This window comes from Phalacrocorax aristotelis, chromosome 1 (assembly GCF_949628215.1).
Source record: "Phalacrocorax aristotelis chromosome 1, bGulAri2.1, whole genome shotgun sequence".
NCBI lineage: Eukaryota > Metazoa > Chordata > Aves > Suliformes > Phalacrocoracidae > Phalacrocorax > Phalacrocorax aristotelis.
The window spans coordinates 180,076,176-180,148,264 of record NC_134276.1 but is presented as its reverse complement, the minus strand read 5'-3'; the positions used below and the strand labels follow the sequence as shown (position 1 = coordinate 180,148,264).

The 72,089-nt window shown below is 39.4% G+C and overlaps 1 protein-coding gene across 1 annotated transcript; it reads left to right on the top strand.

Moving 5' to 3' along the window:
- Window positions 1-18,559: 18,559 nt before the first annotated feature.
- Window positions 18,560-47,528, top strand: CAND1 (cullin associated and neddylation dissociated 1). Its single transcript, XM_075080861.1, has 16 exons — window positions 18,560-18,646; window positions 18,683-18,803; window positions 22,763-22,906; window positions 34,454-34,608; window positions 36,410-36,533; window positions 36,958-37,214; window positions 37,297-37,402; window positions 37,872-38,017; window positions 39,096-39,388; window positions 40,068-40,209; window positions 40,844-42,337; window positions 43,120-43,215; window positions 44,966-45,135; window positions 45,228-45,392; window positions 45,615-45,722; window positions 46,831-47,528. Exons 2-16 carry the CDS (start codon window positions 18,736-18,738, stop codon window positions 47,053-47,055), a joined length of 3,693 nt encoding a protein of 1,230 aa, XP_074936962.1. The 5' UTR covers window positions 18,560-18,646; window positions 18,683-18,735; the 3' UTR covers window positions 47,056-47,528.
- Window positions 47,529-72,089: the final 24,561 nt, after the last annotated feature.

The window sequence follows — 72,089 nt, the reverse complement described above, 5'->3', positions numbered from 1 at the left end:
AAACTTGTCTGAATGGATTGCTGACTTTTTCTGTTTTGACTTAGGGTTAGCAAATTAAAAGCGTACATTGATTTCAGAGGAATTAAATCAAGTGTCTGCAGTTATCATTCTGCAATAGATCACAGGTACGGAGGCTACAACCTCTTCTGCTGCTGTAAAATGTTAAATACAATGTGGGCAATGAACTACAGGGCTTCGATGCAACAAGTATAGCCATACAAACGATTTCCCAGGCTCCCTGATTTTGACTTGAAAGCTCATTATGGAGCCACAGTTGTGTATATTCATGATAAATGCTGAAGGATGTTTTTCATTATACTTAAACTGTAAAGCAAACAGGAGTTTCCTGTTATGTCACTTAGTTCGAAAATATACTTACACATGCAAATAAATCTGAAAAATACCACAGCCTCAAAACAGATCGCCTCTGCTTTCCTATTAAAAACATCAGTGTACTTGTTCATAATGAATCAAAATGCATGCTTAGTGTTGGATGTTTAAAATAAAAAGTGGACATGTTTTCTTCTGCTGAGTTCTGCAATATTCCAAACCATACCTGCCAGGGCGTAGTCACATCAGATCTCATAAGCTAAATGAGTTTTGATTAGGTCAATACATGGTTGGAAAGACAAAGCAGGTGCATCAGAAAGGAAACATTCATCGGTAGAGAGCAGACTCCTTTTTGTATGAGCCTTAAACTAGTATCTGAAAGGGCACTATGCCACTGCAAGTCTTCAGGTTGACACAGACAGCTAAGATCTACGTGACTCTTTAGAAGAGCACGGACATTAAGACTGTCATGACTATATTCTATTACCTGCCCATCTTAAAGGGATCTCTGAACTTGGGCCTTCATCTCAGTCTTTTCTTTCCTATTCGTATTATACAAACTGATACCAAATTTCTTTGAGATGACTAGATTTCAGTCATAAATGTACTGAGTTTTCTATCTGGTTTTTGGTGGGATGGCTGATCAAAAAAGTGACAATTGATAGCAAAGTTTACCCAGGAGAACTGACTTTGCATAACTGCAATGTAAACAAGGCAAAGAAGCAACAGACTCAAGTATCCAAATATTAGAAAGAAAGCAAGCCTTAAAGCCTGGGGGGTGTCTTCTCTTTTCCAGGCATTCTCCTTCTTTTTGGTTCTCCAGCACCATTTTCAAATTAGAGGGGGGCAGGGGAAGATGACAATAATTCTTATGAAAATTATAGTGCCTGTTCATATTCTTGTCTATACATAAATGGACGGAAATATTTCAAGCTGAAAGGACTGTCAAAAAGGGAGATATTCTGGTTCCTGGTAAGTCCATGATCAGAGAGATGTTCAAATACTTGCCTTGAACTTCTCATTCAGATGAGCTCTTTGCATTAGTCATCAAACCTTTTCCTTCTTTGTATTAGTCATCAAATCTTTTCCTTCTTTCAGACAGGAACTGATTGATGAGGGTTCTGCATTTCTGGCCTAGTGACTGTGCTTGAAATGGCAATATTATTTCTGGAAAAAAGAAACTGTGTTCCTGCAGACAGATAATTAAAATTTCTACTAAAACAAGTACAGAAAACAAGCATAGAAAAACCTGCATAGATCTCAGTCACCACTGGGCTTCTCTGACTATGAAATATAATTTATACTAACTCATGACACTAGGATTTTTTCTAGTAAGAACAGGAGACAGCATGTGGACAGGTCACTCAACACACAGTAAGGAGAAGTGATAAGAGGTTTTGATTTTGGGAAACACGTGATATACTGCATGCCACTTAGGTAACTTTCTACTACACAGGTATGATTTTATGTTTAATGCAAAGATCAGCTGGAGAAACAGAGACCACCTTAGCTGGAAGCTCCTCTGGAACAATGTCACTGCCATGAAGTTTCATTTGGTGCAGTTTTGCTTCTGTTTATAGGAACCCATCCCTCTTACAACCAAGGAGTCCAATAGGCTGCAAAGAAGTTGCCATCACTTTCAGTCAACTCTGAATGGTAAACAGTTCAAATGATAAATTCTTTGCCACTAAACTGTCTACTGCTAATTGCTCTTTTGCATGTAATTATCAGTGAGGATTTAATAAGCATGGAAATACTTATTCCATGCCAAAAAGTAAAAATAAAATGAGAAAAAGCAGACTTAAAGAATGTCTGGCAGACAAACTCCTTAATTAATCCTGGAACACCATATTGGCTGAAGTCTCTCTCAGTGAACATCTCTGGCAGGGAGATGGGTTTTTATAATACTTCAAGCAAAATGAGTAATACGTTTGCTTCCACAGCTAGAAAGGTTTTGGCCTTTGCCTCCAGGTTATGAATTTGAAAAGAACATCGATATAGGTGAGAACAAGACTGAACGTGTCAAGGGAAACATAGAAACTCTTAATGTATCTTAAGAATAGTAATTCCTAATAAAGTACCAAATCAAATGAGAGATAGGCGAAACCTAGGAGTGGTTTTGAACTGTCACTAGGCTTTTAGGTGTAGCTCTAACTTTTGCTTTCTGTATGTGATCTATCTCTTTAACAGCCACATGGTTTATGCTGCAGGTAAAACATGGGAGACGGGGCTGGAGAAACTGAATTATCCTCTCAAGGATTTTCCTCTTGTTTCTGATTAGGAAAAGATCAAGATGGACAAATAACTTTGCAGTGACACCTTCTGCCTACTGTCAAATGGCAACGGAAGTTGAAATATCCTTCAAATGTCCCACCTGTGGTCACAGTTATTAGATAAAATTGATCAGAATGTAAGCAGACTCAGCAGGTAAGATTGTACACATAGTAAGGGTCCCAAATCTGGATCCTGTGTCGTTAATAGCTAAACTATTGTTTGCCACTGTGAGAGAAAAATCCTAGTTCATGTATTCCCCTAAGCTATCAAAGAAAATGAAGTGGAAGGAAGATTTGGTATTTTGCTGACTTGATTTTCACTACATTTCTCTAAAGGGAAAACATCTAGATTTAGGGTTGTTAAGCAGGTTAATGACCTGTTGCACAAGACTAAAGAATAAATTATTACTGAGAGAGGATGAGTAGAATGCAAATCTGAAATGCATTTTCCTGAGTGGAAAAAACCAGATTTCTTTCTTTCATTTCCTTAGTTACTTGGTTTTTAGCTGTCATTTAATGGTTCTATGTAGACCTGAAAATGCCTTTCTAATGTTCATGAAGAATACAGGAACAAAATTGACCAAGTTTGGCTAAGCAAAAGGGTGGTACTAAGAGCTGTAGGTGGGAAGTGTTGCAAGCTTTCTTTTGCTATTCCTGGCCCAATTCCTCAATGTAAATCTGTTGCCCAAAGGGGAACAACCTACAGAACTAATGAGAATTTTGTTCTTCGTGCCTGCTCCAGTCTATATTATTTCCTTCTCCAAGGATTAGGAGGGTGACAATTACGGTGAGACATTTTGCATGTGATATAATACCTGTTTACCAGGAACTCTGAGACCAATTCACAGAGAGCAGATATGGCAAAAGAATTGAATCACTGTTGTATTAACTTATTTTGGATTTGAATTGCTGCTCTAGATACGAAAGAGGCCATGCCCAATTGTGAGCACACTGAGGCTTCTAGATCTTCATACTCAGTTGTATTATTGGTAGCAGAAAGACATATCACACTTCAGGACGTTTGCATTTGACCAAATGAACTCTGAAGACATTCTGGTATACTCTATTTATGTTAGCAAGATTTTTTTGACATAGTTCTTTAGGCATACATCTGCTTACTACCATTAGAGAGGACGGTCTCGGTCTGGGAGCTGTTGTTGTAACTCATGTATGAAATTAAAGTGCAACTTCCAGAATTCTCCCTTTTTGTGGGTTCATTATGAATTCCTCTGAAATATCATTACCGAAGCTCTAAAATGAAGGTAACACCACCAGGATGGATTCAATGTCTATTTTCCCTGAAAAATTTCTGCATTCCATTTGTGACTGATTTTGTGATAAGGTAACTCTCTGGAGGGCATAGCTTTAGTTTTCAGATCATTTTTTTGCTTTCTAAACTAGAACAGGAAAAAAATAAACCTTGGCTGATTGGATCGCCGTAGCAGCATATTTCTTCAGGACTTCTGCATCAGAGCAAATTAGATCATTCTGCACTGATGTGATATATTATTCCTGTATCTTCTGTGCCATCAGCTCCTTGGGTTTGGTTTGAAGGGATAAGAATTAAGCTGCAGCATTTGAGTGAAATTGTTTTTATTATTGGAATCACAATATTTTTTTTATGGGCAAGAGAAAAAACTACCACAACTGGCACGCAGTGTGACTCAACCTTACATATTGGGAACCTTAATTCTGTCAGCATCAACTGGACATGAAGCACATCCATTGCTTTGAGTCTTTATTTTTATGTAGCTCTACTAGCAAAAATAAACTATTTCCTGTTTGCAATTCAGTGGACACTGGTTTTATTATTTCCTTTAACTTTTCCCCATGCTTCAATCACTGCTTATTAAATAATGTTCCAGCATTTCTTTTCTAAGCGTGTCTTGGTGCATCAGTTGAGCACAACTAAGTTAAAGAGTGGATCAGCTGCTTGGAAATATTCATCAATGGCAAGTAATGAAAAAGTAATGACAGCCGAAACAATAACTGTCTATAAGAATTTGATTTCAGCTGTTATTGAACTTGTTGATCTTTAGTGAAAAATGAAATACGATCTTTAATGGAATATCACTCTCACTGCATCTTCCATCATCGTATTATAGGTTATGATTGCTACGTTTTTCTCCTTCTACTCTAAAAGATGACTCTTTGGAACAAGAAGGGCTGATTGCTCCATTAGTTCTTGATATCATTCAGCACTTACGGCAACATTCATTTCGTTTGCATTCCCTAATCACTGGAAATACCCTGGAAAATCTTATACCATTTGATGACCCAACCAGAGAATATTTTTTCGCTGAAGCCCTACTTTGCTCCCATTCCTAGAAGCACAGTCTTGTTCTTCAGGCATTTATATTGAACATAAATTATGATGGCTCTTAAGATATGAATTATGGTAAATACATGTTAAACTTCTTGTATTAGGTTTTCATAAGAACTATTGGTAAGCAAAACAAATATGCACGAGGTAGATAGCAAGTTTAGTGGATATCAGTTGGAGGTAACTCTGAACGTGTACCAAGACTGTGAGGTCTAACAACATATAAAATGGAATTACTATCTTCCATTTTGAATCATCACCATTGTTTACATAGAAATTGTACTCCCTGACAGGAAAAAGGATGAAAAGCTGGGGCTTACTTGACTCTATATGCCACCAGTCGTATGTGCCAAAAGAGACAGCTTGAGTAAATGATCTTGTCAAAACAGAAAGTATCACTGAGGAGGCAACACCGAGGGACTGAGCGATTCATATCAGTTTGTTAAAAGTGGAGGTATATATTCAGCCATTACGCCCTTGCCTTTTTGTCAAGTGCTCTGATTCATCCACATTTTCACATTAGAAAACTGTGAATGTAGATAATTCTGCAGTTTACTAATATTGAATGTTACTGAGCTTATGTCCATAAAGAAATTATTCTAGAATAAGACCCATACAAAGCTAAAGAACCGGAACTATCATCAAATAACTTTCTTAGAGGAATATTATTTTACACTAAGAGCACCCACATTATAAGCTTTCTGCAAATATTCTAAAGGACATAAGTTGGATACACCTCCACGTACAAACCGTATTTTTCAGAAGTAACCACTCTTTTTACTTTCTTATTTTTCTTATGCTATATTCTACAGACATCAAGAAGGATGCTGAATTGGTGCTTGACATAAAGATTACTTTAACAACAATGCCATTAAAAGGGGTAAGGGTGGCAGGGAGTAAAGTACTTAACAGAGATGACAGATATTTAACAATGAGCATCTGTAACTTCTTGGGGTACCTAAATGGTTTTTGGATGAATATAGAATTAATTATGTGGCTGAAGTATTAATGATACAGATACATTATTGTCAAGAAATCTATGAAAAATTATGCCCTCTCTTTTCTTATTTCCTGCTATAAATCTTAAAGCCTCAGCATTTTCACTGGCTCCAAAAATTTATTTTATGGTGAAGATCCACAGTAAAGCTCAAAATGAAGAGACAGAATTCCTAATTCAGTAGCCCCAACTGCACAAATAAACAAAAAATGCCATTTGATAACATATGTGACCCCAAGTGACAGTGTCTTTTCAACCGATGTAGGTTAATCTTTGAGCAGCAGGTGCAAAAGTTATCTTGAGGCAGAAGCTACAAACAGAGCAATTTTACAGGAGACATTTACTTCATGGGAAATGTATGAATAATTGCAACATGCAGCTCTTTTTCCTTCTGTCTTCTGACAGCAGATGACACATGACCCAATACTTTATCTTGAAAAAAAAAAAAAAAAAATTTCTAGCCCCCTCCCCCAGATTAGAACATGGCTCAGCATAATACTTGCTCGTTTGGTTAGTATTTAGCAACTGATGTGAAAATGGATTTTCATTCCGTTCAGTTTCTAATCACTCAAAGGAACATTTTTGTTCTGAATTACCTATCTGGACATCCAGGTGGCTGCTAATAAAAGAGAATCAAATGGATTTAATGCCACATTCGATCAGTTCCCATGGTTCTGGAAATGTATTCCATCCCAGGCTCTTCTTGGTTTTGCAAATATGTCAATTAGGGATTTATCCTGCTGGATGCTGAAAATGGCATTTAACTTGTACAGCACTAACTTGAGCTAAAGACTTTGATGAACTGGGCAGTCATTAAGGAAACTGCAAAATGAAAGCATGTAAAATAAATACACTAATTAAAGGAAGATCTGAGCCTCAGACCTTATATAGCAAACAGTAATACAGATTTTCTTCCTCAATACACCTGCAATACACAATAACATCTTTCTCTAGGAAAGTACGTAAGCACACACTGAACAGGAAGGAATACACTGGTTTAAAATTAAGCAATGTGCTTAAGTGCTTCATTGTATTTAAGCCAGACTTGAATCAACCGAGATAGCTCAGACAACCCCACCATGTTTCACAATTCACTGTTCTCCTAGAAGTCTGAAATACCATGGCCTGCTGCCAACCTCCTTTCCCTGCCCTGCAGGTAACTGCACTACTAGATGAGTCACCTCAAGGAAATGTAATTTTGGAGTTGACTTCTTGAAACAAAAACTCTTTGCATCAGTTTGTGGACAAATAGTTCTGAACAGAAAAAAATTACTCCAACAGGTATTCCTGCCCTTCCAGTGAAGTCCTGGTCCTGAACATTGACTAAAATGGGATATTTCCATTGCAATAAATAGCTATATTTACAAGCTGACCTTGAAGCATGTACAAACTGTTGCTCCAAGATGGTATCACAGCTTCTCAGCTATACTCTTCTAAGGGATAACGGAAATTCTCTTTCAGCCTCAGCTGCTGATGCTGTGTAAATTTAACATAATACAAATCTCACGCTGTTCTCGGACTTTGCTGGGTTCCCAGAATGACCCTGTTAACACCACATAGAAAAGCAGAGCGAATGAGAGAGCCACGAATGAAAGCAAGACGAGGACCCAAGGGCAATGAGTCTCTGTGGTTTATTCATAATGGCAAACGTGGAAGGAAAAACACCCTGTATCTCAAAAGCACGACAAACTCGGCCATGCACAAAGCTGGCAGGTCGCAGTAGGTGCTTCTCCATCTGTTCCTCTGCTCCTTGGCAGCACAGGTTTCAAGGGAGAGTGGAGGGACACTAGTTCCTGCTCTCACAGTGGTTCTGTCTGGGCAGAACACTTTGATGACCTCCTGTTGGAGGATAAGGCTGCAGAACTGCATCCTCCTTCTGTCCACACCCATTGCAGCTGCAGACAGTGCCACTATTCACAGCAGGACAAAGTGACTGCAATATGCCACCAGATCAGCTTTTTCACAATGAGTATGTGCTGGTGTAAATGATGTCGTCAGGTACAGGAAAACAAAGGAAAAAGCTTATTTCTTTCTATTGCTAGAGAAAGCATTGCCTCCAGAAATGCTGTAGGACTGGACTTTGAAGACACTCTTACAAATCGTCGAGAGACAAAATCATCTTTATCTTGCGATATGTGAGCAGACAATTGTCTCTCTGGATCTCATCCTTCCAAATGACATTGCTTCTACAATGTATTTGTTCCAGGCTCTCTGAAGCACTGGCTAGTAATGCAAAGATCTTACAAAAATGACTAATTTTGGCCACTACAAGATGATAACAGAACAAAGCCCTGACCTGGTACCATTATAGCTGAATACAGAGATAGAATTGCACCCTTAAACTGGCAATATCACAAAACTGGTAAAAAAATTTAAAAACATATAGGTCACCTTGACTGTGACAGGCAGGAGATGTTGTCTCTAACGTAAGTAATAGGGCTTAACATTTCAATGCATGAAAAGACTAAGAATTTTTGGAGAACTATTTTTGTTTTGGAAATGACATTCCTCTGTATCAGACTGTAGCAGCGTGGGTTGACTTTTGTGATAGAAGTTATTAAAAAATGCAAGTTTTCTCAGTACAAGCTACTGGCATCCTTAACCCCTCAAGAGATAACGAAACAACAGGAGACATTTCTCAAGACTGTTTTGAAATTTAAACATATTCTTTTCAATATATGCTTTTCTTACAGGCATGTAATGATATCAGAAGTATTATAACTAATTGCAGATGTTTTCTTTTAAAAGCCTCTTCCCGCTTGAATAATGCACGAGATATATGAGATTCTTGACTGATATTCTTGGTTCTTTTGATACTATGTTTTGTATTTGCTATTCATATACAGAAATTCACAAATGAGCCACCAATACTTGGCAGTCCTACTCAATTTTATACATATTCATTATGAAGAGAAGTGAAATTGTACATACCCAGAGGGTTTAAAAATTCTAATGGTGGCTCTGACAAGTTCAAACACACGCTGTCTCAGATACCTCCTAAACTTAGACAATGCCCTGCTATTACGATACATGGCTACTAATCCTAGAATGACATGAATAGCCTAATAATATGTATTTAAACAACTTTCACACCTATGACTCTGTGTTCAGTAATTTTAGCACACACAAACATGTAGTTAATGAATTATATTGAAGAGCAAAATCATGTTGAAAAACAGGCTCCAAGGTTCAACAGGTTATGGTGAGACTATTGCCAATTAAAATTAATTCTTGTTTCTGTTCAAATAGTTGTTGACATGCACAAAGCCCTTTTGTGTGGAGCTGAAGAGACCTGTCATTGTCTCTTCTTCGGTACCACTACCTGTGTGCAGGAAATGGGAAGACCCCAGAGACCCCAGCCCTTTTGGCAGCCCTGCCTCCAGGGTAAAGTGGAAATGGTCGTGGCACAAATGAGCTAGGCTGAGTTAACATTCACCTGATTTAACATGTGGCTCAGAGGCTGGTGCTGTCGGTGGAATTTTGTTTTTTTTTAATCATGGGGAGGTTTACACGGCACCAGGCCTGCTGGCGGCAGATGGAGTTCACCGATCTCAAAGAAGGAAAAGGATTCTTGCTCATGAGTTGGTGGGGCTCATTGAAAGGGCTTTAAACTAGGTTCAAAGGGAGAAGGGGATATAGCCAGGCCCACTAGAGAGGAGCCTAGGGGTGGTGTGCTGAGATTGGGGGTGAAATTGATAGCCCAGCTCAAATGCATCTGCACCAATGCACACAGCACAGGCAACAAACAGGAGCTGGAAGCCATTGTGCAGCAAGATAGCTATTATTCACCAACACAGAGACATGGAGGGATGACTCTTATGACTGGAGTGCTGCAATGGATGGCTATAAGGTCTTCAGAAGGGATAGGCCAGGAAGGAGAGGTGGTGGGGTGGCTCTATGTGTTAGGGAGTGTTTAATTTGTATAGAGCTTAGCAGTTGTGATGATAAGGTCGAGTGCTTATGGGTAAGGATGAGGGGGAAGGCCAACAAGGCAGATATCCTGCTGGGAGTCTGTTATAGACCACCCAACCAGGATGACGAGGTGGATAAAGCGTTCTACAAGCAGCTGGCAGAAGTCTCAGTAGCCCTTGTTCTCCTGGGGGACTTCAACTTACTGGATGTCTGATAGAAATACAACACAGCAGAGAGGAAACAGTCTAGCAGGCTCCTGGAGTGTGAGGAAGATAACTTCCTGGCACAGCTGTAAGTGAGCCTACCAGGGCAGGTGCCTCACTTGACCTTCTGTTCACAAACAGAGAAGGACTGGTGGGAGATGTGGTGGTTGGAGGCCATCTTGGGCTTAGTGACCACGATATGATTGAGTTCTCAATTCTTAGTGAAGTAAGAAGGGTGGTCAGCAAAACCACTACAATGAACTTCCAGAGGGCAGGCTTTGACCTGTTCAGGACACTAGTTGACAGAGTCCCTTGGGAGGCAGTACTGAAGGGCAAAGGAGTCCAGGAAGGCTGGGCTTTCTTCAAGAAGGAAATCTTAAAGGTGCAGGAGCAGGCTGTCCCCATGTGCTGTAAGACAAACAGGTGGAGAAGACGACTGGCGTGGCTGAACAGGGAGCTTTTGCTGGGACTCAGGAAAAAAAGGAGAGTTTACCACTTTTGGAAGAAGGGGCAGGTAACACAAGAAGAGTACAGGGACCTTGTTAGGTCTTACAGGGAGAAAATTAGGCAAGTAAAAGCCCAGCTAGAATTCAATCTGGCCACTGCTGTAAGGGATAACAAAAATATTTTTACAAATACATTAATAACAAAAAGAGGGCCAAGGAGAATCTCCATTCTCTATTGGTTGCAGAGAGGAACATTGACACTGAGGATGAGGAGAAGGCTGAGGTACTAAATGCCTTCTTTGCCTCAGACTTTAACCATCAGCCCAGTTATCCCCAGTGTATTCAGCTCCCTGAGCTGGAAGGCAGGGATGTATCGCAAAATAAACCCCCCATAATCCAGGAGGAAGCACCTGGACACTCACAAGTCTGTGGGGCCAGATGGGATCCACCCAAGGGTACTGAGGCAGTTGATGGAGGAGATTGACAAGCCACTCTCCATCATTTCTCAGCAGTCCTGGTTAACAGGGGAGGTCCCAGATGACTGGAGGCTTGCCGATGTGACGCCCATAAAGGGCTAGAAGGAGAATCTGAGGAACTACAGGCCTGTCAGCCTGACCTTGGTTCCAAAGAAGATTATGGAGTGATACATCTTGAGCGAGCTCACCAGGCACGTGCAGGACAACCAGGGGATCAGGCCCAGCCAGCATAGGTTCATGAAAGTCAGGTGCTGCCTCACCAACCTGATCTCCTTCTATGACCAGGTAACCTGCCTAGTGGATGAGGGAAAGGCTGTGAATGTTATCTACCTGGACTTTAGTAAAGCCTTTGACACTGTCTCCCACGGCATCCTCCTAGAGAAGCTGTCAGCTCATGGCTTAGACAGGTGTTCTCTTTGCTGGGTAAAAAACTGGCTGAATTGCCAAGCCCAGAGAATTGTGGTAAGCAGAGCTAAATCCAGTTGGTGGCAGGTCACCACCAGTGTTCCCGAGGGCTCGGTGTTGGGGCCAGTCTTGTTTAATATCTTTATCAATGATCTGGATGAGGGGATTGAGTGCACCCTCGGTAAGTTTGCAGACGATGCCAAGTTGTGTGGGAGTGTCAATCTGCTCAAGGGTAGGAAGGCTCCGCAGAGGGACCCAGACAGGCTGGATCAATGGGCCAAGGCCAATTGTATGAGGTTTAACAAGGCCAAGTGCTGGGTCCTGCACTTCAGTCACAACAAACCCATGCAACGCTACAGGCTTGGGGAAGAGTAGCTGGAAAGCTGCCCAGCAGAGAAGGATCTGGGGGTGCTGGTTGACAGCTGGCTGAGCATGAGCCAGCAGAATGCCCAGGTGGCCAAGGTGGCCAACAGCATCCTGGCTTGTATCAAGAATAGTGCGGCCAGCAGGAGCAGGGAAGTGACTGTGCCCCTGTACTCGGCCCTGGTGAGGCTGCACCTTGAATATTGTGTTCAGTTTTGGGCCCCTCAGTACAAAAGGGACATTGAGATGCTGGAGCGTGTCCAGAGAAGGGCAATGAAGCTGGTGAAGGGTCTGGGGAGCAAGACTTATGATGAGCAGCTGAGGGAACTGGGGTTGTTTAGCCTGGAAAAGAGGAGACTGAGGGGAGACCTTATCACTCTCTACAGCTACCTGAAAGGAAGTTGTAGTGAGTTGGGTGTTGGTCTCTTCTCCCAAGTTACTAATGATAGGACAAGAGGAAACAGCTTCAAGCTGCATCAGGGGAGGTTTAGATTGGATATTAGGAAAAATTTCTTCACTGAAAGAGTGGTCAGGCGTTGGAACAGGCTGCCCAGAGAGGTGGTGGAGTCACCATCCCTGGAGGTGTTCAAAAAACATGTAGATGTGACACTTCGGGAAATGGTCTAGGAGGCATGGTGGTGTTGGTTTGATGGTTGGACTTGATGATGCTAGAGGTCTTTTCCAACCTTAATGATTCTATGATTCTAGCGAAGTTTGGGTAAAACTCTAATGAGGACAAGGAGGTATGTAGCTTTCTCGCACATTAGCAGATTCATATGTTCTGGGGTTTGGATCTTGACTTCTATCCTTTTAAAGGTTTCAGTTCAAAGCACTCGAATATTTTGAAGGGAGAAGTGGCAGTTCTGTCAGTGAAAATGGCAAAAGCAATCTTACAGCAGTTTTCCAGCCTGTTACCGTGCTATGCCCTTGTTCTCTTTGCAAAAATAAGTTACAAGAGGAAGCTACACAGACAGGCTCTGATATTGAACTTAGTACTCTCTGACAAGTTTTTGTGGATAATAACCACTTACTATGCATTAAATATACTTCAGTTCACTAAAAGAAAAACCCAAAGAACATTTGAATTGATCAAATGTAGAGCTTCTCAGTCCCAAAAGAGCCTCTAATAAAGACCAGCAAGTGTGTGTGCTGCTCAGGAGGACCTGAATGGTACACATATTACATGTCAGCTTTAAGAACTGCAGCCAACTAGGTAATGACACCTGGAGAATTCTCTCCTGCAGAGTGTATGAAAGTCAGGGGATGTTTTTAGATTCTTCTGCTATGAGAATGTGGATGACAGTGTGTATTGAGTCATTACTATTAATTTATTTCTCAAATAGCAAATAGAAAAGAATACATTGTATATTAAGAGCCGTTCAGCTCTAGCATGTGAGTTAAAGACTAACACAGCCCTTCAGTTAAACATCCACAGAGTATGAAAAAGTCAAAACATGAGTCAGTTTGTGGTAGCCAACAGAGACACATCTGACAGGCAGTGGACTATGTTTGTTGTTCAGGTGGTGGTAGGCTGGCAGTGGACATCCTCTGCTCCAAGGGGAGAGTCATTGAGTCACCTTACCTTGGACGATCCTGTGGATGAGTCAGGTTTGCTCCAAGAAATCAGTCTCTGCAAAGTGAAACTCTATTCCATAGGTTTATTCATTCCGATTTAGTTTTAGCCCTCTCTGTTCATCTCGATTCATGGAAGAATAGTTGTATTTGTATTTTTTCATCTTTGCTGTTACTGATAGTCTCATAAATGAAGGAGGGAGATAGCACATTCATGGCCTGAAATGAAGCACTCTTAAGCAAGAATCAAAAAAACAACAGCAGTGCTTTAAAATGTTATGAAATGAAACAGATTAGCCCTTATGTCCTCTTTGACAAACATTGACTCATATTGTAATTAGCCAATGTATTAACACTGAAATTTCTAAATGAACAGTATGGTTAAGACTCTCCTGAAATGTCAGATCCAGAATAAACAAGATCCATAGCACAGCTACCTCTGGTTCCAATAAGCCTAAATAGTCCAAACACTTAATTTGTATTTTTATGACTTCTGAAACACAGAGTAATGTTCAATATCAGAAGTTCTAATTAAACAAGCGCTTTTAAGTTTACTGGAGACAAGCATCTCTAGTACAAGCATTGCTGAGACCATTATATGAAGAAAGCTGGGTGTGCTGACATAAAGGGAAACATAATTGGCTCTGAAGGAATTACAAATTATAGCAGTGATACGGAATGAAAATGCAAATGGTCAAGCAAAAAGAAAAACAACCTGAAGTGATTTTCAGAAGAGGTATTAAGGAAGAGAAAAATCTTTTGTTCTGTAAACCAAGTTCATTTGGCATGAAAATAATACAATGATAAAAATCTTTGAATCTAAATTACTGGCTCATATTTCAAATCAGATTTCATTTGAAAGGTTCATTTTATCTTTTGTTTTTGGGTGGTTGTGGTATGTATTCCAAAAGTTTTGACCACTGACACTGCAAAAAGCTGTGCAGTGTTTAGCAACAAGAAGGGAGGTTTCTTCTAGCATTTTTGTGTCTGTTTTTTTTTTTCTTTTAATTAAAAGGTTGTTATATCTTTTCTTCAAGATATTATGTTTCCTGAAATATAATCTTATGATGAGGGTGCTGCTGGAGCTCAGTTCTATCAGAGAAGTAATTTCAGACCATTTGACAGTTTATTCAGTCCATTACTTAACCAGATGCATATATTATTTTCAGCACTGTTTTCCAGATCTTTCTCTTTTTAAAGCTGATGGAATCAGACACCCAAACACTTTGCTTTGCATTACTTTGCTTTACAGAAGTGGATTATCTGGATTAGGAAGGAAAGGCCAGGCAGTTCACAGCTGTAGATATTATTTATTCTTCTTGGTAAGTGTGTAGAAATCTCTCCTAGATGAGACCAACAGTTTCTTCTATTGTTCAGAAATGAAACAATTTTAAGTGAGAATCAGCACAGTATCACTGACTGCTTTTGGAAAGATGCTTTGGGATTCTTTCATAACTTGCATGTTAAGAAATTTTCAGCTTTAGGAAGAAAGAAAAACATAACTAAAACTTTGACTTATGAGGTGAAAGGCAGCTGATGATTTACTTAGTTCCAAATGTGCCCTACTCTGGAAATTGCTATAATTTGGTGTGGAACGTCATCTAACTTTAAAAATAAGGAAAACCAGATAAGGGGGAAAAACCTGCCACCCTTAAAAGAGCATTGTTATTAAGATTTGAAAGCTAGGCTTTTAGTTCTACAGTTAGAACTCTCCTCTTCCTCTCTTGGAACATACTATTTTATACAATGCAATACAGTAATAACCTTAATGCTTTGAAACACACGTTTACCCATGTGACTGTTCTAGTGTAGGTTATGCTCCTTTTTCAATTTGTTTGCTTGTAAGTCAAAGATTTCCATACCATTCCTTTTTGTTTCTTTCATATTTAAATCCAGATCACTTCTTTGACACCATCTGTGGTTTGTTAATATAATCAGCCAATAAATTTGTAAAGACTTTCTTTCCAGGCATCGTTTTAAAAATCCAAAGTTCAGATGTACAAAGTCAGTCATGTATCTAAGTGATAAACCATGACTGTAAGGTTCTCTGGCTCAAATATCTGCTTGCAGTGGTGAGCAGCTTTTGACTTAGAGCAGCAATTTTCCTTTTATTTCCCCAAAACCATCTGTAAAAAATGATAACCAGCTTTAAACTTGTCATCCTAAAGGATTCCCTTTAAGCTGAGTAAAGCTGTGTGCTATAGCTCTTTCCACGTTGCTAGATGAAGATGCAGCACAACCCCGACGTCCTCTGCCCATCAGCCGGCTCACAGCTCCCGAGTGAAGTGAAAGGGCAAACTGGTGAGGGTTCAAATTTTAGTGCTGTGAATGCATCTCTAAACTAACTCTGCTGTTCTCTCATCTTCAGCATTCAGGGAATATATTTGCAAGTATAAAGCAAGATAAATCCTTTCAGGTTCCAGCATTTAATTAAGCTTTCAGCTATCTTTGTGAATGAACCAAGAGCATCTAATATGTGTGTCTACAGGGAACAGATCAGGAGTACCACTCCATCTGTGAAGTTGTGCGCTATCAGCTGGAAAAAATCCCTTCTCAATTAGCCTCTCTCTGTGTCTAACTTCCTCTGGAACATCACATCTACTATAGCTGAATCCCAATTGTAATAAATGTACTTGAACAAAAAAATACTTTGACTTCCTCCATGATGGCCTGTGTTTCTGGGAGTAATAGGAAATCAGGTTTAAGCAGTGGCAGGGTAAGCTGGCTGAGGTATGGAAATCAGCATGGGAACAATGTTGTTAAATGATTTTAAAATAATTTAAAAAACATTCAAGGTTGTATAGGAGAACAGAGCAGGATTGTTCTGTAATTGTTCTGATTTTTTTTCTCTCATACACTCTCTTATTAAAAGTAAATGGATGTGGTTTTCCCAAAGTGGGAAAGGGCTTGGTTTAGTGTCAAATTCAAAATGGTAAGGATTTAAAAAGTTAAACCCCAACTTGAGTGGATCCGCTTACAGGGACTGCTGGCAATGCTTTACTCCCCAACAGCAATCAACATAAAGACCTTACCTACCATAAAGAATTTTCTATTGCCTGGTTGGTCTGACACGCTTATCTGACAGAATGCATCATGGTAACCATGCGGGCAGAACATTTTTGGAACAGATGATCCTTCACCGCCCCATAACCATCCAACCTCTATTTAGTACCAAAGTCATGAATGTCAATAAAGACCAGGTTAGAACAATCTCTTCCTGCAGTGTGTGAGAACCCATAGTGTGACACAGACATCTCAGAAACTAATTGTTCCTGGGAACTATAAGATGCTCAAAAGTCACGGTCACCAAAACGATTTAGAATAGCGCTAATGTTCACATGGCAAAATACGAATCAATGTGCTGAATGTCAAACATTTGTACTTCAACTTTTTATGTCTCAGTACTTCAAAGAGGAGCTACACGACTGAGACATCATAAACCATTTTCAGCTGTCACAACCAAGTCAGGACTGAGTCTATCTTCATCTGTATTGTTCCAGCTGGCTTCCTTGAATATCCAACACTAGTGTTCACGTAAAATGAAGTAAAGAATTTCCTTCTCTAAAGGTAAACTCTAAGTTAAGTATTCCCAAATCAAAGGAGTGAACAGGCTATTTGAAAAGCAGTCAGCATTGGGCCAGCTCTCCTGAGTGCTTCCTTTCACTGCAGTTCCTCTACCCATACTGATGGGACACCCACCACCCCTCCTGACTACTCCCATCTTCCTTACTCCATCCCTACATCACACCCCACTGCAATACCACTAATTCAACACCACGCTGCCCAGATCCTTCTTAGCCGTCCATTGTTTTGTTGCACAGCGCTAACCTGCCACCGAGCTTCTCTGGGGAACAAGACCAGTACATGTTAAGCTCTCTCTCCAACACAGCTGCCAGACATTTAACAGCGTGAGTCTCTTCCAAAATAGCTTCTTGTACACTGTAGCTGGGTGACAGGCCACAGCGGTGACACGATTTCTCTCTCCCAAGTGAGCAAAGAGTACATCTTCCCATCAGCTGCTGCGCAAGGCTACCTGCAAGCTGCATGTAATAAACGGCTATTTTAAAGAAATTTCCTTTTTAGTTCAAGTCTTTCTTTTAATATACATAAAACACTCAAAAAGCACTTCTTTAGGAGTTTTGCTGTACGCACATGTAACTGAGGATTAAGGCTACTTAACGTTCTTGTATTTTAATATGAAACCTGAAAGAAGGTGCAACACATGGAAGTATTTTCCCAGTTCTACTGCTCCATGTCACCTAACGATGCATAGGCAGATCACAGGTTAGGCCCAGAGTAGTGATGAGATTGATGTGAACAGTAATTGAGGCACGCAAAAAAAAAAATTCTCTTAAGAGGTGCCCATTGGCTTCCAAGACCTTTTAAAACAGTGACATCACATTTGCAAGCTGCTTTCTGCAAACCAAGTCCAGAACTGAAGCATGCCTTTATTTACCACAAAAATTAATTTTCACACCACCACTTTTCACTTCCATCTGACATTTTTCAGAGCATGCTCAGCTACAAGGGGAGCCATTGCACATGCACGAGAGGGCCTGGAACAGAAGCTGCAGCCCTGCAACCCCAGGACACATCGTGGATTTGTAATGGCCGCAGTACCAGAAGCCCCACGCAGGCACCGGCAGGCGCTCAGAGACTTGGCGAACCCTTTTTGAAGTGTGCAGCATCTAGGCTGGAGGGATTTATTTACGACCCTTTCCAGCCGGCTCCCCCTCCGGCAGAGCCCAAGGCCGACGAGCCTTTCTCTCAGGGACACCAAAGGCCGCCGCGCCCCGCCCAGCACCACAGCGAGGCTCCGCATCCCAGCGGCCAAAGCGCCGCGGGGGCCCCGCGCTCCCTGTGAACTACAAATCCCGCCGTGCACCGCCAATAGCCCCGGGCGCGGTGCGGGCGCGATGCACGCCGGGAAGCGTAGTCCGCCACGGCATTGCCGCCGCCACCGCCGCCTCCTCCTCCTCCCTAGGCCCCCCCCCCCGCCGCTCTTCAACGGCGGCCTAAACTTCCCGCGCACGCTCTGCGCCACGTACGCTCTGGCGTCACACTGCCGCGGGCACCTCCCGCCCGCTGGCAGAGCCAATCAGGGCCGCCGGCAGCACCGGTGGGGGGCCCTCTCGACCTTTGACCCGGCGCCGAGCGCGAGCGGCTGCTCGCCCGCCCCGCCCGTCCCTCCCACTGTGTCAGCCGCAGCCGCAGGAGGCGGCGGAGCGCTCGTCTCCCCTCGCCGCCCTCGCCCCCGCCGCTGGCACCGGCTCCCCGAGCACCGACCCCAGCAGCGGGCGAAGTGGAGCCGGCCAGGCCGGGAAGACGCCGCCTCCTCCTCCTCCTCCTCCTCCTCCTCCTCCTCCTCCTCCTCCTCCTCCTTCTCTCCTCCTCCTCTCCCTGCCCCCCCGCCGGCCCCGGCCGGGTCCGTCAACATGGCGAGCGCCTCGTACCACATCTCCAACCTGCTGGAGAAAATGACGTCCAGCGACAAGGATTTCAGGTGGGAGCCGCCGCCGCAGGCCCCGCGTCGCCCGGCACGGCCCGGCCCGGCCCTGCCCCCGCGTCCGCCTCCGCGCCGGCCCCGGGCCTGGCGCCGCGGCTGTCAGGGCGGCCCGGCAGGTGCCGGCGGCGGGGAGGCCTGCGGGGCCCGGTGCGGCGGGCCCGGCCTGTGCCCGCCGCGGTACTTCTCCGGGTGGGAGAGGGCCTCCCCGCCCCGTCCCCGGGCTTCCCCTGCGGGGCTGGGCGCGAATCTGCTGCTAGCCCGGGAAGAGAGTTCCCGCGGAGGCGAGCGGCTCTTCCTGCCGCCCGGGGAGGACGAGGCGCGGCAGTGCCCGAAAAGCCGCGGCCTGCAGGCGTGGTGGGTAGAGATCCCGGGCAGCCGGGGGGCTCCGGCCCGAGCCGCCGTCAGGTTTGTTGACCTGTGTGGGGCCAGGCGGGAGAGGCGGCCGGCCGCCCCATTTCCGTCCTCGCAAATGCTCAAAAGCCCAATGGACAAAGCCATGAGCAGCCTGCTGGAAGTGATCCTGCTTTAACCGGGGGGGAATTGGACGAGATGAGCTCCCCGGGTTCCTTCCCAACCTCAAAAAAAGAGGATCCTGTGATTCTGCAAATAGGAGCAGGGAAGGGCCACCCAGCTTGAACATCCTAAGCTCATATGCTTCCTGGATGCTGCATCTTGTAGACAGAGAGAGGTTTTGTGCTCCTCGCATAATTTGGTACTGCCTCTGAAAGTCTGCGTATCCAGAGAGAGAAGGCCAATTAAGCCGTATGGGGACAGGACTGGTATATGTCATTTTGAGCTTAGGATCTGTCACAAGACCACTACTTCTTACTGGATCATTTGCTTGCTTTGTAATAAATGAATAGCAGATAAAATGCAAACACCTGACTAATCAAAAAATGAAATGGTATAAGTAAGCTATTAAAAACCTGCAGAGGTGCTACATTTACACAGTAGTTAAGCAAAGCATTAGGTTAAAAGTAGTTACGTTGTATTGTATGCAACCAGAAATTCATGTTTCAAGCCTTTATTTGTCAAAGAGGGTACGTGGGAATACAGACAGGGAGAAGGCATAAAATACACTTGGGTTTTGTTGCTCTGCTGCAGCATTACAGTGATTAGTTTATAGTTACAGAACACGTTGAAATCCAAACAAGTCTCTTGCTTATGTATTAAAATCTAAAGGAAAACAGAGGTGATGATTAAATAACCATAGAGTTGGATTTTGATTAATCTTGATTGCTTTTGACAAACTGTGCACACTGGGCACAGATGTGATAAATTTATGGGGTTTTTATGTCCATTTCTTTCACATTTCAGTAGCATGATATTACCTGGAGAGTTTAGGCTAGAAATTTTGGAATTAGAGAGAAATATTGAGTAGTCTAAAAAGAGACAGTCCAGAATTACCTGGTTTACTTAAATTTTGCTAAAAATAGATGCAAACGTTTTTCCCTCTACAAGTTACTGAAGGTTTTTGTATTTTTTCACGCTAATTTATATCTGTGATTAAGTGAGCTTTCCATTTTGTGCTTCTGGGGTGGATGACTTACAAAAAAGTCTAATGGATTTGCGACTAAATACTGATTTTGATGAGTTTAAAACTTTCTGCATAAAAGATGTAGGCTATACTGGTAAAATGCAGTTGTAGCAAGTACTTTTTTCCCCAGCTGCATGTAGTTAAAACTTGTTTTGTAGTTGCTTTAGGAGGGAGCTTTGAACAACTTTGGAATTCTTGAATATTAAAAAAGTTATTCTGAGCAATGATAGACCTCTACAAACTGGCTGTTATGCAATTACATATTTTACGAAACTTTGTGTGCCATGTATTCACATAATGGATAAAATGGTATTTAGTACCAGGAATTGTAAGTACATTTATTCTTAGATCACGTATATATGAAGAGAGACAGCATAGTTAACTTGTAGATAGCATGGAGCTGAGTGTAACCCAGAGTTCAGGTAAACACTTTACTGTAAAATTTAATCCTCTGTTTTTTGGATAAACTGACTTGTCCGATGCAAATGTTTGTAACGTTTATTGTCCAGAAACTCAAACTTAAATTCTAACAATGGGCAGTAATGTAAGGTGGCAGTTTACTGTGTGGCTGTGGGAGAAGTAGTGTCCTCACTGGAGGAGGAGAATGACTATTCTTGAGTACAGGGTATGAAGAGCTGCTGACATGCTGCTGCTTTGCACCAGGTAAAGTTTTGATGTGCCTGAGGAGGAAGCAGTTGTGACTAAAGGCCACATCTAAACTACTCAAAACCAAGTTTCTAAATACCAGCTACTTTAAAGTTGCCATGCCTCCCCACAGAGTTGTGGGGTTTGGGTTGGGTTTCTTTTTTAATGGAGGAGTCTGCCAGGAGGACTCCTCAGTTGTTGAGTGCAGAAGCTGCTGATGCACTGAGGATGCACAAGCTCTGCTTAGTTTAGGAGCTTGTCACAAGCTGGTGATGAGTGCCTGTGAACTCGTAAGGCTACGAAATGGGAGCTATCGACCAGGGAAGTGAGGGGAGGCTATTAAGAAGATTTAAGAAAAGGAGGTAAATATAGCAGTAACATGGAGACAGTTTGGGAATGTTCTAGTACTGCGTGACTTCATGTATATCCTTATTCCCATCCAATCTGCCCATCACCTTTACTTACCAAGTAGCTTTTTTCCTTGCTGCGCTTAAAAGCTGGTGCCATTCACATTCAGCATCTGTTTATAAGCACATCTGGTTCCTGTCAGATTACAGCCTTGCTTCAGTGGGACTGTTGGAGTGAATGAAAAATGAGTGGGGTCTTATCTTAGAAACACCTTGAGACTAGTAGACTGGAATTACTTTATTAAAAGACAGGACAAGTTGCGGTCCATTATGTGAAGGCAGGCATCTGGCATTTGTGATGCATACTAAGATTATGCAGAGTCTTGGCTTACATTTTCAATATAGAAGTATCTAGCGTGTCAGGCTGTAAAGATAACCTTCCAAGTATGACCTGAGCTCAAGTGATGTCTGCTTGAGGCTGATGTGCCTGAAGTCCAAATGTCAACCTTAACTGTTTAATTACAAACCAATTTTGTCTGGGGCTTTGAATGGGGGTTGGGATTGGTACTGAAGCCCATGGGATTCGTAATTGAGTAATACATCTGTATTACTTCTGGGAAGGGAGGACGCTTACAAAAGAACAGATTGGAAAACAGACTTCAGAAGGAAAAGAAACAAAAGGCATAAAAGCAATATTTTTGGAAAGTAATTTGTCAGTATGTTCTTGTATTCGTGGATATGACAGTGTTATTGAATAGTAAATTAATTGATATGAAAGATTATTTTATTTGCTTGATCTCTGAAGAGATCTTGGTCCTTGGTCTTTAACATGGCTCTCTGGATGGAGGGCTGGATCTGTTGTCTGGACTATAAACAAACTAGTCTGTACAGGGCAAGAAAATGAAAAATACGTAAAATGTAGCTTCACTTTTATTTCTCCATTAATGTTTGACTTTTGTGAATTAGGGAGAATGTTTGAAAAATTGTATTCTTCTTGCTTAAAAGTTGTTTTAAAATAACCTCAGCAGAGATTAATTATTTTTAACAAACTTTAAAAACGCCTTTTTTTTTTTTTACAGCATCAGCATAGCTAATGAAAGGATTACTTAAAATCCAGGAAAGTGTCAGTTTTCCTTTGTGGAGATAATTTGGAATATAATGTAAACAGTGGAAGTAAAACATGTAGATATTCTCATCAGGGAAGGATGGTGATCTAAACAGAAGTTATTGTCATTTTTTTATTACAATTTTTCTCCTTTTTTTCTATAACTAAAATAAATGCTACTTGCATTACAAAAGAGGTAACAGTAATTTAAGGTTAAATGTGATTTATTTGATAACAAATGGTAGAAACTGAATCTTGAATCTTGAGCACTGTGAATATCCTGTATCCTTTTAGCAATAATTAACTGACTATCTTTTGTCAGGTTTATGGCTACTAATGACTTGATGACAGAACTACAGAAGGATTCTATCAAGCTGGATGATGACAGTGAAAGAAAAGTGGTGAAGATGATTTTGAAATTACTGGAAGATAAAAATGGTGAGGTGCAAAACTTAGCTGTCAAATGGTAGGTATTCTTCTTCTGTGGTGCAAAGAATTGTTTAATGACTGAACAACATAAAGCACCTTTGAAAAACTTGAGACCACTGCTATGCAAAATAATTGTGAAATTGGTGTCCACAAAGGAACCCTTGTACTTGTAGGCTACCTGCCTTAATTGTAGTTGCTTATAAAACTATCTTTTGTTGACATTGTGGATTAACATTTGGGGTTTCAGGTGACAAATAGCACATGAAGTCCTTGCTGAAAGTATATGAATGACATGCTTGTTCTTTGGTGATAATTCTTGAATGCTGCATAGATTTAAAAAGCTTATAATTCATTGGTAGTCGTCACATTGATACTTGGCTGTGAGATGGTAGATGATGTGTAGGGGAAGAAGTGTAGTATTGAAGTAGTTTTCAAGCAGAGATAAAAATATAAAAAGGTAAATATATGGTCTTGGTTATCAAATATGGAACTCACCTCTTCACTAACATTCAGAATACTGCATTAATGGTTTTACATGCTTTACAGGAACTATAAATGTTTTGTGGGGTCAGGGTGCAGTTACTTACATTTCAGAGACTTCTGTTGCTTCAGTACCCTCTCTTCCTCACTTTATTTAGGTTTACGTGTGGTGTGGCTTTTCTGGAGCACCCTTTGAAGAGGTGCTATTATGACTTACTTCTTGTTCTTGGCCCTTCTGACTTTTTGTGCCCTTTAAGGAGGGCCTCTGTTAAGAAGCTTCTAGTGTTCCTGAGAATGTTTCCGGTTTGTGAGCTCAGGTTTTTTTTTTAAATATTCCGTTTATGCTATATTCTGTGAGGCATGGATTGAAGTAAACTTGCTACACAAGAGCTTGGGACAACTTTGAAGAAAAGTTTCACATTATGACTAGCTGAGTTAGTTTGTTTCAGCTTGTTATTCTTTATAGTTTGCCCTATCAGACTAGCAAAGCAGAAAATTAAAGCCCGTGTGTACATCTGGTTATGCACTTAGAAGCAGTTCTTGCTTCAGCTTCTGAAATATTTTAAGTGATGGTACCCAAAACCTTGCACAGAGAAATTAGTGTAGGAATAGCAAGTTTCAAGCCAAAGCTGAATATTAGCAGTACAGTAATATAATTGTCACTACTTTTTCACTACTCTGACCAGGGTTGCGGTGTTGTTAAATGTGCCTTTCCTTTCCTCTTCCTTTTTTTTAACAAACATACAAAATGTCCTTTTTTTAAATTCAAACTCCTGAAATGTCAGAGTTCCTTGTGGTACAGCTTAAGTGCTGTGGCTTTGAAACAGATTGCTTATACTCAATCAGAAGAGTAGATTATTATGAAACTTGGCTCAGGCTTAGATTGTCTTTCTGTGAAATAGCATTTTATGGAAAAGTTACGTTGCAGCATACATGCAGTACTCATCTTTAGCGTACATCCTAAAGTTATCCTGAAGTTTAGATTAATGCACATAGACACAGCTCATATATCACAATCTTTAATGGCAGCGTTAGAATTTTGGACCTAAAGTACAAGTACCGTTTAAATAAAATGTGAAGGAAAGAGTGCAAAGGGAAGAGAATGAGAAAATAGATGGCTGCCTGTGTATGCATGTATGTGCATGTCCTGTTGTTATTAATCATTCTTCTATTTTTAAAGTTTACTTTGGCAAACTGAAAGTTCTTGGGTTTAATTAAAATGACAGGATCTTTTAGAAGTTCGGAGTCTTTTCGAGAAATACAAATAATATTAAAGAACAGTGTTAAATTTACTGTATTGGGACAAGAAACACAATGGAAAAGTTTTCAGGTAAATTGTGAACACTCATATAGAATGTGTACATTCTTGAACATATCAAGTTTTTTTTTTGGCATCACAGTCACTTGCAGATAGGCTTTGAGGACAAAAAGAACCACCCTAGAAGAGTTCTCTCTTCATAAGGCAGCTTATGCTGATGGTATTGTTCCATGACAATTTTAACCCAGTCTAAGCTAATACTGCTGCTGCTCTGCTGTTCTCACCCTCCTTGTCCCTTTTCTTGCGCTGTTGCTTACCTGATTTTGTTGTAGACTGGTTTGGGGACTTAGGTTTTTCTCGCTTAGTGCTCTCCTCCTGCAATCTCATGAGCATTGGTAGAAACAGGAGTGGGGGTGAAGGAGGGGGAGAGGTTGAATGCTATTAAGCTGTTGTTTTTCTAAGGCAGTTCAAGCTGAACTAAAATGTTCTTCTACAAGACTGGGTGTAAGTCCAATTCATTGGGAGGTTAAATTCAGCCAGCAAATTTTTCTTGACTTTTTTGTTTTTTAAATACTATGTCTTGGCGTTCTTTGCTTGTGTATTTCTCTTATGGATTTGCTGGCACTTTCAGCTGAGGAAAGCATAAACTGTGTCTAGATCTCTGTTAATTTAAATGGTCTGGTGAACTTTAGAGACTATCAGCAGGAACTTTCATCAGGCTGGTACTTGATGACCCATATAGATATAGATTACCTCTCCCAGAGAAAGGATTTAAGACAACCCTATGTACTTTTGAATCTGTATTTGAGACATTTTTTTTTTCCCTTGAGGAAGGAAGCAGTTTGTTAGGGGAGCTTCCTCTACAGGTAGATCAATGGAAACACCCTGAATGGCAAAGGTATTGACCACTCCTTGAACAGGTAAGAATCTCTTTCAGGAGGATCACTCTTTCAAGATCTGATTCTTGATGTCACTGAAAAGAGCAGATTTAAAACATCCTGGAGCACCCTTAAAGCAGCATTTATTTTTAGGCAAGCATAGCAACAAGTAAGCAGTGTTCCTGGTTTTGCCTTATCTGCTGCTTGCTTTTACATTTGGGTAGGAAGGGCTTTGTTAGTTAAAATGCTGATGAACTTGTTTATTATCTCTTCGAAACACACTAGTGATTCTTGATCCTTTCAGTTACATTACACTATTTTTGGACAGGATAAAACATGTTGTCCTTTGGTTAGCAGAAGTCAGGTTAAGAGTGCACGGATGTTTGGGTAGCTACCTTGCAAGACGATTGTGCAGTTCATTTCTAAATACAGATGAAAATTAATGAGCTGCCTTAGTACTCTTCTAGTAAAAGTCAACCTGCTCTAAGCTTTGACCCTACAGAAGGGAAAGGAATGTAGTTGTCAAGCTGTTATTGCAGGAGTAGATGCAAACTAGGTCAGTAACTGCAGGTTGCTCACCTTGTTTTTCTTAAGAGCATGTACAATTTTAAATGTATTCTTGTTGTCTATATTTTTTTTCTGGAGGAGTTGTTTTTTGCTTCATCTGATAGTCATAGGCTGTTGTACAGTCAGTCAATGTAGAAACTGGTACTGGACATTCCTACAGCATAGTCTTAGTTTAAAGCCGTTCGTGTAGTCCAGCATGATATCCTGTGTACCTTCTGGCAGTAGTAGTTATACCGCCTGTAGCTCTATCCGAGATTATGTGCATCTGGATTAGAGAAGCAGTATGGTTTATGTAAGCATAGGTATTGTGTTAGATGGACTGTTTGTTCCTCATTGCTGATAATACTGGTAATGTTGGCCCAAATTGCACATTGTTTCGTATGTTCAGTGTTGCAGTTTAAGGATGAACTGCTTCTCATTTTGAGCAGTTATCTACAGTTTGATATTCTGCCGTTTAAACATATTCTTACGAAATTCTATTGTTTCACACCGAAATATTTCCTGAAACCTGTAAAATCCAAACATGCATATATATATACACACACACAGAGATGGGGAAAAAAAAAGGTGGGATTAAAGTAGTTTCTCCGCATTTATCAGCGTGACTTCTCTGGGCAGTAGTTCAATATAGGGAACCCTGCCTGATGCTGTGAGCGTGAGTCATTAATGTGAACAGGATGGTGCACATATTGGCTGTTGTGTGGCTGATCCAGTTCAGCAGCTTTAAAGCGTTTTGGATGCTGTGGTAATACATTGCTGCACATCATGCTATACTGGGGATTTGAATAAATTTTTTTTCCCATTTGTGAATTTTAACTCTTCCCTGTAAGTAAATGTGCTTATTTGATACCTGTTAAAATATGCCAGTTTGAGACTATAATTGATTATGAGTTGGTGTCCGCCTTCCTAATAAGGAGCTGCACTGTGAACACCTTTATTTTCAAATGTATGTAACTTAAAGGAGACAGGGTGTTATAGTCGCTGTTTATTTCCATAGGCAGCTGTATGAGTTTTTGACTTTAAGAGAAACTCTGTGCAAATTATTGGCTAGTGAAAGGGAAGAGATCAAAGAGCACTTAAAACCTGAAACTGCCTTAAAATGAGTAAAATACATGCTTAAGTGCAAAAGCTTTGTATTCCCACCTGATTTTATAAAAGAAGGTTATAGTTTATTTTCAACCTCTGATAAGCTTAGTTTGTAATCTGGGACTAATAATAACGTCTGTAAGTGATATCTACTGATTTTAAAGGTCAGAAAAGCTCGAGGCAGTCTTTTTTTAAAAATTTACTTCATAATTGGTTATGTCAGCTTCATTGAACTAATAGGCTGAATGAAAAGGACTGAAAACACTAATTCAGGTAAAATCTTGTTTAACACTTTCTAGAAACTGTAATTTCAAGTGTTTGTGTGAATGACACTGTCATTTCAGTGGTTTGGTCATCTTTAAAATGTCGGCAAAAAACTGTTTCCTAAACTTAATTGAGATGAGCCTAATTGACGAGGCTTTGCTGTGATCATTTTAGTTACTCTTAGGTTACGCTTGAAAAGTAACCATATTTAAACCAGAAGAATTTAGTAGTTGTTCAATAGATTAGATTAAAAAAAATCCTTACCATCATTTCAGATGTTTTCACTTCTGGAACAACTGTTTTTGGTGGACATCTACTTCTGGTCTGTCAAAGACGATATATAGAAGGATGGTGTCAGCTGCAGATCTCTAGGGTGTGGATGATGTATTTTTATAGACCTGCACAATTCATTGCAAACTGCAAAAAGAGAAGATGTGACCTTTCTGGCAGTGAAAGGAGAGATGACATTGCCACCTGGAATCTCACCAACCAGATAGTAAACTCACTTGCTACTGATAAAAAGCAGACTTTCAGGTTTGCTGTTCTGAAGGCTTGCCATATTTCTGAAAGGATACTGTTCCTCAGTTTTATGTGAATATGCTTCCATAATTGTACATGTGCTTGTTCCTGCTTCCTAGTGCTTCTATTTACAGTACTTCTGTTGGAGCATGCAGCATTACAGGTGCGAAATGGTTTCTATGGATTCTGCACTTGCACCTTTCTATACCGTAGTCTCTTGCCTAAAATGCACAGGGAGTTTCTTGGGACTACTGTGGATGATCATCATACCTTGGAATGTGATTGTTTGTGTTCTAGGTGATTTGTGCTTCCATCGCTTGCAAAACAGTTTACTATGTGCCAAGGGTAGACAAGTGAAATGTTGCTGTGAGTAGCTGCTGACTGACAGTGGTGTGTTTTTGAAGAGAAATGAGTGATGTGTCAATGAAACACTGAAGGGAAAGCCTGGCTGAAGAGTGAGATCAAGTTGTGGAGAAAGCTGTGAGCTTTTTGAGCAACTGGAGAAAATGTTTCAACTTCTAGGAATGCAGTCAGGAATGTCTTGATGTATTTGAGTCTGGGAGATAATTCTTGGTAATCCTTGTGTTAGCAAAAGCTTATGTACAAATTTATCATGAATTTATCTGTTGGAGGAAAAAGATCTTTACCTGTATCAGTGTCCAAAAGTTATTTTAATAAGATTGCAGTATTAATTTAACATGATAGAAGCAATAAAATGACCAGGTTAGATTGTGGATAAGGTCCTCTAAAACCCTACTTTTAGGTTTTTAGTAGCTTTGGAGGTGGTTTGATGGAAGCTAAAGATTCCAGTACAGTGCCTTTTTCCTAAATTAAAGGGCAGTATCAAGTTAGGGCCTGAGGTTTGGCTGCTTTTAACAGAGAGTGCTCTCAGAGCTATTCATTTCTGCAGGAGTAGGTGTACTTATGAAGCAAGTGAGAAACCATTCCATTACATCTTTGTTTCTGTGTACTTGAAGGGCTTCTTTTTATGCCTTTCAACAGATACGAGTCAGTATCTTAATAGTTCTCTTGAGATTGTCTGTGTGCTTTATCTTCTAGAAGTGTTGCACCGAAGTTGTTTTTGTGTATTTATTTTTAAGATACCTGCATATATCTGTAAAATACTCTGCAAAAATGAGTGAATTGCAGTCTTTCTGAATTTGATGCATTATGACTGCCCCAATGCCACAATCTCAGGTGTCTGAGGCCTAATTTAACTAATGTCAAATTAGTTCCAAGTTTTGTGCATTAGCAAAACTAAGTTGATGTGATACTACAGTGCATGGTTTTGGTAAATATGTTTTACCTTTGCTTTTTTTTAAATTCCAAAATTGCCAGTATTTTCAGCGGGTTTTACCACATGAGTAGGGTGATGGTGGGTTAGGAGAGAAGGAAACTGAGCAGATTACAGTGGGAAGGCATGGAAAGCAGTAGGTGTGATTGTCTTGGGAATTGCATATTCCCAGGTGTTCACTAAGTGCTGTGCCTTGAGTGCAAATGCTGTTCTGAGTCCACAGGGGTATGCAGGTATCTTAAAACATTATGAGCATGGCCATTGAAAGAGAAGCTCCCAAGTTTGCCTAACATGGTGACAGACCACTGATGCCAAAACTTTGAACCTTACTCGGCTTACTTACCACTTTTGTAAGCCACGCTTGGTGCTTGAACGCAGGGGATTCCTTTATATAATAGATAAATCTCCTTTGTCCATGTTCTTCTGTCTGACCTTCTTGTTTGCTGCCCTTTGCTTCTGTTGGGCATTTTTAATGATGATTAGCTCTTGCCACTGAATTCTTGAACCTGGGAAAGAAGGGTAGCAGCAAGTGGGGTACATACAACAGGTTTTGGGATGGAAGATGTATTTTGGTTTCATCCTACCTAGCCATGTCTGCTAGCTGTTTGAGAGGGAAGGCAATAGATCTCAGCCCTTTGAATCCAGCTGGAATTACCAGCTTACAGTCTTCTGAATCTGAGCCTAGTCTTCCATTCTACACTGTTACACAGGTGTAACAGTTTAGTTTGAGCTGTTGGAACACTGTCTTGTTTTTTTTTTTTCTCAAGAGTGGAGAAACTGGGTGACCAGATCGGGTGGAACAATGATTTTTTGAGGGTCTACAGTTGTCCTGTGGTGTGAGCTATGTGGTGGAGAGGGATGGCTTTGGAATGACTGAGAGGACTTCTAAGGCAGGAAGCATAAAAGGTGTGGGGAACTCTGAGCGTTTGGGAGCCTTTGTAGCAGGAGGAATGGAAAACTTGATGCTCTGAGACTGAAGAGAAGACTGAGTTTCAGAGGAACTTGGAACATGTGGGTTTGGATTTACTGTGTAGGTGCTTCTAAACTGTGTTTGACCAGATTGTTCCTCCTTTTTTCCCCATGCACACTCGAAAGGATAGTTGCTCTGACTGGAAGTGGGGATTGCTGAAATGACTTGTTCAAAATGAACAAATTGTCACGTTTGACTATACATTCAGAAGTTAATTCACTATGATCCAAGGTGCCAAGCCACATGGAAAAAAATGGTGAGATACATACAAAGCATGTATAGGTCAACAGTAGAAGTAATGTAAGATGGCATTTCCTTCTTAACAGCACTTTGGAATTAAGCTACACATCCTCAGATCTCCACTGCTACAGTGATGCAGGAATTTGTCTTCCTCCCTCCCCCAAGCAGCACCAGCAAGGTAGTAAACATGTGGGGTTCCTTTGCTGTCATTCTTGGCAAATATGGTACTTAGCTCCTAAATTAACTTCAGTGCCTTTATGCTGAATGTCATAGCCTCCAGCCTTTCCGTCTGAATAGTGGTCTGTGACCTGTGTGTTCCCTCACAGCTGCCTGGCTGACAGTTTTATTAGCTAGTAGTGAACCCAGGGTCCAGCTGTGTTCTTGGAGAGTTAGACTTAAACTCCAGAGCCATTTCCAGTAAAACAAGAAAAAATGTTCTGCTTGTCCTCTTATACAGTGTGTCCTTGTGTCTCAATACATATAAATTAAGACAGGAACCCTCCCTTAGACTGTAAAGGCTCAAGTGATTTTTCTGTCTTAAAACACTTGTGGGTTTCTGTGGTACAATAATGTGGTAATTAGATGATTTAAGTACTAAGTGTAGAGTAAGTTTTTTGCCTGAGTGGTGTAATGGGATTTGGATTTTGGACTTCTACTTTCAGAATAATAGTCTTCACTGAGAGCTTAGCATCTTGCTAGCTTGGACAGAATTTCTACTTGCTTATAGATGATTTGATTGACCCCCACCTTCCCTCCCCCCCCACCCCCCAGTTTGTGCAGCTGACTTAATGCCTGTGCTTTTTTAATGTGAAACTTGCTCTTAATTCAGAAAAGCTTTTAAAAATTTATGACATAAAAAGTTTTTTTCCCCCCATTGTAATCACTAAGGTCTGAAGGGAAGTACTTTGCATCCAGATAGTTTCTTTCCAGTAATCTGATACAATTAGAATATGATGTTTTGAATTTACTAATTTTACTAGAGCTGCATACTTATATTTGTTAATCAGGGTTTAGCTCTGTACCATGATCTGGCAACTCCATTATTACATTGTACAATCAAACATAAGAAGTTGGAAGTTCTCTTCCCACCTTCTTCCTAGTGTCTTGAGCTTGTTTTGTTTTTGTAAATGCTTTGAAAGGCTAGTTTTGGGAGGGAGGAAAAAATATTTGCCCTTGTGTATCAAATTGACTTGTGGCTGAACTGTTTTAAAAGTTTGGTAATTGCTATTTGTTTCAAATAAATGAATTTAAAGTGCAAATTAATATATTTTCAAATATTACTATATTCGAAGCATGGGAAAACAGTCCATCTTTGGACAGCATACTCCCTTTACACCTGACAAGGGGTTAAACTAGACAAATACTTCTCATTGAAAGTTGTTTTATTGTGAATTATGTTAATCTATTTTACAAATAATTCCATCATCTGCTTGTGAAGCTTTTGCTTACTTCTAATGTTTCAATAAGGTCATCACCATATGGTCCTAAATCATTGCAGTCTCAAAAGTGAACAGTGGTATATATCTGAAAATTTAAACTTTGTTCTCTTGATCTTAGTCTTGTTTTGATAACAAGTTTGTTCATTTTTCCTCTAGCGTTTCAGTTTGACTTCAGCTCTGCAAAATTAGTGTTTATTAACCCTATAGACATCATTTTAGTCTGTTAGCTTTGCTAGAATCAACTTTAATGAAAAGCAAATCTATACGGTATTTCAGTGTGGAAAAAACCCTAAAGTTTATATGGAGGCATTGCACTTTAATGTAGTCCTAATACAATCAGTTTGTGATTGGCTTTAAGATTCTCCTTTTTCTGCATTTGTTCGTACATTGATATCCACATATTTCAGTTTTGTAGTTCTGATCTATGGAGAGGTTCTGTGGACATTGTGTACAATGTTGAAGGGCAAATACAAAACTTGGACCCTCCCTTGTAAGACACAGAAACATCCATGATTTCTGCTTGGCTCTGTCAGTTGCGATAGGAGATGTGGCCTCTAATCTCAGTGCTTGAAACCACTTCAGTGCTCTCTGTCCTCAGAGTGCAAATCTGATGGAACCATGGCGCGGGCTCGCTTTGACTCTTGTACTGCAAGTTGGGCCCTGACTTTCACAAAAACAGAAACAAAACTTAAGCTTTTGAAAAATATTTCCTAAAAAATATCAACCTTATGCGTGACTTTCCACTCCTCAAAATCTTAACCACATTGTTTCAATACAAAGGGCTCACTTAAAATCCTCACACTTCACTGCTCATCAAAGTTGACACTGAGAACATGCATGTGAAATCTCTTGAAAATCTTCTGTGCTTTCCCAATGTGGCTGAAGTTGAATTTGATGGTGATGTGTGTAGCTTGAGGTGCTGTTGAGAATCAGGCTGTAGGATTTCCTTGGTGAGACGTCTGGAGCAGCGACAAAATGACTAGGGTATGGTCTGTGCACAAGATCAAGACAGAATGCTATACATTATCCCTTTGATTCAGATGGAAGAGAGAATAAATAGTAGTTTTCTGGAGATATGTCTGTGTTTCTGTTCATTCTGCTGGCTACACTCCCAGTTCACGATTCCCATGTATTCTGTTGATGGATCTCGCTACTCCTGTCTCCATTCCTGTCTCAAGCTGTTGGTTTTTCTCCTGCGTGATTGTTGCGCACAGCTCCTCTCCTGCCTTCACTTCTGTCAGGGTCAGTGCAGAACCTAAGCTTGGCAGAACTTTAGCTCCATGTCACATCTTACCTCTAGTGTTGATGTCTCAGTAAGCACACTTTCTTGATTGGATAGTAATATTATGGACGCCACCACAGAGAATTAAATAGAGAATAGCAGGCAAGATCAACATACAGAGAACAGAACTTGTAAAACAAGGCAGCTATGTCTTTCAGAGTAGGTTCTGTATGCATGGGTCAACTAATGTTTTTTGATGGAATGTGGTAGGAGTGTCTATAGCAAGCTTCTAACACTTTTTTTCCCCAGGATTTGATGTGTTTGTTAACATACTATGTTTGAGGGAGTTGAATTAGATTAAAATATTTGGTAATCTAAAGTCTTTCAGAACTAATTTCCCATTTCTGAGGTCCTTTGTCTGAAGCAGGTGTGTTAAAAATAGGTGGAAACTAGATCAGCAAATCTGGAATGAGAAATTGAAGGTGTGGTAGGAGAAAGTAAGTGGTTGGGGTTCTTATGGTAGTTTTTCACAGGTGAATGGAAGGAAATAGAAACAATATAAGGCTCAGTTTTGCATAACTTCCTTTTGGAGCAGAACATAGCAGTGGAGAGATGCTAAAAGTGGGTGATAGGGCTAGGAAGCTGGTGAAGGGTGCTATATTTCTTACCAATGAACTAGGCTTTAATAGGACATCTGTGGTTTTAGTATTTTGAACGATCGGGACCGTTTGACAAAGGAATACAAGATTATGATGATCCTCAAAACAGTTGGAATAACTAAAACCTCACAATTCAGAGGAAACAGAGGAAATGTTACTATGTGCTGCATGTACAGTGGTGCTTGGAGTCTCTGAAGCAGGGCATGTCATGTCATTGTGTTTTACCATATACATTTTATTAAGGAAGGTACTTTAAGGTATAGAGTAAGTGTGAGTGTATATCAGACTGAACCCAAGTGTTGTGTATCATAAAGATGCAGTAATTAAGGTTGCTAACTTGTCTGTGAACTAAGCAGTCACTGGTTCTCAAGCACAGAAATTGATGGCTCTGGCTAGGTAACTTCTGTTATAAATCTTGGCATTAACTGAGAAGTAAAGAGGACTCTGGTTTTGAGACTGAAGCAGAACAGTCATGCAAAAACCATTTCTACCACTAGATAAAAAACATGTACTACACCAGTATTTTGTTACTAGATTTATGGAGACAGGTTATCAACCCAACCAGTTGAAGGTTTTCAAATTTTAAAATTCTGCTTTACATTGCTACCAAAACCAACCTTCAGTTTGTGACTTGAATGCAGAATACTGAAATAAAATGAGGGATTCTATTTAAGATTGCAGATTTAATACTTTTCTTCTGTTATACAGCCTTGGCCCTTTGGTGAGTAAAGTGAAGGAGTATCAAGTGGAGACCATTGTAGATACCCTCTGTACGAACATGCTTTCAGATAAAGAACAGTTACGTGACATCTCAAGCATTGGCCTTAAAACTGTGATTGGAGAACTCCCCCCAGCTTCCAGTGGTAAGGCATTTTGTACTCAAGACTATCTGCTTTTACCGTTTTATTGCTAATTAAAAAGATGCAAAAGCTGGGTTCTTTAGTGAAGAATATTCAGTTCATTTAACATTGGAACTAATTTCTGTCAGAGGAAAAATGTATGGCACAAATATCCTGTTAAGGTGGTTCTTGCCTGCCTGACTTTCCAGATTTTACTAGTTTAAAAACATTTTTACTGAAGAATTGCATTAATGTAAAACACAAGCTTACAGTATATGAACTTTGATATAACAAATTGAGTGTAAAAGTTCCTATTTTAATAATTGTCTGGTAGAACATTTCTAGGTTGTAGTACTAGCTAAATATCATCTTGCTTTTTGATTGACAGGATATTTTAAAATTGATTATAGCTTGGGTATTTTACTTTAATGATCTGATTTCTTGTCTCAGTTTCTGGTAAGCGTTTTGGAAAGTACCTTGTGTTTGTAACAATTGCCTGTTAAATTACTGAAATGCTTACCTGCAGTTTTATATGAAGGCAGTCTTTCCTCCAAAAGAGATAGTAATGATGAACAGCTCATCAGTTAATGGCATTAGTTTTTTTTATTCAAGTGCTTTGCAGATATCGTAGTGTTAGGGTATGAATGAGAACAGAGAATTGATTAAAAAGGCTTTGGAAATGTAGTTTAAATTAAAAATAAAAAAAAAGCGCTCCAATTTTAACATTCTTTATTGAAAGTCCGTATCTAAGTCTTGCTTTTGTCAAGCAGTAGTAAGATACATAAACTTTAAATAAATAATTTTAAGTAAATCAGTTTAAGCTTTTATTCTTTTGTTTGCCTATACAAAACAAAAGGAGATTTTTGGGGTGGAGATAAAGCTCAAGCAAAAATACAGGAAAATATTTCAATATAATTAGTATTCCTAATACAAAAGGAACCTGGGTGTTATTTCTTGTTCTCCACTCAAACATAGATCATTGTCTTTTTCTCTTGGCCTCTATGGTAACGCATGTGACTGTCCAATTATGTTTAGTTTTAATCATATAGTTAAGAATAAGCCATAAACTGATATAAACTAGATTTAATTTAGGTTGGAATGGTATTAATTTCATGTAGAAATTTCCAAAGTGTGATTTTTTTTCAAAAAAACCTTCATGCAAATGAAGATGAGCGCTAGCCATTGGGTAGCTGTTACCATGTCATGAGTTTCTTCTCTTTTCATAATTACTCTGAACAACATTAGACAGTTGGGGGAGGGGGGAACTATGGAGCTGTAATAAAGAGAGTTTTACTTGAATTCTAGAATACTTTGAGTATGCATTTTTCCCCTTACTCAAATGCAGTATTTCAGGTACTTAGTATTGAAGTAGCTTCTTGTGCAAAATTGTTTTATTTTGCCTTTTCATTACACAGCTCTTCTTTAGAGGTGGCTCTATCCACTTCTGTGCTTCCCCTCACCTTTTAGTTTATTCTTTTATTTTTACCTATGGTCCTTTAATTTATTGCTCTAGACTTCTCTTGGCCTTCACTTTCCATTGCTTGCCCTGCCAAAGCAGTGTCCTTTGCCGTATATACCTCATGGGACAATTAAGAAGCTGCCCTCCTCAGTATGTTTCTACATAGATAGTTTTTCAGCTCTAATGCAGAGCATATGTTACATTAGCAAACAAACTTGTTGTTCAAGCTTGTTTTGCTGGGTGGGAAAAGCTTCTTTATGTTGAGATCAGGTTGCTTTCCATAGTCATAAACATGATCTCTGGTTCTGGTGGTTTTTGTTTTTTTTTTTTTATTATGAAGATACTGATAGTCTGTTGTACTTTCAGGGTCTGCATTAGCAGCTAATGTTTGCAAAAAGATCACAGGGCGTCTCACTAGTGCTATAGCCAAGCAGGAAGATGTGTCTGTTCAACTGGAAGCGCTAGATATCATGGCTGATATGCTGAGCAGGTAAACATCCCTCTTCCAAAATGCTGGTGAATGCTGATAATACTCCTTAAAGCTTAAACTTTAATCGTCCAAATGTTCAATTTAAATTACTTTCTTATGTGAAATAATATGGTAAGGTATTAAGTATATGTGCAACTTCATTTAGGGGAAAAAAAAAGAATGTATTGAAAATAAGTTGCTTGATTGATCGATCAACCTATTATTTCATCTTCTGAGAACTATAGTTTTAAGCTTATTTTAATGTTTATTGCTTTGAGGGTATATTTTAAACTTCTTGCTTTTTTTAAAAGTTCCGAAAGCTTAAATTTCAAGACTTAATTGGAATCTTTGATGTTTTGGGAATACTTCAGGGAATTGTTGTACAGTGTGTGAATGAAATTATCTAGATTCAATTGGTTTGAGTTTGTGTTTTGTCTGTTTTAAGGCAAGGAGGACTGCTTGTTAACTTCCATCCTTCAATTCTGACCTGTCTGCTCCCCCAGCTGACTAGCCCCAGACTTGCTGTGAGGAAAAGAACCATCATTGCTCTTGGTCACCTGGTTATGAGTTGTGGCAATATGGTTTTTGTTGACCTCATTGAACATCTGTTGACAGAGCTGTCTAAAAATGATTCCATGTCAACAACTAGGACCTATATACAGTGTATTGCTGCTATCAGTAGGCAAGCAGGTCATAGAATAGGTAAGAAAAATATAAAAATTATCTGTAACTTTAAAAGTTTTTAGATGAGAGTAATTACTTTGCTATTTTTTTCTCTTACCAGGTGAATATCTCGAGAAAATAATTCCTTTGGTTGTAAAGTTTTGTAATGTAGATGATGATGAACTACGAGAGTATTGCATTCAAGCCTTTGAATCCTTTGTTAGGAGGTAAGTTATTCTTGGGTACCTATTTCAGGCTTTCTCAGGTTCTAATAGTGTGCCATTTGGTTGTAACCTGTCAAGAGACAGTCTCCTTGGTACAAAATATTTTTGCGAGCATTGAGCTGGAACTGTTCCTATTACTCTATCTTGTAACTGAATTGTTAAGCAGTGTGTGATGTCTGTACTTCAGAAACGTTTTACTGTAGTAGTACTTGACCAATAGTGGCAATGAAAAAATTGATATCCAAAGGCATATCGTGGTTCTGAGCAACCTTCCAGTCTAGCAGATCCAGTTCCATAGTAGCATTGCTCTTTCTGACCTTCCTTTCTGAATTTCTATAATTCGGATGAATGCATTGATGGGACTTGGTTTGGTTAATGTCACCAAAATGTACAATATATGGCACGAAGTCTTCTAGAAATATTTTAATTCTTCAAAGTAATTTGACATTGATTGTATTTTTGTATCAAACAGATGTCCTAAAGAAGTTTATCCTCATGTATCTACTATTATAAACATTTGTCTCAAATATCTTACGTATGATCCTAATTATAATTATGATGATGAAGATGAAGATGAAAATGCTATGGATGCTGATGGTGGTGATGATGACGATCAAGGTATATTCTCTTTCTGATTTGGGGGAGAGGAAGAGCTGTGCACCTGCACTCAACTGAGAAAATTGATATGGGTGGTATTTCTACACCGTACTAGTATTTGAATGACTTGTATATTTTTGTATTCAATTTTTTCACTGCTTTTAAACATACCTTATGAACTCAATTATTGGAGTAAAAGTATAGGAGATTGTGGCTGGGGATATATAATTCCAAGGGTGAATGTGAAGTACAAGAAAAATATTTTAAGGTACTTGAAAGGTGGAAAAAGGCAGAAGCATGTAGGGTCATACAACTAAAGTGAGAAGAGCATCAGTTAATGAACTGAAAATACATATTCAGCATGGGGAAGGCTTCCCACTACTTTCCACAATACTATATTGTTATCTAATGCATAAAATTAAGAGAGATTGAAAATTGCAAAATACTCAGTATTTTTCTGTAGGGTAAAAAATGTTTTAGACTGAAAAGCATAGCATTTTGTTAATATGGTGGCAATACCTTGCCATATGTAAGCTTTATGAAAACTTGGACGCGCAAGTAATCTGAACCCAGAGCATATAACATTCTTGTTACTTTGAGAATGAATGAGCTGCATAGTTGTTGCTTTACTGCTTAAGAAGGGCAATTTTTATTGCTTATTGTTTGTATATTTTTGTTGTCATTTTGGGGGACAGAGTATGGTTTGATTTATTCCTAGCAAGAAACAAACGGAATAATTCGTTGAATCTTGATCAGCTATTAAGTGTTGTTGCATTGTCGCTGATGTAATGAATAAAGAGGAATATAGTTTAAATCAGTAGTCAGGCTGTAAATGCAATGGGAACCACCTTGTCCTGCTTGCAGTTTAAATTAATACATGTGTAAGACTAGCATGAAAAAATTGGCAGAGAAAATAATTAATGTTATGATTTAGGCAGTTCACAAGGCTTTTTATGTATGGCTTTTAACATGTCTCTGAACCTATTTCTTTGGTGTGCCTTACACAAAGAACTCAAGTGTGTTCTTATTAATTGTTTAATATAAAACTTGATGCTTTGATTGTCTAGACTTGAACATATGAATAATTTATTTTTTCAAGGGAGTGATGATGAATATAGTGATGATGATGACATGAGCTGGAAAGTGAGGCGTGCGGCTGCTAAATGTCTGGATGCTGTGGTTAGCACACGTCATGAAATGCTTCCAGAATTCTACAAAACTGTATCTCCTGCTTTGATAGCCAGATTCAAAGAACGTGAAGAAAATGTTAAAGCAGATGTTTTTCATGCATACCTTTCTCTTTTAAAACAAACTCGACCTGTGCAAAGTTGGCTTTGTGATCCTGATGCAATGGAACAAGGAGAGACACCTTTGACAATGCTTCAGTCTCAGGTTATTTGTCAAGATTTTTTTAGTTATCTTTGAGAAGACACACTGAAGTTGTGCACTGTTCATAAGGATAGTTACTGAAATATGCCTTATCATACTTTGTTCATACACAGATTTACAGTTTATTACTGTAGTACTAACATAGAGAGCAAGCCAGGTAAACTCGCTCGGAATAGTGTAGCAGCCTTGGAAACTAAAATTAGCAACTCATGCAAATGTGCTTATCCGACTTGTTTACTGTCACCTGTAAAATTTGCATGCCCTATGAGTTTAGACGAATTACCGAGGCAAAATAGTTATTTTTGTGCATTTTGCAATGCAGATGTAAGCTCTAATGATCAAGATAAAACTTGATTTGCTACAACGTATTTTATTTGCAGAGTGTAAAGGATAGCAAGTTTTTCTAAGTGAATTATTTGGGTGACTTTTCACTTGTTGCTCTATACAGTTTTATTAATGCAAATCTAGTTTTGCTTTGTTCCATCTCACCTTTTAAAGTTAAATTACTTTTTTTATAGCAATTCTTTTGAGTCTTCATTTCTCAGTGTTTATAACTTCTAGTTCTGTAGAGAAATCAGAAATAGAGGGGTAGACCATATGTCTTTCTTTATATCCCCCCAGTGATCAAAGATGAAAGAAATGTCAGCTATTGAATCAATTAATCAGAGCACATCTGTTACAGGTCCCCAACATAGTTAAAGCCTTGCACAAACAGATGAAGGAGAAAAGTGTGAAGACTCGTCAATGTTGCTTTAACATGCTGACTGAGCTAGTAAATGTATTACCTGGAGCCCTAACACAACACGTTCCCGTACTTGTACCAGGTATGAGAAACGTATTATTAACTTAGATTTGTTAGTAAATTGGATGTGAAATTTTGAAATCTTTAAGTCTTGGCTGTGCTTTTTGCAAAAGCTTTGAAGTGTTGCTTCTATTTAAAGCAATTGGCAAAATAATTAGCTACTGTGTGGATCCATATAAATATTTGAGTGACATAGTTCCATTAATCTTGAAAACTGGGGTTGGCTCCAAGATTAAGATTTTTTTTTCTGTATCTAAAAAAAGAAAGTTAGTTTTCTTCTTAATTGCAAGATAAAATTGCCGCCTTTTTCATTTCAACAGAATGAAATACTGTCCATATTTTCATTTTTGGGGCCTAAAATGTTAAATTTTGAAGTAACAAGGAAAAGTAAGTTTGGAAAAGGTAAAGGTTCAGAATCCCATTGTAATTAAGGAAATACATCACAAACCGTCAAATGGCCCATGTCCTCTGTGCAGAGGAAGCTTGAAAATTAATTGATTGAATAAAATAGAGAAGGGGGCTTGGAAGCATTCAAAAAAGGCTGAGAGTGGGAAAACATAAATTGAGTACAGTTGCTTTCCTTCAGAAATTCTGAAGTGGTCTAACAGAATATAAACGCCTAACCTAAAAATAGATTTTTTTTCTTTTTCTTCCAGGGATAATTTTTTCACTGAATGACAAATCAAGTTCTTCTAATCTGAAGATAGATGCTTTGTCCTGTTTGTATGTGATCCTCTGCAATCATTCTCCCCAGGTCTTTCATCCTCATGTTCAAGCATTGGTACCTCCAGTTGTAGCTTGTGTTGGAGACCCATTTTACAAGATAACATCAGAGGCGCTTTTGGTTACCCAACAACTTGTGAAAGTCATTCGTCCTTTAGACCAGCCTTCTTCCTTTGATGCTACTCCTTACATCAAAGATTTGTTTACTTGTACAATCAAGAGATTAAAGGCTGCTGACATTGATCAGGAGGTGAAGGAAAGGGCAATATCTTGCATGGGTCAAATAATTTGTAGCCTTGGTGACAGTCTAGGCACAGATCTGCCTAGTACACTTCAGATCTTCCTAGAGAGACTGAAGAATGAGATCACTCGGTTAACTACAGTGAAAGCTATGACATTGATTGCTGGTTCTCCTTTGAAGATAGATTTGAGACCAATCCTTGGGGAAGGAGTTCCTATTCTTGCCTCTTTTTTGAGAAAGAACCAGAGAGCTTTGAAACTGGGCACTCTTTCTGCTCTAGATATTTTAATTAAGAATTACAGTGACAGCTTGACAGCTGCCATGATTGATGCTGTCCTGGATGAGCTTCCACCTCTGATTAGTGAAAGTGATATGCATGTATCACAGATGGCCATCAGTTTTCTGACAACGCTGGCTAAAGTATATCCTTCTTCCCTGTCAAAGATTAGCGGGTCCATTCTCAATGAACTTATTGGGCTGGTGAGATCGCCTCTACTTCAGGGTGGAGCACTTAGTGCCATGCTAGAATTTTTCCAAGCTTTGGTTGTGACTGGTACAAATAATTTAGGCTATATGGATTTACTGCGCATGTTAACGGGTCCAGTGTACTCACAGAGCACAGCGCTTACTCACAAGCAGTCTTACTATTCCATTGCCAAATGTGTTGCTGCCCTTACTCGAGCCTGCCCTAAGGAAGGACCAGCTGTTGTAGGTCAGTTCATTCAAGATGTCAAGAACTCAAGGTCCACGGATTCTATTCGGCTTTTGGCTTTGCTTTCTCTTGGGGAAGTTGGGCATCACATTGACTTAAGTGGACAAATTGAGCTGAAGTCTGTAATACTAGAAGCATTCTCTTCTCCTAGTGAAGAGGTCAAATCGGCGGCATCTTATGCATTAGGCAGTATTAGTGTTGGCAATCTTCCTGAGTATCTGCCATTTGTCTTACAAGAAATAACCAGCCAACCTAAAAGGCAATACCTTCTTCTTCATTCCTTGAAAGAAATAATTAGCTCTGCCTCAGTGATTGGTCTCAAACCGTATGTTGAGAACATCTGGGCCTTACTTCTGAAACACTGCGAATGTGCAGAAGAGGGTACGAGGAATGTTGTTGCTGAATGCTTGGGCAAGCTTACGTTAATAGACCCAGAGACTCTGCTTCCACGACTCAAGGGGTACTTGGCATCAGGTGAGTAGTAGTAACTCATGTACATATTGTAGCAAATGGCCTTATGCTATCTATTAACGAATTGGTCTAGTTTTGCAAATTAGTTCCTTAAATTTTATGATACTCCTGAAGTTTAGCTTTCCTTCTGCCCCAACAATGTGAGGCTTAGATGTTTCCATTTTTACTAAAGAAGTTAGTCATACATAACATGAATTAATTTTATGGTCTGCTTTCAGACTGTGGTATTTCAATTAATGATGCTGTGTTTAACTAGGAGTTATAAGCTTAAAGGGGAGGGAGCATCAGTGACAACCGGACAGTACTACTTGACAAACCAGTTGCAACATGTTGACGTTTGGTGTATATTACAGTATTGCTAGTTTTCAGATAAGAATTCTGAATTCTTTAAGGATTAGGAAGGATCGTTGTGCATAATTCATTACTCGGTTTCATATCAAGAATATTGACATTTTCTTCATGTGCTTTGGCTTTAAAGAGGAGAGTGGTTTTAGGCCTATGTGGTGAATGAAAAAAATCTGTCCGAATAGGCTCATTTCTTGAATTTTCTGTAGCAGATCATGTTAAATATTTATTACAAATGTTATGGTCTCTTTTCCCCTGTTTAAAATGGAACAAAAGAACATCTGAGGAGAGAACATAATGCCTTGCTAGTAATAAGCTACACCACTTCTTTAATGTTCTTAAGAGTAGTAGAAATCTAAAAAGAATGGAATTGAACGTGATTTAAATTCTGTAGTTGTACTGTTTTAATGTTATATGTTTACACTTTTATTCTTTATTAGGGTCTTCATATGCTCGAAGTTCAGTAGTTACTGCTGTCAAGTTCACTATTTCTGATCACCCACAACCCATAGACCCACTCTTGAAGAATTGCATAGGTAAGTTCTTTAGTGACAGCTTCTACATTTTCAAGCAATAGAATTGCACTTAAAATTGTTTTGTGTTTTCAGAAAAAAATTATTTTGCAGGGCCCAGAATTAGCTGCCAATTGTAACTGTCAGAACATTTTATAAATGTTTCCATGCTAGCCAACTAGTTCTATTAATTATAGCTTGATTGAATTCTGAGCAGTAAAAGTTGTGTGATACAAATGGTATGTAGTGAAGCTGTGTAAAAGCTGGGTCTTTTAGAAGACAGTACCCAAAAAGCTGGTTTCCTTTCCCATGCTTTTGCCAAATTATATCACATTGATATAGTAGGGTACTGTCTTTACCCAGAGGGGTGGTCTTAGAAATATTTGACATTCAGTGATTTAAAACACGTATGCACGTGTGAATTCTGAGCCTTACCAGGCGGCAAATTGTAAATTTAGTTCATTAGGATTCTGTAATGCTTTGTGATCTGAAAGTTATCGGAAGCACGTATATTTTTACATCAGTAAAACATCAGTATAACATCAGTATGGTGAAGAGGTTTACAATGTTGTGGGTTTTTTGATCTTTTTTTCATTTATGTGACTAAGTATCACGGATTTGTTTAATATGCTATGGTGAATGTTTTATAGTGGCTTTGATTACAGGTTTAAAGATTTGTAAAAATGGTGCACACTGCTAAAACGAATGGGGAAAAAGATTAATCTTTGAAAACATATGTTTTGTAGAGGGCAAGGTTTTTAGTTATGGGGAAGTGGTGTCAGTTCATATGTGTTATTTTCATCACTAAGCTTAACATTTTTTAGTAATATGTTAAAGAATTGACTGTTCTTGTGGGATTTTTCCCCCCTGCTGTCCATCCCACTGAAGGCTGCCTTGCCTCTGTGATTTCTGGGAATACTTATTGATTATCCAGTCAAAAAACTATTGGTATTCAGTGCCTAAAAATGCTCAGCCATCTTTAGTTTTGTTACCCAGGTTTAGGTTTGTTGGTTTTTTTTTTTTCTGTGTAGAAGTCACTTTGATGTTTACACCCTCTTATTCTTCTCCTTTTAAAAATTTTACTCCTCTTGGAAGTTGCTAGTAAAACTTCACGAACATTGGGGAAAACTATGATCTATTCCTGCAGGCATTTATTTTAACAAGGCTGTGTTATAGATCTATAGACTTTGTAAATAGAAAATACGCAGAGAGTGCAGTGGGGTGGGATGGGATGATAGAGGTGTTGCTACATTAATACATACTGAGTGAGCTTACCTTCTAGTAATTTAGGAATTCTCAGTATATGCCAATTTGGGGCTTAAAAATCAATATATTGATAGTTTGCTTAAGAGGTGTTCTCCAATTCTTGAACTGCAGAATTTAAACTGGGTTTCTAATGAATATTCTGAGAGACTTTAATGGAGAAAAGGAAAGATTTTGTTAAATATGATTTTTCATTAATTTATATACTGTACATCTAAAAAACCTTGAAATATCATTGTGATAGCCATCTATTTTGGTGGTGGTTTTTAAATTTCTGATTCATTATCTGAAATGCTATATATCTCACTTATATAATACTTTTGATATGATTCTAATTAAACAGATTTATTTCTGTAATCATGATAAAATAGCAGGTGTTGGTCTGTGTTACATCGAAATAAGTCCTGCACTAAATACGTCCTTTTGAAAGGTTAAAACTAGGCAAAGATATTTTTAAACTAGCAAATAACAAGAACCTCATAGGTTGACTTATTTCTTCGCATGATTGCAGGTGATTTTCTGAAAACATTGGAGGACCCGGATCTCAATGTCAGGAGAGTAGCCCTAGTGACATTTAACTCAGCTGCACACAATAAACCATCATTAATAAGGGACCTCTTAGATACTGTGCTTCCTCATCTTTACAATGAAACAAAAGTCAGAAAGGAATTAATCAGAGAGGTATGTTAACTAAAAACCAGTGCTAAATGTAAGTAGATTCTTTGTTTTTCTAAATATATTACTTCCTAACTTTGTTTTATATTCTCTGACAGGTGGAAATGGGACCATTTAAGCATACAGTTGATGATGGGTTGGACATAAGGAAAGCAGCTTTCGAGTGCATGTATACTCTTTTGGATAGCTGTTTGGATAGACTAGATATATTTGAATTCTTAAACCATGTTGAAGATGGCCTGAAGGATCACTATGATATTAAGGTTAGCCGTCTTTTTTCTCTGCATAAGCAGACTTACTCAAAACATTTTAAATAGTGAATAGACTGAAATGGTAAAAATATTGCTTCATATGCTTAAGTACTTCACTATATTTGCTATTTTCATTAAAATGTTGCTGGTAGAAAGGTTACACAGCATCATAGGAAATCTCTCCGTATATGTGCTGAGCATAACTGACTGTTGGATTGGTTTTCTCTCACCTAGATGCTAACCTTTTTAATGTTGGTGAGATTGTCTACCCTTTGTCCAACTGCAGTGCTGCAGAGGTTGGATAGGCTTGTTGAACCTTTGCGTGCTACGTGTACAACTAAGGTATTGTTTTAAATTTAAAATTTATTTAAGCTAATTATTTTGTGTTGTCTTACAGAAGTATAAATGGACTTGTGTATGAAGAATATTTCTGAGAATCTAGGTGTGTTGCGGTAGCATTTCCTGAGTGATAGTTCATAAGCTGCAATAGGGCAATATAAATATGTGGGCCCTTACATATGTATTAAATTCCTTGAAATTACAAATGGAACAGTAGATTTGTTAGCTTCTTTTTAAAAATCCTTCATTTCCTTGATGCCATTTGTTTTGCTCCTTAAAAATCTAGCTACCTCTTGGGCAACTTCTAAGTCTCATTTCATTATAAATAGTGAAACTGGAATACTGAGTTTTTCTAACTTCTAACGATTACGTTGTTGCAGACAAACATTTGGGTGACAAAGGATGGAGGCGCAGTGTAAAGTGGTTCTATTTGTGTTGGATGTTTTTGTTTTGTTTCTCCCTTCTTCATTTATATTACAGGATTCTTGGGTCTTGACACAGTTAGTCTCCCATTCCTGCTCTTGTCTTGATCCACCTGCATGCTCTGACAGTCATTTAATGCCTGATTTGCCTTGCTTTTCCATTACTGTAATCTGTTATATTTCACATCCAGAAATTTTACTGCTTTTAATAATAATTTTTGTTTGTATCCTTGAAATGTCTTTCAGAATTATAATAGAAGGTTAAGCAGTTATTCTAATCAAGGTCAACTTTTTAAAAATTTCTGTGCTCTGGAAACTGGAAGTATTGTGATGATATCATTTTAATGTTGTTTACTGACCTTACTAGCTAGAGGTTGGCTGCTGTAATTTTTTTGATTTGGTAATTGACTTGGCAGCTTACAACCTTTTTCTGCTTTCTTGAACTGTATTCAAGTTTCAGTCTTAGTTGCAAACTGCTAGTAAAACATCTGATAAAAAGTACATGTTTAGAGAGGTTTCTTTACTTGTTTTGTTGTTCGGTTTTTAAGAGCTTAGGCCATTTTGAAAGCTGTACAAAGTGGTAGTATGAAAGGAGATAGGTCTTTGTAAGATACATTTTCTTTTTAAGGTAAGTGTAGAGGGGAGGGTTAAGCAAAAGTTTCAAACATATTTTCATTTTTTTTCCCTAGGTAAAGGCAAACTCAGTGAAACAGGAGTTTGAAAAGCAAGATGAACTGAAAAGATCTGCTATGAGGGCAGTAGCAGCGCTTCTAACCATTCCAGAAGCAGAGAAGAGTCCACTAATGAGTGAATTTCAGTCACAGATAAGCTCTAACCCTGAGCTGGCAGCCATCTTTGAAAGTATCCAAAAAGATTCATCATCCACTAACTTGGAATCAATGGACACTAGTTAGATGTTCGTCCAAAATGGGGACCATTATGTTGAACCATACGATGCACTGAATTGACAGGTTATGAGTAAGAAACAGAAAAAATATCTAATCTTCACATTGTTCCACTTTATTTACCTTTATGGATTTATGGAGACAGTTGGCTTTTCCCATTGTTGCTTTTCTAGCATTTATTCCAGAAATGTATTTCCATAATCCAGAGTTTGTTAACCACTTGGTTTAGTGGATTTGGCTACATTTGGGAATTAAAAAGTTGACGCATGGTATATGGAAATAGGTTCCAACATCCATTTGCCCTGTAATGTTTAGGATTAAAATGTTAAAATTTTGTGACCATGATTTTTTTTCTTTTATTCACTTTCTACTTGTAAACACAAAAAGGGGGGAGGTGGGAATCAAGTGTCCAGGTGCACCATATTTTTGTACAACTTTTTATTCTTTTTTTGTTTCAGCTTCATAAATTGGTTTGGCTGGCAGATGAATTCTGTGTAAGATTTATTATACTGAAGAGAGGGTTTGGGCAGAGTTCAAAAAGAGCAGACAAATGGCATTTTTAAGTGTGGGGATTAGAAAACAAATATCCCTGTTGTGCACACTAATTTTGCATGAGCAAGTTTGCAAATATATATTGTCTGTAAAACAGCATGTGCAGTTTATTCGTAATGCAAGTTAAAATAAGTTCTACTGTATCAGTGCAGTTTTCAGGTATTTTGACGTACAGAACATCCATACAGGAAGGGACAAATGAAGGTTGGTTGTCTTAACCTGGCTTTTTTAAATGCCAGTAGTATGACCCTGAAGGTGTTCTTAGAGTAAATATGACTACTTCTGCAGTTTTCATGGTTTTTCGTACTCAAAGGCTGGATCCCCTGGAATTGAGGTGGATAAACTGGAAGATGGGAGGGGAAATAGGATGAGATGGAGGTAAAATAAGCAGAGAACAATAGCTGCTCAGTGGCTGCTGAACTCCGGATTCAACTTTGCTTTTGTTACAAAAGTATGAAAGGAGGTTTCTTGAGTCGCTTCTACCTCCTTTTTTTTCATCCAACAACTTTTGTTAGGGCACTAATATACGGTGTTACCTAGACAAGTATTGGCAGACCATCATTTTGTGCCTGTCAGAACACTTTCTGGCACATGGAACCATCAGTAGGTTGCAGTGCTGCAAGTGACATACCGTAGTCTGGGCGAGGTAGGAAACAGGGAATGGTCTTAAGAGTGGAGAGAGATAAAAAGCAAACAGGTGCAAGAAAAATAATCTGTGAATATGCTGAAGAGAAGGTGATAGCTGGTAGTCCTGCAATGAATTGGATTTGGGGATTTAATAGCAAAAGATGGGGAAGCACTGCCTCAGATTGAGACTTGTCATTACTTGGTTAATGCAGTTGCTTAGTTGTCTCTTTTTTTTAGTCAGATCTGATTTTGATTTTTCTCTCATTAACTTGTATTTTTTAGCTAGTTTGATATTTTGGAAACCTGTTACAAGGATATGTGGCGTAAGCTGCTATGTGACTAAACAAACGTACATTTTTATGACTTCAGTGATGGTTTCCTGTGAGCATTAGGGTTTGGGGGCAAATTCTTCACCTTACACGCTTGCAACTTGGGAAAAGCAGGGGAGATAATGTTGCATTTTACTTTAATAAAAGGACCTGAACAAAGAGATCTATGAGTTCCTTCAGTAGTAACAATTTTAATGCTGTAGAAATTTTTGAAACTGTAGCTTTCTCTGTCTCTAAAGTCTTCGTACTAATGTAACAGTTGTCTTCTAGAAGTAGAAATAAATGAGATTAAACATACCAACATATCTAAATGTCATGAAAAAGAATGGGATGGCTCTAGAGAGAAACCATATGGTAGAAAAACCACTGTGAATTAGGTCCTTTTTATCCTGCTGTATAACTCATCTACTTCAATTACAGCAATATACAGGCCTCCTAATTAAGAATCTGTTGTGTTAATTAGTTGTCAAACTAATCGTAGAACTTTTGTATTAAGTTTTCAGAATGCATTAAAATGTTTTATAGACCTAAAGCTAGGTGTGAGAATGGTATGATAAACATGAAATGTGAGGCTAAAATATGTAAATGGAGTAGGTGACAACAGTAAGTAAACAGAATACTTAGATTTGTAGTTGAGAGATCTGTGTGTGTTCACGTACTACCATAATGCCTAATGTGGTGGATGCAAATAATCTCTGCTTTGTTTTACAGTACATTACCATGGAACAAGTTTAAGGGCAGAAGAGAAGGTTGAGCTGTATTATTTAGTGAATGCTTTCTTGCAAGAGCGTAGTTTTCACTTTGGCCACCGATGAAGCGGCTGGGAACATAAGAATTACGTCTCCTCTGTAAATCACAGAAAATCCAAGAGTATGGTTCTCTTCAAGTAGCAATTGGTTATTTCGGTGATGCAGGAAGACAGGCTCGTGAAGGTTGTAACTGCACCATAATTACTGGAATTATTTATTAGTTTTATAAAGTCTAACCAGGTTGGGAGTTCAAATTCCACTGACTTTCACTGGATCGCTTGATTGTAAGGTGGTTCCCCCCCCCCCCCCCCCGTGTATCCACATATTTGGGTAAATCTGGTGTATTCATGCTTTTAGTGCAGTTAGGTTCAGGTAATTCTGTTAAGGATGCTAAACATCTGAAACTAAAATATGAAATTACTCTCACTAAAACAAAACCAGAATTCTGAAAGTCTGTTCTTGAAGATTTTTGGTATGATTAGAACTTTCTATAGTGTTTTTCATCATATTGTACACAGGCAATTGAGAGCAATTAATAAGCTTCCACATAATACAGAAATGGTTGGCTCATCCTCACATTGGAGATTCTTGCCTTTAAATATTTAGTATCTCAAAAGTACATGCTCTGATTTTCTGTGAAAAACCTTGCCATCCTTGCAAAGGTGGTCTCTTCTAAAATTATAAATTGAAAACTACAAGTACCTTAAGCATGCTGCACTACAATAATGTAAATTGATTTTTTAAAATATAATTTTCCTTCAGAATGTTTGATCTTATATAGCAGTTGACAAAATAAGAAGAGCTGAACTATTTCTGGATTGTATTTTTGAGCTGAACAAAGCAGTACATGTGCGTGTAAGCAGCATTGTTCTTCTCAAATGAAGGATTATTTTAACATTTCATCAACTCAAATTAGAAATATGAATTAAAAGTTTGTATCTGCCCACTACAGATATGCTCAGCAATGATGCAAGGAACAAGTTCACCCTGCTGGTGAACCACCGGTCACCACCTGGACTGGTTAGTAGCAGCGATTTAGCAGCTGTTCTTGTATTCACTGGTACTTGCCCTTTCTCGCCTCCCCTTGAGATGACTTTAAAAGCAAAGTAATGATGCCTTGGAAGTGTGTGGGGTTTTTTTGGTTTTTGTTTTGTTAATCCTGATCTTTCTGATTGAAGTGACACCTGTTTCTGCCAAACACCAAACCGTTAAGCCTGTAGTGTCTGAGTTCTATTTTGCTCTAAACTTCAGATAAAAAATACTTTTTCATTGTTACTGTTCTTAAAATTTATTTCAGAGAAATGAAAAATACTAGTCAGTTTATTACTTTCTTTTTGTCCTTGTTTCCTCCTTGCTGTGAAATGGAAGGCTTTGCTTGCTGCACTCGTGAACATGAACAGGCAGGCGTTGTGACGGTGAGCGTGGCCCCCTGCTCCAGAATTGCTCTTAAGTATAGAGTTATAGCTCTTACACCAAAACAGAGCTTTTTCACCAGTGTCCATATATAATTTTTCATTTTGTCCGAGTTTGGGGGAGGAGAAGGAAATCGGAGTTCTTGGGTATAATGAAGTAAATTAATCTTCCATGACCAGTGTTGGTGAAGCAGGGAAGTTTTCTGCAAGAGGTGCTTTTGTGGGGATCAGGCAATTTTGTCTTGGTAGGGAGTTAGACTTCTTGAGATTCGTTTCCACCTCATGAGGCTTAAATGTTTCCACATAATCTTTGATAAGGAGAAAACTGCCTTCAGAAAGGTCATCCATCCCCCAAAACAAACAAAAGGGTATCTGTTGATTTTAGTCTGTATGTTGTGGTTTAGAACATAACCCCGAACCAGAGAAGAAATAAGAGTGTGTTTCTGAGAACAACAGAGACACTGGCTGGAAGACAAATGTTACCTGAAATGTAGCACTGAGAAAGAGAAAATTAAATTGTAAAGTGAGAATACTGTCATTTAAAATAGTTCTCCTTTCCTTTGTGTTCTGCCTTTGATCATATTTTTGAAGAATGGGAAATACAGAAGGGGGGGAAAAGGTAATTAGCAAGCTGTGAACTTCTGTGATCCCAGAAGTTAAGGGTTTAATTTCTATTTCCTGCTGCTTCCTTTAAAAAAAAAAAACCCAACCAAAGGTATTTTGGTAAAAGTACATAGTAATTCTGAAGACTTTTATTCTGAAGGAGTTAAAATTTTTTTATTATATTTTCAGTATTTTTTTCTTTTATTCTGAAGAAATTCTTCCCTTTTGTATGTGGATTTCTCCCACCTGACCACTTGGAGGCGGTTCAATATGGCTCCTGCAGACTTTAGGAAATAAGCTGTCACTCAGTACAGTGCAGTAAAGGTATTCCTGTAGTAGAAAAAGTTGGCAATTCACTCTTTCCCAATGTTCTTTTATTAATATATTAAAAAAAAAAAATTGTTCGCACATGACTGTAGTTTCCATTCAACCTCCAGCCTTTCGTCTCTTCAACTGACTAAGTTTTGGACTCTTAATCATCTGATTACTATTACTTAGGTGCCACCCTTCCTAGGGTTTCTTGATGTTGTAAGCTCAAGTTGTCTAAAAGACTTGTTTTCTTTCCCCAGTCCTTACTAAGATTATTTGCTAGAAGGCTCAGGTTTATCTGCCATATCTATGACATTTCCATTGTGCGTGAAGACAAATCTTTCACAAATTGCATGTAGTATCCATTCTAGAGAGCGATTTTTCAGAGTTGCTATGCTGAAATACAGCTGACTGCTATTTTTGAGGAATTTCATAGTTCAACCACTCCCCTCTGCAGTGAAAATCCAGTATACCTAAAATTCACAGGAATTTGTAGGGCTTAAAAAAAAACAACCCACAAAAAACCAAAACCAAATATGCGTTTCCTTATTTAAAAGCATTCCTAAGGACAAAAGAAGTTGTTCAGTGTGCAGCAGAACTAATGGAATGTGGCTTCATGTAAATTTTTCTCTTGCCCCTCAAATTTCTTGATGCTTGCGCTCTATCAGATGATCTGCAGCTCTAGACCAACTTGCCAATAAGAGGGTGTTTTGCGTTGCAACATCTAAGTTCTGCCTAATGATGGAATGTATAGGAGGACCTACTTCGACTTTTCCCTCCACAGCTACTGATCTTCCCACAGATAACAAACTTTGAGATGTCAGCCACGTTTGACAGAAGGGTAAAATTGACCAGCATTTAAAAAACGTATTGGATTCCCTATGATCATAATTTCTTTTCAAAGACAAACAACTTTAGCATATTTTATTCCAAATGCAGAGGTGATCAAATGGGTCTTTATTAGGAGGAAGATACTAAATTAAAGTGACTGAGTTGCACTGAGTTCTTGTTTTTCAACTATGTTGAAAATGCATATCTGTGGTTTGAATTGTGACTTATTTACAAAAACCATCAAAATTAGAAATGTGGAATTGAAGCTGCCGATGGATGAGGTGGTTGATTTTAGTACCTTGGCAGGGGTCAGCCAAAGTAAAACACTAAACTCTGCACTGCTTTCTCACATGGTGCCAATTTTGGCATATAAAGTGGGTTGCATTCAGCTCTAATAAAATGATAACATATTTATATCTCCAAGTAGATTATATGAAAAATTAAGTTGTTTGACATGGAAGATTATACACTGTTCTCTTGATTTTTTGAGAATATATACGTAGACACAGTGAACGTAGTTGCAGGTCATTTTCTAAGAAGTCGGCAATTTTTTTCAGTTCTCCTCCTTCGCTCCCAACTTTTTAGGAGAAAAAACACAATTCTGTAATTTTGTAGTGGTGTTGGTGTTTGATTTCTGCAGGACCATCGTCGTTCTTTTTTTTTAACGCTTTCCAGGGGGGGAAAAAAAGTAAAGTGGAAATTTGGTTGAGTGGCTTTCAGCCTTGTGCATTCAGCCATTCTATGTAGAGTTTTATATGGAAAATGAAGAGTTGTTACTTATCTACAGAGAAAATAATGTTTTCTCAATGGTTTGAAAAGATGTATTCAGATTGAAACAGTTGGATATCATCAAGGGGTATGTAAGGACAAAGAATTTTCTGAAATCATAAAAATTTCTGGTTGTCCATGGATGATTTATTTCAGGTCTGTTAGGTGGCTGAACATGGCTGGTTCAGGAAGCTTAAAAGGGAGGGCAAGGGCAGGCTATCGCATACAAATGTGAATTTGTATTATATTGCTGTTTGGCAAATGGTTAATATTTGTTGGTCTGGTTTGTCTTAATACTGGTGTCATTAGGCAAAAATATTCTATGCGTTATCGAAGTTCTGTTTGATTAAGGGAGACTGAGTTTGAAGGATGGTTTGGGAAGAGGGCAGAAACGGGGCAACTGATTGGGTTTGTTTTTTCCCAATGTATCTTTTAACATATGGAAGGATGGGAAAGAAAAAGGTCGATTGGCAGGTTTAGGCACTTCTGGAGAAGGAGGTCAAGAAGAACAGTGCAGAATGTAATGGACTTTCTTTGGTCAAAGTATTTTTTGTTCACTGTCCTGGGGTGCACACCAGGGACAAAAAATGTCTAGTGTGGCTAACAAATAGACCTGGTAAATCCTGTACGTCTTTGTGGGATCAGATCTTGCAGTTGAGAGAACAAATGTCTCCTTGAAACCTACAAGAATTACTGAAGAGAATCAGACCTGTTTAAGGACAACCCAGAGGCTGTCATCACAATACAGATGCCATTTTACATGCTTAGCTACATCGTATAAGCAAGGTACGTTCTGTACTGTGGAAAGAAGAGAAAACTTGGGAGCTCTTTTGCACCGTACTTGTTAACACATGTGCAACAAGGGCCTGTAGCTGTGTGTAGTATGGATGCTGAGTAAAATACGCTGTTGTAAGATGGGGACCATATGGTGCAGAAAAAAATCTGGTCGTGGCTACTCCGTCATTCAGTTCACACTGCAATAGGTAAGTAGATGTAAGGGAGCTTTGTTTTACTTGAGATAGTGGAGTTGTGCTCATTTGCAGGTCTCTCCGGTTTGCTGTAAGGATGCAATACTCCTTACTTTTAAATGTCAGTATTTTTACTGACATGTATTTTTAATTGTAATTTTAGTTAAGTGCACAATTACATTTTCAAGGGAAGATTCATCCTAACAGTGGGCTTGCTTCACTGATCTCCTTTTGGAGAATTCACCTCAAATAATACAATTTTAAATAATCCCTCTGACAGCGTTTAATAGCTGAAGCTAGGAGTTAATAAAACTTCTAATCATTCCAATAAATTAAATTTATTTCCAACAAAGGAAACTTTAAACTGCTGCTATATCAACTAATGAAGTAAAGCAAGCAACCACAATGCACGGTTCCCAGGATCAGCTAAGCATCCTGCAGGAACAGAGTCAGATGTTCTTCCTACTTCTTGCCTTCCGAAGTGGTAAAGAGCAAGTGGGAGAACATTTACTCTATGTTAATTTCCTTTACTTGAGTTCTAACATGGTCTAGTGGATAAAAGTGATTTGAAATCAAGAGTGCTTATGCTTTAAAAAAAATATATTTGCAGACTTATTTAGAAACCTGTTTAAATCAGCTTTGAAGGAGACCACTTCTCTGTTCTCAGGAAGTGACCTGCCAGTGTGGTAGACTACAGCTAATATTTGAACATGTCCAGGAGCAATCTCACTGGATAGTGCTTTGAAAAGGCAAAGAATATAATACAAGATTTAAGTATTATTTGCAAAGTTAGCCTTAAATGTCACCACGTTGTTCCTCTGCTGCTGTACTGGTTGTTTACAAGAGCAATGTTCCAACACATGCACTTTAGGATTGTGAACAGATGATATCTTTTATTGTGAATATTTGTTTGCTTTATGTCACTAGAAAACGCAGTCTTGCTTGCCTTGATTAAATATTGCATACTTTTCTGTAGTTTTATCTGCAGTTCAGCCTATAGCAATGAAAACAGAATTCATTTCTGACAAAGCTAATGTTACAGAAACAGAGAAGCCCTAGGAAATGTCTGAGGACTGTGTACAGAATAGTTTGTTTGACTACAAAGATGTCATAGTTAATGCACTCCATTTTGCAGATCAGATATTTCTTTGACAAAGTAGTGGAAATAGGTTTATTAAAAGTACAGTATCTGAGAAGAGCATCAGAAGCATCTTTGATAAATATGTTCTTAGAGCTGGTTGATCGTGTGGCTGAAGAAGAGTTGGTTCACAATGAAGCCTGTCTTCATTGCTCACTGATCATTGATGGTCTTTATTAAAATAAAACCCCAAATGTTTCTTCCTGGCTGTATTAGTAAATACACTATTATATGTTGGTAAATACAGCACAGTGCTGAAGGTTATTTTTGTGCCCAAAAGCAAGATGCTGCATTGTGTGCAATGTATCCTTGTAGCCCTGACTTACCCATTTGACAAGGCTTTATGAATAAAGGTTTAGTGACTGCAGACGCTATTTTTCCGGAGGGAGACATGATGTCCCAAGACATATTACATTGATATATTTTTTCCTTTTCTTTCATTTTTCAGAAAGAGCCTTAAATATCAAACTCTGAAACCTTTTAATGAAAGAAAAGTTGTTTTAAATAACTGAAGTATTTCAATCCTTTAGCTGTATTTTTCGTTGTCCTCTTGACAATTGTAGAGTTGGATATGGTAACAAGCACGCTGGGTACAGTCCCACTCAATGGGATAATACACAAATAATGCTAATACTCTTGGAAACAACTATTGCTTCTTTATGATAACTTCAGTAGTAACCCCAGATGATAAAGTACATTCTTTATGCCACATAACAAAGTTTTCAGAATGCACCATGAATGTAAAAGTACCTAGGAGTATTAACATCATACAGGATGAAAATACCTCCTTCTAGTGGTTCTTGATTAATGTGTTCTGTTCTTTCAAGTGGCTTCCTAATTTAATACACTAAAATCACTGCTTATCTGTGCGTATGTATACACATGTATCTGAGAATGGGTGAGTTTTTCTGTTTTATCAATCTTCCAATGTTTTAATTTATTTGAAGCTACAGTTCCTCCTGGTTGCAAGTAATCAGCATTGCATTTGGGGAAGTTATTACACTCTTCTGAAAAAAAAATGACAATTCTTTGATATTTTTCCAATGCTAAGTGTTAAATAATATAGTAATATTTTATTTTCAAAAAAGCTAAAATCTGACGAGCATTTTTACATGGAAGTAGTTTTATTACTATGAATTTCTCAGTGTTTTTGTAAAGGAATCAAATGTAATTCTAAATTTGTCTGTGGAATTTTAATTTCATTGTAGTATTAGCTTTTGGACCCTCTGGTTTTATATCCTTTGACTTGAACCAGAAAACCTATAATTACTCTTTGGATCAATGAATGGCCAGATCTGTTTAAGCAGGTCTCTGCTCTCCCAGTGCCGGTTCTGTAACTGTGAATCTGCTGTTGCTTCTTGAAAATGGAGCATAAATGATGCTTCTCAAAGGGTTAGCGTATATTTCATTCTTTCCCTATATTCATTATAACTGTTTACAATATTCTGGTAAGGAAAAACAGGTTAATACAGAGTGTTTTGTCCATCCAGTTACTTCACCTTGTTGCACTGTCATGGCAAAATCTACTGTATTAGCTGGCTGTATGAGCACAATTAAATGAAAATTAAATTTCAGCATCAATTCCAGCAACTTATTTTCTTCCAGGAGATGGCGCTGTAACCTCATTAACAAATGCCAAACAAACGCGGGGGAAAGACCAGCAAGATTTCTTGGCAGAAAAGAAATTGCAGGTATTTGAAGAATGGATTTGAAATGGATCCTGTAATGTTATTTTTCTTGACAAGATACTGGAGCTTTCTGTTATGAATGGTTCTCTTCAAAATTCCTTTTCAATCTTTTACAAGTAATTTCTAAATTTCACTTTTCTATCATAAAGTTTGGCAAAGTTTGTGCAGGAAGACGGTCACCACCGCAGTGCTCCTCCTACAGCCAGGTGTTTGGTGGTGGTATGGCCTGGATGGCTTGGCACTGCTGCAAAGAGTGGAATAAACCACTGGGCCCCACCAGCTGAGTGACATGGCTGAAAAAGCAGATTTTATAGCATAATTCCATATTTTCTTTCTACCTTGCAAATGATTTTCCTTCTCCCAGGCTTTTAGTAGGCAGCTGTAATGGGAATGGTGGCCCTTAACACAAGAGACCAAACAAAACTAGGTGTCAGGTTCTGGTGAGCAGACTGATGGGTCAGCAGTGTTCACCTTCCTCTTAATGAATGCATTAATTTCTTACCTGAAAGTGCAAAAATCGAGGTGTTTGGGTAACAATACACTGGTTTGCTTTTCAGGTGTAGAGTTTTAAAAAAAAGGGGTGCATTTTTGATTTATATTTCTATTCTAAGTTACCATGGCTACCAAGAGCCTTTTTTTTTAACGGGCTAACCACAAAATCCCATCAGGTGGTGTGTTAGAATTTTGCCATAAAGCTTGCATGCTGCAAGTACCGAAATAAACACTGCTGCTGTGTCAGATGTTATTTGGGATAGGATTCAACAAAAGCCAAAGCAAAGAAGAATTTTATTTCAAATGCATTGTGTTATACAGATGTGTGGATAGAAACAAAGTCCCAAAACAACAATGACCAAAAAGACTACACACAAAAAAAACACACCAAAAAAAACCAACGGACCGTTTCAGTAAATCTTGGTGCTTGATGTTGAACACTTAAAATCAAGTGACTACTGCTTTGACTGATCTCTCCAACCATACTGCAGGGACTGAGCTGTGATGGCTGGAGCTGCAGGCTTTCTTCCTGTTGCAGGCAGCAGGAGAGGTGGAAAGAAAGCCTTCAAGTCTGGTGTGGCCACGAAGACAGACCAAAACGCATCCCTGCAGACTGCCGTTCTTTTCAGCCACTGCTGTGAGAGATGGCATCATTTGGATGCCTGGCTGAAGCTTGTTTTATCTAATTTTTAATTAGTTTTGCATTTTCAGTCTTGCAGGGTTTTTTTGGTTGGTTTGTTTTTAATGTCAGCCTTTATCCTGGCTCTCAGGTGCTGTCAGAACAGGACTTTTCTCTAGTCCCCACATCTTAATACCTCCTCAGCACTGGCTGTGGCACGATGCTCATCTGTGGACCAAATGCTGCTGTTGCTTATGTACTTAGTGCCAACAGCTCGTACCAGCACCAGACCAAAACAAGTTCAGTCTCCTGAATACCTTTATTGTCTCACTGAGGACCACGTTCTGTCCTAGGACAGTACAATGTATATCACATGGTATTGGTGTTGTCTTAGGGTCTTGTTAATGAAACAAAGCAGAGCAGCAAGTATTGGACCCAGGTGTCAGGGAAACCAAAGATGAGACACACCTGTGGACTGGCTCCCACTGCACCACTTGCTCCCAGCCAGGTGTTGTTCCTTCTCGGTCAAGGAAATCTTCATTTAGAAGAGGACTCATCTCTGAAGACTAGTTTGGTACGTCAAAGGTGATTCCGATTTTCTAACTCACCCAGCTCTCCTTGCTATTTTAGACTGTCTGCTTGAGCTTAACAAGCCTGTGCGCCTCCACGGTTTAATCCATGATGCTCAGAGCAGCCTGTATGCCTGTTGCCCTCCTGCGGGCATTCTTTGAAGCCTCCTGTTCAGTTCAGCACTGTTTGTACATGATCAGCTTTGTTGTTCCCCTGCAGAGGGATCCTTTTGCTCTGCAGGATCTAAATTTGTCATTCTTAAGCTGGCTTGGTCTCTTAGAGCCCAGAACAGTTGGTACGCTCTGGTACTCCTTTACAATGTTCCCTGACACTACTGCTTCCGCAGCAAAGGTACATGGCATCCAGGCTTTCATGGCAGATCAGCAGAGTCTTCTTGTCTCACAGGATGTCTCTCTGATACGCCTTGTTTTTCTGAATTTCACCTAAATCAAGAGATTCATTTACTGGGTGGTTTCTCCTGCCATGTACAATACAGGGCGCAATTTCTCTCTCTGGAAAACAGCTTTAGAATGAATCTGAAACAAAATTTACTCACTGGTAAAGCTTTTGAAGGTGATACGGCCTAAGAATTATTTTATTCTGATACTTATGGGAACAGGGCTCTGTATGCTTGCTGGAGATCTAAAGGTAATAAAACTCAGTGCTAATCTGCCCAAACTTTATAGCTGAAGAACTGCTGAAGGAAATGGCAGCTTTGGCTACAATTTTTAGAGTTACATATGTACCTAAGGAACAAAAGGAAAGGAAAAATAGCACTTGTATGTATTTCAAAACTAAAATTACAAATGCAGTCTTAAGTTATCCTACCACCTAGACAGGCTAATGCTTGCTCTGTTCTATTTGAACTTGCTGTTTTTGCTAGAACTTCATTTCAAATTCAGGTTTTACCTTGCAGAAAAAACCTGTATTTAAGGCATCAAAATTAACAATGAATTTACTAAGATGGTGACAATTTTTTTTTTTTTGTAGGAACAGCTTGTCAAGGATGACTCTTAAGGCGCTGAGTAAAATACCGACTAAAATTTTGTTGAAACTGTAGTGGTTAACAAAAGAAAAAGTCACTTTGACAACACTAACTTTTTTTCAGTCATAGAGTGATGCTCTAAATATCATCCCTTTGTCAGAAGATGACCAAAGCAAGGGGTGTCCCTGCTGCGCTCCCCACACACCTGAACTGGAAAGGACCAACTGGAACATGTTGAGGCTTGAGGATTTTCAAAAAGGATAAGATATTTGTTTTAAAATATGCACTAGTTAACAGCTCAGTACTTATCATGGACTACTTCTGTATTTATTAGCATGTGTGTGATGTTTCTAGAAGAACAAAAGCATGCAAAGCTACAGGGAATGTCATAAACATGCCATGCTTGAGTCCTCAGCTGTCAAACTGAATGGGTAGAAGTACAAGCAGGCACTAAGGAGCTTTTTTCAGGCTTCAAATATATCCTCTTATTGTGGAGGTCCAATATGATATGGCAAATAATAGAATGTACATAAATTGTTCATTTTTTTAAAAACCCTGTGCCTAGCTGGCAATGCAAAAAACCTCTCACTATGTTCATGTAATATTAAAAGTCAAGGAGAAGAAAATCTATTTGAAGTTTAAATTCTTATCTAATAACTGAAATTCATTTTGAAACAGTTCGCGCTTGTGTAACCAGTGGCAACAATTGAACGCAATTCAGCCAGGAACTGAATGGGACAAACATAAAGGCTGGTTTGATTACATGTTTACAGGCTCTCTGCAGCTTTCACTCAGGAGCATCAGTGCTGCTATAATGGATGGGAAAAGCAGGCTCTTTGGTGGTTACCCTCACTGGCAGTGCCTGTATCACAAGCTTCAGAAAGTAGTCTGCTTCTCTAATGGCAAAGAGGTTACATTGCATCGTTGTGGCCAAAATGGGTCTTTATTAGCACTTTTTACAACTCTGCTGCCTGAATTGTGGTTTCCTGGGTGAACTTTCAGATCTGGTTCCTTGCTGATATTTATTGTAGGGAACAACAGAGAGCGTAAATCTGCTCTGATCTACCTTGTGCATAATCCTGTTAATTTCTCGAGACAGGAAAAAATCCTAAGTTTTAATAATTTTTTTAAGTTTCAATTTATATTGACATGCATTAATATATCTATTTTGGTTTAACTTTGGTGGGTCTTTAAATTACATCTCAGTGTGGCCACAGAGGCCATTAATACACAAGACACGTATTCATGGGTAACAAAAGGACCTAGCATTCTCTGTGACTTTGTCACGTCAGTTACTTCTGAGAATCACGTTTTCATATTATCTCACACTTCATGAATCTTTTGCTTTAGCCTCAGAATAGTTATAGGAACTGCACAACCTAGAGACAAAAATATTGTTCCCCTTTCTGTCCCTGCAGAGGTTATCTGGTTCAGCCCGTACAATCTGGACTGCTTTATCAACTGTGCAGCACTGACTTGACAATAAAGATTATCTGTTAAGGAGGAGGAAGCATCCTGAATTTTGGAGTGAGTTACTGTTGGGAGAGAAGCAGCTGGAGGAAAAGCAGTGAGATTGTGTTAGGCTACTATGCAATCATAGATAACTGCTTTCAGGGCTTTAATAAATATAGATATATGGCTGTAGTTAATAACTTAATGTACATGGCTGTGGAGAGCTGTGAGAGCATTTCCTGATCCATCCAGATCGCAATCTAGCCATGAATCACCAGCAAAGGAGCTACCCTGTACCAGTGATATAGAATCCTTAGGGTATAGAATGTTAAAAAAAACTCTCTGAGGACCCTTCCAAAAGGGCGATACAAGCTGAGCTTGGGTGCAGTGGAGTACCAAGTTTTTAGAGCATTTTCTAACAAATCCCTGAATCTGTCAGGTGCCCTGGCCCCAGTGTGGGTGTGCAGCTTTGGAGGTCTGTGTAATCGGTGGTATTAATAAAGCCTGTGTTTGTATATGTCATTCCAGAAATGCTGATTGCTAATAAGGAAAGCGATCTCTGGTTTTTTTTGGTTTGTGGGTTTTCTTTTTTTTGTGCGGGTTTTTTTTTCCCCTATTTTGACTTTTCCTTCCTGTGTTGTTTCTACTTTCCTGATACAAAGCAAGGCTTGTGGAAAGAAACACCTGCCCAAAGCAGGGTCAGCTAGAGCAGGTTGCCTAGGGCTGTGTCCAGCTGATGTTTGAGAATCCAAAGGTGCTTTGTTTCAGCTATACTTCAACTCATACCAATTGCCCTTGACCTTCCACTGGGCATCACTGACAAGAGCCTGGCCCTGTCGTCTTTACTCACCACTCGCTCCCCAACCCCCTGCCTTGGGTATTTATATGCATGGATGAGATTCCCCCTGAGCCTTCTCTTCTCCAGGCTGAACAGCCCCAGCTCTCTTACCCTCCATATGTCAGGAGCTCCAAGTCCATAATCACCTTGGTGGCCTTTTCCTGGACCCGCTCCAGCAGGTCCATGTCTCTCCTGCACTGGGGAGCCCAGGACTGGACCCAGCACGCCAGGTGTGTCTTACCAAGGCTGAGCAGAGGGGAAGGATCACCTCCCTGGACCTGCTGGCAACACGCTCTGCCTGATGCAGCCCAGGAGGCTGGTGGCTGCCTTTGCCACGAGGACACATTGCTGCCTCGTGGTCAGCTTGGTGCCCACCAGGACCCCCATCTCCTTTTCTAACAATGTTTCCCTTTAGGCAGCTAGGAGTGAAAATGGGCTGCCCTGTACAGAATTAAATTCAGGTGCAAGTAGTGGCAAAACTGAAAGAATCGCCTTCTACACAAAAATAAAAGATGACTAGTTTTTCTTTAGTGTAATGGAAATATTGATTGGTAGAGCTACTACTGCAATGTGCTAGATTTCTGTCTGTGCTATTGTAAAATCACTTCAGGGTACTATTGTTTTAAAATCCAGAGAGCTGCTTGATAGGAATTTATTAAGGCGTACATGTAAGTGAATTATGAATGCTGGACTCGTCTTCTCATTCAGACATCACTGACAAGAGGTACCATAGCATCTGCCAAGTCAGGATCCCGCTGCTGATATAATTTCAACCTTCAAAGAAAAAAGGGCTGGTTTTTAGTGCCTTGTCAAAAAAAAAACAAAAAACAAAAAACAACCGAAAAAACCTTATGGAGATAAAATATTATTTTTAAATGGTTATCTAATGTTGACAGCTACAAGAGAGAATTTGAGAATGAAATGTAGCCCTTTCCTACCCACACATGAGCAAGGAGAGTGGCTACCAGCCAGGTGTAGGTGCTAGTGAAAGAAAGGCCAGTTATTTTGTAGTATTGCCAATGGCTGACATACCATTGTCATGGGGTCATGTACCGTATTTAATTACATGATTATTTTTATGTTGTGGTTTTTTTTTTTCAAATAGCATATTTTCTGTTTCCTCTCATGTGGAAAATGATTAATTGCACAAATTAAATGAAAATGTACCCCATGTTTAGTTGCACAAAGACTCTTTGAAAACAAGAACAGATGTGGTATTCTTCTGTCTTAGTGTTTCTGCTGAAAAATGCTAAAAATCCAGAATAATCATTGGAAGTTCTAGACAGTGAGCGGAAGTGAAATTGAAATATAACTCTTAATTAGTTTCTGTGGGTTCATATACTGGTATGCATTACAGTAATGCTTAATGTCTCCACAGAACTTCACATTTCTATGAATTTCCAAAAAAGAGATTGCAGCCAGTAGTGAGAACATCGCCTTCGTCTTGTAGAGCTCAAGTCTCGTTTTGTTCTTGGCTTGACTCAGACCAGGAAATTAAGTTTCAGTGGCTTAAGCATGAGCCTGTAGGTTAGTCTGAGGTGAGTCTCCCTCAAGGTGCCTTATTAGAGCTGTTCTGCTTTGTTTAAATGCTTTTATTAAGATACTAAATACCGGCTATACAGTGGAGCTGGGACTTGAACCTTTGTCTCTGAACACCCCAACACAAGCGGTGATCTCTCCCGTCTTGTGAGTATTCAGTACTCTGGAAAGCAGAACAGGTCTAATCAGAGATAAGACTAATAGATAGATAACAGAGTAAGATACAGACTCGTATCTACAGAACATCATCTCTGGGACGGGATGTATCGCTAGCAGCCCTTCAGCTCATGCCTGCAAGCTGGTAGAAAGCATGGGCCCTCCTCTCAAAAGCCCTGCAATGAGTGCTTAACCTGTGCTCCAGGAGTCTGGCAGAGCAGCTAATGGCAAATCCAGTGCCTAGCTATGTGCTTACACATGATGCTTATGAACAGAAAGCTTTAGAATTGTGGGAAAATGTCATCAAGGATTAAGATTTGATCACAAAATTGGAAATAGTTTTTAAAAGATAGGACATAAAAACATTATTGGTATTTACCTTTTGCTGTGGCCATCACTAAAAGCCACTCAGCTGTAACTTTTGAGGATAGTCCAGCATTCGCTATCAGGGCTTTTTTTTTTTTTTTTTTTTTTCCCCAGGTGCTTATTTATACCAAGTGCAAATAAATCTTCAAGGTGTAGACTGTCACCCTGAGTGTCTCTCTTCCTGTTAGATGTAAATATAGCATTATGCTGCAGCTTCATATTTTTTCTTTCCTGCTGTCATGCTCAGAGGTGTTGCATGCTGCTGGTGTGTCCGAACCAGCGAAGCAGTACCAAGCGTGCATCCTTGAGGATGCTGGCTGAGGCACGCCTGGCTCCTGAGGCAGAACGTGTGTGTGGGGAGGGCTTTCCACACTTTGGCTGTGCTCCTTACAGCCACCAGCTGCATTACTACCCAACAAAATTCCATTAATTGTATTTTAAGTAATAGCTAGCATACAGGCTAATGTGAATATTTCTTGAATATTGCAGTAGTCGCTGGCTCTTTGCAGAAGCCAGCTGTTGCATCTTTTCCAACACTGTTGTTTGTGCCTGTGTTTGGCCAGAAGGATGTTCCTTCCGCACTGGATTAGCTTTGGGGACTCCATCGCATTTTATTTGAAATAATACTCCTAATTTTCTCCTTACCAGCCGGGCAGAGAGACCACTTTGGCATTGCACAGTGTTGCTTGCATGTGGGGCTGACAATAGTCAGATAAAGAAAAGCGTAGGCTGCTCCAAATCCAGATCGCTTTCCACCATAAAATAGGACAAGTTTTTGCAACAGTCACTCTTCTAAACATCTCACCCCTAAATTTTCAGCTGCACAGGAGTTAGTCATGTTCCTCTAGCTGAGTTTAAGCCTGTTACAATTATTTCTACCCTGTGAACGGGATAAGTGATTTATTACTGTGCATTACTTCTCCAATCCTTCATAATGGAGCAATCAATTTTTAGATGTGCATTTTGCAGAAAGAATGAAGCTCTGATACTATGAAAAATATCACCAGAGAATATGGCTTTTATCTCTGCTGAAAAATGGTGACAAAAATGCTTTCAGTGGGACTTGGACCAAACTGCTGTATCTGAACAGATGCTGAACATGGCCTACAATTAACAGCTTCTTGAGGTGTTGCATCAAGTCAACAGCTACTGGTAATGTTTATTCAAGCGTAGACAAAGCCATAGGGATTCTGTACTGCAGCAGTCATAACAGGATGGCTGAGTATAATTGAAGTTTTCTACTGTGGTATAAATAACAGTAGTAGTGCACAAGCAATACTCCATGTTGGAATCCAGACCTTCAGCGTAGCTGAGTAAAAATTTCTCCTGGATGTTTTATTTTGAGATTTTTATCAATAGCTTTGGTGCATTACGTATAGAGAGAGGAGAGGTCCAATTCTAGCATGAATGAAGAAAATCTCATTTGGGTATATTACTGTGTTTGTAGACAGTTGCAGTGTGCTTCATACGAAAGTGGTTTTTTCAAAAGTGCAAATCCATATTTTGTGAAAAGTAGTTGAATGATTTCCATTGACCTTACAGTAATGCAATATTGCAGTGTATGTCAAACTAGCTAGAGGTTTGTTAGCTTATAGAATAAAACCAGCATTTGAGCCAGAAAATCTGAGCAGGCAAGACTTGAAGTTGCTAAACCAATATCTCCTTATTCACTCAGTGCAGAAATGAGACGACAAATTCATCTATCACTTAAAATAGTCTCTTGGAATGTTTTGAGTGAAATGAAAATACCAAAGGAGAAAAAAAACCCCAAAAGACAATTAAATCAATCATTGTAGCTTTGCTGCTCAAATGAAATACCGTAGATGCTTAAAATGTTTGTATGTCCCTGTTCAAGAAGGAAGAGTGGCTATTGCTTCCCTCTACCTGCTCAAGGACAGCTTGATGAAAGATAACAAATACCAGATGAAGGCCCTTAAAGGTGAGACATGTCTGAGTCCTTCAGCAGTGGGGCAGGGCTCAAGCTCTGGAAAAAGCACCTACCCTTAATCCCTAACTCCGGCCCAGTTCTCTCTGTCAGAGTAAAGGAAGAGGAAAGTAACAGAATGAACCTTGTGCCCTCATGATTCAGAATTGTCCTCTCAAACCTTAACGCGTCAAAATATACTACTGAGAAATATTTTTGTGTCTAATTGACGAATACACTTTTTGTTGATATTTGTACTCATCAAAGTGCAAGCATTCCCCATTCAGTGCACTGATTAATTAAAGGGAGCGTAGCATATGGATGAGTGAAGGAAAAAAAAAAATGCCTGTTCATACTTTTCATTAAGAAAAAAGCAGAAATTTTAGTGGTGAGCAGTGCAGAATGAGTGGACCTTGTGAATTGCTTGACTGTGAAGCTGGAATTTCAGCTCTGCCTGTTTACAACTTCTCAGTGCCTCTGTGTACATACAGCATTTTGCTTAATATTAGCTGCTTAATATCTACAAGAATCACACTGAATTTTTTTGAGTCCTGTGATTTATTTTTTCCCTGGTTCTTTGAGTAACTGTGCTTTTCTCATGCCCAGAATCATCAGAAAGCATCATTAGCCCTGTCTGGCACAAGTAGCATCAGGTTAGTGCCAAGGCAATAAGAACTGCCCTGTGATGTTTTTTACTGTGAGAGAGGGATGAGGGAGCAGTAAGTATTTATTGTTCATTCTGTTGGGAAGGTTTCAAATTAAAGGAAAGGCCTTCTCTGTCACCTGCCCTGAAACGCTTTCCTTTCTGCAGGGCTGTTAGCTGTTTGCTATGGGAGCAAGCTGTCTGTGATCCTTCTGCAAGTTTTCCTGTGACCCTCCCAGTTAATGGGATGCTGGGTTTTGGCAGCAGTAGAGCTATTTGACAGTCGCTGTTTTGGAGTACAGGTTACCGTTATGTGCTTCTTGCATCAGGAAGGAAGAGCAGGACTGAAGCTGTGGCTTATAAGGGGTACCAGAAGGCACCAGTGTAGGCTTCCGCTCTAACCCTCCGTCCCCAGGAGTATTTTGGTGCTATGTAGTGTGTGAATTTCTCTGAAGTTGCCTCTTTAAAGCACACAGTTTTATGCCAGTTCTTTGACCTGGGACTTTATAGAACACACAACAAAAATATCTTTAATTACTTTATCTTACGATCATTTTAAAGGAGTATGAAGCTGCTCTGGAGAACATGGGCCTTGTCACCTGGACCTGTGAAAGTTTCTGTGCGTTCATTTTCAGCTCTCTTACAGTACATATTTGCAAGGTATCCATAATTGCAAGTTATCACCTCCTTTTGGCCTTTTTGAAGAAAAAAAAGGTCAAGAAAATATCTTAGAATTGACTTAAAATTTAGTACTGCAGTGTTTGTTCTTCCACCCTCCCCACGTGGCTGGGGATGAGTCTTCTATGCACCTGTGCTGCTGCTAAACTGCTATTATTCTAATGCATTCTCATTTATGGGCATTTCCGAGCTGTTTACTGGTTCATTAGGAATATTCACCAGGGAGAATAAGAAAATAACACAGTCCGTGCACTTTCAGATACTCAGGCATTGAGCGTACTCCAAAGTGCTTCCTGAACAGTTGGCACCTGCCCCTAATACGGCAGTCAGCAGAGAGGAGCGGTAATGCTGTCACCAACTTTTCTTGCCTGGGGAGCAGCAAGAGTAAGTAATGCATTGCAGGCAGCCTCAGACCTTACTCTCCCATTGACCTCTACTTAATTTCCCATGCTCACGCATGGAGCTGGAGAACCTGCCTGTCTCTTGCAGGCTGGTTATTGCTGTGATGCTCTTAACATGTAACAGACTGGTGGAAGGGACATTTTTAAAAGGAGCAGTAACACAATATAGTTCTTACGGGTCAGCAACTCTCATCGTTCTGGTGTTTTGAGAATAACCAAATGGATAGGAGTCTGCTTGCCCAAGGCCACTTGGCATTTGAATCCGTCCCTAGCATTAAAAAGTCAAATCTTTTTTTTCCATTTTCCCTGAAAAAGAGAGCGCACTTTCCGTTTTGACACAGGCATTTTTCTTGAATGACTACCCAAAATGTTCCTCCTTTCTAAACAACATTTAGTCATTAGCAGTTCATATTTTAAAATGCTGTTTATTATGAGTGGAAATATGCAAAATTTCCTTAAAAGCTGACTTGCAAATGTTAATACAGGGATAAATGAACAGTTGATGAATAAGTCCTTCAGAAGCAAGCAGCTTTAGAAACACTCCATAAATTTTTCCCATTACCACATTTAAAAAACATTTAAAATAATTGTTGGAAGTCACTGAGTGCTGATAACTCTGCTTTATGAATGTGGACTAATGGAGTAAAGTGATAATTATTTAGCTGCTGTTGCATTTTAATTCAATCACGCCATGGCTGTTACATACAGCGCAGCCTTTGCCTTTTTATTTTCTATAGGCAAATAAAACCTGCTCAGTGGTCTCAGGTAATAGCCCTTGCAGTACCTCACTGGGTCGGGGGAAGGAAGGCAGAAACAATGCTAATGACTCTAGATGTTTATGTGGTGTGGAAACATCCCTGCAGTGCACTTCATCAGAGCCTGATCTTCAGGTCCTGTTGTAGTCAAGAGGGATCAGAGTGTGACTGTCACCGGAGCCACCCACGCAGGGCTGGAGAATGTGATGCCGGACCTACAGGAGCAGGAAAGGATGGGTTGCCTTAGGCTACCTCAGAGCCTCTTGGGCCTCCTGCTGACCCTGTGGCACATCTGCCAGCCCACTGGTGCTAGCTGGGACACCTCAGGGCACCCCCTGCACCCCTTCCTGGTCGTACATGGGCAACTGCTTTGAGCCATTGACTGCAAAGCTGGGGTTGTGGTTGCTTCTACCTCACAGCCTTTGCCAGTGAACTTTCTGTTGAGGTGGTTATATGGTAGTAAAGGCAATTTTAATGAATTTAAATTTGCTTTTGTAGTCAGATTTCGTTGCTTTCAAAAAGTTGAGCTAGCATGAGGCAGCAGCATATCCCATTAGCAGATGGATAAAAGTGATTGTGCCTATCTCAGAGGTGACAGAGAGCAACTCTAAGACTGGTGCAGCCAAAACCATTTTCCCAAACCTGCCTTCTGCAAAGCATCTCTCCAGTGACTGGTAACAGGGACCCAAATGAAAACCAACACATGCGAAGAAATGAAAAGTGTTGGTTGACTGCAGCCACATTAAACTAGACATTTCATTTCAGCAATACTGTGAGAAGTCAGTCTTTGGGTTATTTAGTACATATTGAACCTAAGAGTGGCTCTTTAGCATATTTTGGTTGCTTGCTGAAGTGCTGCAGTGCCACCAGAGTCACGCTGACGTGCCAGCTGCCCTCCCCACTCAGGGAGAACAGAAATCTCTGTGGCAATTCCAGGCCTGGTGTGCTCAGAGATGTGTTAACATCTAACTCCATCACCGCTCAAGTAATATTCTAATTGGACTCAGACCTGGACCAGACAAAGAATCAGCTGAGACTCTACATGGATTTTACCACAGAGTATATTGTAAGGAGATGCTCATATGCTCTATCTGCATGGTTTTTGACTGTCAAGGAATGTTTGTCTGTTGAAAATGCTGAAATAATTCTATTAATTCATACGAGCTCTGGAGTGATAATGAGGGGTATTAAAATGTCATTAAAATGCCAAAATCGCAGCATTCAAATGCAGCCTTCTCAGAAAAGAGACTCAGTGTCTTATTCCAAGTAGCAACATTAAATTAGAAGTAACTAAAGAGTCATTCACAGTTCATCAAAACCTGAAGAAAGAAAGATGCAACTTAAAACACAGCATTTTGTAAATGGGCTGGATGCACAGATGAGTCGAGGCCATTGGGCCTCCGATGACTTGACACACTTCACAAAATCATTCTATTAGATCAGTCACTACATTTAGAAGAATAGTTGTAAAGACCATTATACTACAATGAAATCACTGCAGTGCTTGGCTAGCTCTAAATAACAGTGTTTAAGAACTGTCATACCAATGTAAAGCATAATTTTCAGCATTTCCACTCATAGAGTTTAACGTATTTCATGTCACACACTTGCCATGATCTCTGCTGTGCTCTGTGGTTTTGCTTGCAACTGTGATAGCAAACCGGGTCTGAAAATGGGATCCTTGAAAGGCTGTAAATCTTTTATTTCTTGTTTCTCTCTGTAGCTGCAATTCTGAAAGAATTTTTATCTGGTTTCATTAAAGATTTTATAGCAAGCTAAGTGTATTGGAAAACCCATGTACTCCAGCAGTAAACTGGCTAGCTAACTATGTATTTGCCCATAGCAGCTGCAAGCCTGCATAGCTAATTCCTTCAGAAATGCTGATGCGTCATGAACACATGCATTTCAAGAGCTGAGGTCTGCTGCCTCATCTTGTCAATGGAAAGGGTTTTATGAATCAATATCACTCTGAATTTTAAGAGCACTTTGACAGAGCAGCTAGTTTTTTACTGGTGTACAAAAAATTACTGGTTTCTACAAAGAGAATGCTACTTTTTTGTAGCTTTGGGGGAAAAAATTGAGGGGGAAAATTTTGCAAAGGAAGGTTGGTAACGTTTGGAAAAGGAAGGCCAAAATTGAGAAATGAGAGGCCAGGTAAAAAATGACACCTTCTAACAAAGACTGCGAGTGGTCATTCTGCAACAATGGTTTGATGCTGTTTGTGAACACAGTTGAGGTATCTTGGCTAAGCTTTTCTCAACACCACCCTGAGCAGCAATGTCAAGCCGCTACCTACTGACAATTTTGTAGAGGTTTCATTCATACAGTGGCCCAACCTCATCAATGCCATGTGCTAGGTCCCCACTGTGGAGCACCTCCTTGGGCCATGTACAAAAAGCATAATTTGCCACAGGCAATTTAAAGATCCCCGATGGGGCCATCCTCGCCTCTTCATGTGCGTTTGCGGGCCACTTGTGTGGCCTGAGCACTTGGAAAGTTTCACAAGCGCTAATTGCTGAGGCTTCTTGCCTGCACCCCCTCCATGTGCCTGGGGCGCACGCATGGCTGCTCTGCTGCCAGCTGGACCGCTCTGAGCTATTTTCCACCTGCTGCCAGCCCCAACTGGCACAGAACTGGTCTCAGAGTGTCCCTGGACCTGATCATCCTTGCTTTGAAGTAATGATGCTTTTTACCATTGACTTCAGCCAGCTGGGAGTAAAGCCCTGTTCTGATTTGCATTTAATCAAGGGTATTTTTCTCCTTTCTTTTTTCAGCTTTGCTTTGCAGCTTGTTTTTCCTTTTTGCTTTTTTTGTGGATATTAAAAATATGCAATAAAAAGGATCTGTTAGTGTTCAGTAGTCTAAAAATCAGGGTTTCGTTGTTCCCTGGAAGGAATTTCTGAACTTTCTCTGCCTGACAGTGCCAGTAGATTTTCCTGAGCCAATAATCACAAAATGTCAGCATTGCTAAATGGGGACAATAAATTTTCAAACAGTTCCATAACACGATTTTACCAGACATTTAAAAGGTCAGGCATGAACTGTAAATAAAATCCTATCTTGCAGCTCTATGCCTCTTTAGTTAGAGAGTAAATTATCATTGAGATAAGCAGTCAAGTAGTTATTCTCCTGTTTTGTAATGGCCCTATATTAGCTAGGGCTAGTTAGATGGCTGGGCTTTCCTGCAAAGGTAAGGAGACCCTGTTAAAGTACGAGAATTTCTCTGCTGTAGAAAGAAGTGTGAAAAAAAAAAGATTTAGAAAGAATCTTGCATCAAATATGGGTTATATAGTTAGGCATCCAATTTCTGTAACTTTCTGTAGCTTCCTGGGACCATGTGAAAAGACATCAAAAGACAAGTCTAAGCAGAAGGATTAAGACCTAACCCTTCCTCCCCTTTCTCGTTAGTGCTGTGGTGAATATACACTCTGGTTTCTTCTCTGAGAGCCTTCTGGATTTGTGCCTGTGCCCCTGCCGGGAGGAGGATGCACAGTGCCAGTGCTGGTCTTCTGGTACATGATTTGCCTTTTGCGCCCAGAATGGATCCATGGCAGGGGGATGCCCGCATCCCACCTCCTCACTGAGACCAAAGGGTCTCACCATGTCTGCAGGGCAATTCAAGTGCAGAATCTGCTTTTGGGTATAGACAGG

Coding starts and splice junctions, on each gene's coding strand:
- CAND1 (XM_075080861.1), top strand. CDS start 18,736: ATGGCGAGCGCCTCGTACCACATCTCCAACCTGCTGGAGAAAATGACG. Junction 22,907..34,453: donor CAAAACTTAGCTGTCAAATG/GTAGGTATTCTT, acceptor TCTGTTATACAG/CCTTGGCCCTTTGGTGAGTA. Junction 45,393..45,614: donor AGGATCACTATGATATTAAG/GTTAGCCGTCTT, acceptor TCTCTCACCTAG/ATGCTAACCTTTTTAATGTT.